At 33.0% G+C, this 50,562-nt stretch overlaps 1 protein-coding gene across 4 annotated transcripts; it reads right to left on the bottom strand.

Annotated features, from left to right (window-relative positions):
• Positions 1 to 11,731: 11,731 nt before the first annotated feature.
• Positions 11,732 to 33,649, bottom strand: LOC124360661 (death-associated inhibitor of apoptosis 1). Of its 4 annotated transcripts, none has more exons than XM_046814481.1 (6): positions 33,524 to 33,649; positions 26,794 to 27,259; positions 25,844 to 26,071; positions 19,113 to 19,282; positions 17,978 to 18,057; positions 11,732 to 12,722 (listed from the first exon to the last, which is right to left on the bottom strand). In XM_046814481.1, exons 2-6 carry the CDS (start codon positions 27,257 to 27,259, stop codon positions 12,536 to 12,538), a joined length of 1,131 nt encoding a protein of 376 aa, XP_046670437.1. In that variant the 5' UTR covers positions 33,524 to 33,649; the 3' UTR covers positions 11,732 to 12,535. The 4 variants fall into 4 exon arrangements, with proteins under 4 accessions (XP_046670437.1, XP_046670436.1, XP_046670434.1 ...); XM_046814480.1 differs by having other exon boundaries at positions 33,369 to 33,610; XM_046814478.1 differs by lacking the exon at positions 33,524 to 33,649 and adding an exon at positions 29,253 to 29,306.
• Between the last annotated feature and the right edge of the window lie 16,913 nt (positions 33,650 to 50,562).

Below are 50,562 nucleotides of genomic sequence, written 5' to 3'. Positions count from 1 at the left end.
ATATTAATATAATTAATTCGATAAACGTTAATGTAGTATACGTTCTATATCATTTCTATGTTTTGCAGATATAAAACGACTCATTAATTCGTAACAGATAATAGAAATCAGTACCGCTCCGAACTGAGGTCGTCATCAGCCATACCTGTATGTTCGGGGTTTGTCGGAACTGCTCGGCTCTGATCAGCCGCATGTTCGGAATTTATCGGTGCTGCTTGGCTCTGACCCCACTCTCTCTCCGAGATGTATGATCACCCCTTCCAGGTGGCCCACGAGGAACTCGTTATCAAACGGCGAATGTCACGAGACAAAACCTCAAGGTCGTGCAATGCTGCCTAACCTGTAAAAAACGTAAAAACTTAATACCTTTGGACTACAATAGTAGACCGCGCGAGCACTCCAGTGTTAAGCTATAACGTAATTTTACGAGGCCTCGAAACATAGTAACATTTAAAGGAAGGTTAATACTTTTTAATATGAAATGCTCATTATTTGTAAACAACAAAATCATAATCTTACCTAAATTACAAATAGTTATATATTTACTAGAGCTCAATTATTCTTAAAGGGACACATATTAGGGAAATGTAAGGAAATTTGTAGAGGGACAAAAACATTTTACAACTGAATGCATTTTCACGATTGTGAAACAGCGAAATAGATAGTATAATAGTTTTAATAGATTTTACTTTATTAGAGAATTGAACTAAACTGTGAATATAATTTATAACAAAATTGTTTGTTCAAAACATTAAATATCACCACACAAGTAAGTAAGTACCTTTGGATATAATTTTCACTTACTTGAATATGATTAAAGTTTCATCCCTTCTTATATATTGTCACATAACTATGTTGATTTATAAATTGAAGGAAGTTCTAGGATTTATTTGTAAAAGGTAATAAAACACATTATTTTACAAATAAACTGGAATATAATTATTTAGACATAAACATAGTTCTTCTAGGTTTCTCCTAGGTATAATATTGTGAAACAATGTGGTGCAGGTAATCAGTTATAAAACTACTTTTTTATACCATTTCCAACTCTTGTGAATAGTTGTATAGTATACTGTATATCTGATCACTATAATTTACCCCTTTTTTAGCACCATTATTATCCAACACACTTTGCTTAAAGATAGTTTGGTTATTTTTAATTTTATTATCAGTATCAGTGAGAGTGCTATTATGATCAAGAGCAGTTGGAATAATGGTGACATTTTTTTTTATCTGTCTATTTTAAAACTTTTGTCAGCTTAAAACAGGCTGTGTGATGGTCAGTTATAATAAATGAAGTTGAGACATCTTGTGCCAGGTGCTGCATACAAAAAAGTGAGATTAGTTCAATGCATAACAAAACCTATAAATCTAGTTACTTATCAAACAAATAACTTTGCAAAAAATTAACTTTCTGGCCATTCCTATTACTTTTTATTCAGATAATCAGTAGCTGAAATATTTTTAGCATATAGGGAAAGAACTGATATTTTATCCTGCATCCATGGTAACATGCAATACGAGGTCCTGAGATCTTCTACTGCAGTGAAAGTTTTAAACAAGAAAGGTATATGATTAGAAGGTGTTTAATAATTTATAATTAATTAATTAATACAATTATATAATTAATTAAATTATATAATTAATTAATAATTAATAATTTAAATGTCTAAAATATGGTGGGGAACCAGAAAAAGTGAAAAGCTATATTAAAATTTGAGAAGTATGACTGATTGATACAATTATCTAACATTTAGGTGTTACATTTGAACCATAAACTATTAAATCCACTTTTCCAAATTTAATCATATTAACAAAAGCTGATAACACTGCACATATTATTGTATATTGATTTTAGTTTTCTGCTTAATTGAGATGTATAGATTGTCATCTCAATAGTTTTTAGGAGCAGTGTCAATATTAACTAGTGTCACTTTTAAATTGACAAACTGTATTACAGTAGAGTCCCACATACCTACACCAGGATTACCTTGAAAACATCATAAAACAGAAATTAGCGTTTTTTAATACAAGACAACAAGTATGCATGATTTTGTTTGAAATGTAGGGAGATATAGGCATGAGCCTCTCATTTCGGTATATGAAACAGTGCAGCCACTTCACTAAGAAAATAAAGGTGAAAATAATATAGAATGCGGCAGCACAGACTAATCTCACAATCTATATTGACCGTAACATCTCACAAAATAGCGGAAATTGACATCAGTCGACTAGAGCAGCTGATTGCATAATAGTTTTAAATGCATTATAAAGATTGATAAAATACAAGATTTTGGATTGCATATTTAAAAACCAGTCATTTTAGGATTCTTAGACATCTAAATACAAAACGTCTTTCACTCCAATAATTAAGAGATATATATTATTAAAAAGTAAAAAGCATGTCCGTGGCGTTGCCGGCCTGAACGTGCAAACCTGGGCACTACATGCAACATAATCCCCTGCGACAGCTGCACTGGTTACGTAATTAATGAGAAAGAAATTACCTTATAACCATTTGGATGGTTAGAGAAACAACGATAATAATTTCTTTAAATATTATATTTTAATTTTACAAGAGCACATTTAGAAGACTTATATAATTCACACAAATTATACACTATACAATATATTTAATAATTAATTTATTCAAATTAAGTCTAGTCTAAATACACTTAATTTGATATATCTTTTATTGACAATATTTATCACCACTTGAAGAAAGAAATTATACATTTTATGTAGTTATAGTATGAATACAGTGCATACTTTATTAATACATTGCAAAGACATTAAGCATTTAAAAATTAGTATCTTTACTAGTAACTAAATTTCTTTTGAACTGATATAATTTTTTCTAATTAGACTTGCTGGATTCAAGTAGCAGACAAATTAATATGAATAAATGTTACACAGTAATATTCTTTTACAATAGTTACATAAAAAATATTAACACAAACAATATAATAAGTTACTTCTTAATTCTTTGAAGTATAATTTAAAGTAAAGTATAATTTATTTTGAAGTAATTATTTATAAGTATAATTGCAATAAAATTATTTCAAAGACTACAGTTCCTTTATTAATAGGCGGTATTTAAAAATTCTATTTAAAATAAGTGTATTATTCTTAAAACAGAGCATCAAAATAATAAACAACCCTTTTTTGACTATTAATACTTTTAAGCTTCTTCCCTATTTATAAATAATATTAACAATATTCAAACAAATCTCCAGGGTAGCAAAAAACTAACTCTATATTTTGCTAACAAATATATTCTTATTGGAACTTGCTGCCCATATATCTATTCTAATTTCTGTTTATTTTTATTTTATTAAATTTTTTAGTGTCAATAGAAGAACTGTTATTAACCTTGAATGGAGATCATTTTCTGTGCATCGTGTAGGTTTTACTTAGCATTTAAAAAGATAAAAATTTAATTAGCTTTATTTAGAAAATTAAAAGTAATATGATTATTAATTTTATAAATAAATGAAAGATTTTGATTTAGCTTAAAAAATTGTTTATTTTATATAATAACAAATATTTTTAATGCATATTTACAATTTAGGAATTGTGCTTTGATAATTTACTATTTTTGAAAAAAATACAAAAAATATGTATCTACATTTTCAGAGAACCGACCTATTGATTGTTAATGATTTTTCTCTTTCACTGTCTCCTAGTAGCAGGGATGCACCGAGAAAAGGGCGGAGACGAACAGTACCATATTACACGCTCAAGATAACTCCATAACTCTTGACTCTTAGCTCCATAAAGTGACCAGTGCCGTATTTTGTAAGCTACCCAGTCAAGAATAAAAGAAACGATAGTAATTCAATAACAACTTTATTTTCTTATTATTATAAATTCTTAAATTATAAGTATTTAATTAATGTATAAACATTTGGTCTTAATCGGATTCTACATAATGTAGAATCACAGCACTTATGTATTTCATATGTAGAAACGCAGAAATACACAGACTAAATTTTAATATAACTCCTACTATTCAGGTAGTTTTTGATCAACTTTAAAACTCTGATATCTATACTTTTTTATCCGAGAACAGACCAATATTTAGTTTTGGCCTTTATTTGTGTTAATGTATTCTGTTAATATTTTAATTAAATTTCATTTTAGTTAAATCTACTTTATGTAAACTGTACTTGTTTCAGAAAATTTTCATCTGTCCCTATATAAACTTTCTGGTGATTGGTAATAGAATGGTTTTACTGTAAACTATACACTCTGACCTAATCTTTGTCGTAATTTTGTTAGTTCAGTAGTACTATAAAATAATGATTCTAGAACCTAATATTTCCAACTTTTCTCTGGGGAGGCTCCCCAATATTAATATTGGAGCTCTCCATGCTCCCGACTCCTCAATGTTCAGGATCCCCCCCCTCCCCAAGAAGATTTCTGGGTGCACCACTGCCTAGTAGTGCTTTGTCATCACAGCAAAACTGACTACACAGTTATTGTTTTTCAGCTGTCAATCGCTACAATTTAAGAGTTAGTAAACTTATTATTTTGTTTATTAGTTTTTATTTTGTAACTAGTTAAGGATAGATTTGCACAAAATGGTTTTTTGTTGTATTTGTTTTGTATTGCAAGAACCATATTTCATTATAAGATAAAATAATTTATTATACATAATTATTTAGTTTTAGATATTTCCCATGATGTAACCAAAAAAAAAAAAAAATAATGTATATATAAAAATTTACTTCAGAATTTACAAAGTTAAATTTGATTTGTGTTCAAAAATTCTTTTACATGAATAATAATAGAACAAAACTATTACATGTATCAAAATCCTCATTTCATTTCAAATAAATAATTTTTTCTTTAATTGGTATGTGTTTTATATGAACTTTTCTCCAGACGCTTGCAAAACTTTGAGAAATTATTGGGCAATTTATGCATATGACTTGGGGAAATGCCAGTGGCACTTAAAGAATTAATTTACAAAAACCTTTATATACTTGACTTAGCATTCAATTAAATTACCACAGACCACAACCACACATTAGAAAACAAAAGAGAAATGTTTTGTGATAATGGCCAGACAAAGCCGATTTCTACAGCAGCTGGTATTACTGTACTTATGACAAGATAATAGATATATCTGTAACATTAGCTTAATCGTGTGACAGTGGTTAATGAAAACCCACTTATTACTGTTACAGTGTTTTATGAAATATATTCAATAATAACAGTGGAATTTAACTAAAGAAATTCTTAATTGGTTTTTTTTTTTATTAAACCAAGATACTTAAAAACAATCATGAAATCTAATAAAAATACACTTAATTAATTGATACTAACTGTCACAAAGGCTTTTCAGACACATTAAAAAACAATGACCCTCAACTTATCAAACTTTTTAATGAAAAATGTACTCTCTGGAATTGTAAAACAACTCAAAGTTTATTAACATTTTTAAATGTTTAATAACGCTATACAGTCTCATTAAAAAGGTTTCTATTGCCCTAAATTGTATTTGCATATTTGTTGTTGCTATTCAGCAATTACATAAAAGAATTATTATTTAAACCACCATAACATTTTAATGTCTTATTAATCTAGTATAAATAAACAAGTGTTCTTAGAAAATACTAGAGCATCTTAGTCACTGGTCCAGATTGGTAACACGTTTCAAACATATTGTCCACATGCAAGTTTTCCTTGGAAATTGTGTGGTCAACCTTACATCGTCTGCCGACCTCAAAGGCTTAGAGCAAGTGCGAGGAAGAACTCATTATTTTTAATGATAATGAGATTTACATATTATATGTTGTTGCTATTCACCACTTTTACATAAAACAATTTAATATTTAAACTATCACAAAATTATAACAATATCTTGTTAACCTAATATCAATAAACAAGTGTTTTTAAAAACTACCTCAGCATCTTAGTTACTGGTCCAGATTTGCAACATATTGTCCACATACCTATCCTGGGAAATTGTGTGGTCAACCTTTCGACGACTGCTAACCTCAAAGGGTTAGAACAAGTGCCAGGGAGATAGTGTTAGAACAACTAGGTTTATTGTAATTAATTTTTATATAAACAGGCACCTACTCATATTAATTTAACACAAGTATTACAATTTTTTCCACTGTTACCTTAACCTTCTGACCATTATTATGAGTATTTTTTAACTTAAAATTTTTTATTTCCATCATACATTAATTCTAAATCCTAACATTTCTAGCTTTATCACATTCATGACAACGGCTTGTTCCTGGACTTTATTTGTCATCGTATTTTTCAATAATAATGGCAAATAAACTGTAACTGTTTATGTATCTTAAATGTCTAACTATAATAAGAAATGTTTGTAGGTTTCGCAATTTTGCACAAAAATATTTATTTACATTTTTTTTTTAATTTTTCCGTATACCTCATCAAGTGGTACCTAAAAAATTAATTTACCCTAAAAATTAAGCAATTGTGCACCACAATAGTCTAAGGTGTTTTAAGTGTGGGATCACATTTAACACACCACCAAGACAGACAAACAATAAAAACACAATAATGCAACGTGTACCCCATCGGGCACACAACACGCTGTATGAAAGCCTGGTTTGTACCCAATTGACGGAAGTTGTGAAAGATTGCGTGTACCTGATGGGGTACACATTGTAGTGAGTTGAGTTTAATGAGATTTTAGTGAGCAGTTGATTAACACTGTATGTTTTGTACATATATGCAAAAGTATTTAAATTTTCTTGGGATTTCCTATTACTATGAACACAATATGCAAAGTCATAACCATAAAAATTAAATTTTTGAATGTATTTAGTTTAAACAAAATTTAACCATTTACTATGTTTTAAATGCATTTATGTGAATATTTTAAAATAATACCAATAAAATAATACATATTTTTTAAAATGATAACAAATTTATCAATGCCATTTATTGAAAGTCGATGTTGACATGTCCAGGATTAAGTTATAATAATCCACCAATCTGTTTCTTTACCTAGACTCAGATTTTATGCCAGGCACTCTACAATATCTCTGTTAATGGTACTACAAGGTTATTCATCTTTCTTGTATAATAAAACTCTTGTGTTGATCAGTTCAGTTTAAGCCAATTTAAAAAATGGTTTATTGATTTTAATGATTTTTTTTATACTGGATGTTTACAAACTGATAATAGCACTCATATCAGATTTGATGAACCAGCCCGTCATAGGCTGTCTTACCAACACAAAAAGTTATAGGTCGCCAATATTATATTTGTCCCGATAAGTTACTAGCTTTATTATGTTTGCTGTAACGAACTTGTCTTGGTGTTGGAGCATGACGTTTAGACATCCTTGTTCTCTTAGAACTCCATGTAATGTCTCCTTCAGTGGACCAAGCAAACGAAAATCTTGAGGTGTTAAATAAACACTGTAAGAGGATTGAGGTAGTACCTCCAAGCTCATTTTGTTAACAGTTTCATAGCTTAGCCGAATTGTGTGGGGACATGTATTGTCTTGCTGGATATCTATCTCACACACCTCTCCTCTGAGATCCACATTTCTCTCTTATGCAGTGTACAGCTGAGCTGCCAGTTGATTACAAGTGAATCAAGAAATTAAAAATCAACAAAAAAAGATTAGCCACACTCATGAAAATGTAATACTTTGGTTAGTCGTTGCATCTAAGAACTTGGTAAGGAACATTCCAATACAAAATTAGTGAACAGTTCTATGTCAAATGCAGACCACATAACCAGCATGTGATTGAGCATTTGTTCCTAGCCGAGCGGTTTATATCCAACAATGTGCGTATACCCCAATATATTAAACAAAAAGTATCAACTTTTCCTACCAAAACTTTTTTACCAGGCCAATTTCTTTCTTTAATTATTTATGCCCTTGTATTTAGATTATGAACATCTTCTAAATTAGATACTGAAGGTGGTACGTTATGACGAAAAAATATTGAAACAATGTTATCCATTCATGAGCACAAGAGTGAACTACTATTGTTTATCTTTAAAAAGACCTTAAAGTATGAGCCAGTCATAGTTTCTTTATTAGCCACTAGTGTTTGTATTTGACGAGATATTACCAAGATCATTTAAAAACCATTTCAACGCAATTCCATTGCTAAATAAATGTTACAAACCGAAAAATGTTTTAATCAATTTGTTTAGGAAACACCTGTTCACCTATACGTCTACTCCCATAGTCAATTTTGATTACTATGGAGCTGTTCTTACAGCAAGCTTTATTCATAATTGGCTTGTTCCGGCAATATTGTTATTTTAAAGTTTAATTCCTAATGGTTGCATTATTGTTATATTGATTATTGAGGGGAAAAATTGTATACAATTTTTGACAATTGAACAATTGTGACAACTTGTCATGACATTATGAAAATGCTGATGAAACTTATCTAAAGAATTTGGGTTTTTTTTATTTATGTTGCATATATATTGCTTGATATTTGAAAAATTACTTTCTACACCAGTTCTCTTCTAAATAACTGTTACTAATCAATCAAGCAAAATAAATGCATATATTCTTTTCCCACTTAATATTCTTATATATTAAAGTTAATATTCTTTTGTGAGTAAAGTTCGTGTCAAAACTAGTGTTTGGAATATTTTTCTTATGAATAAATTTATGTTAAATCACTTATTTGTATTTTTTAATATATGAACATCAGAAAACAAATAGTTTATATTCTCAATTCAGTTTTAAACATGTCAAATCATTTTATTTGGATTTTTTGGTAAAAAATAGTTTGCTTCTTTCATGAAATAGAAATATTAAAAGACATTTTCCGTTTACTCACCAGCAGCACTTTTTTCTGTTTCTGTTTATTTATTCCCCACCACTCAATAGATGTTTAATTGATTACAAAACAATTCCACAAATGTTTTAACAGCCACTCTCATAATTTATTGATAACATCCCTATCTCATCCCTTACCCTTATCTTCACTTGGTTACTCCTTCTTGTGGAAATTTAAATTATTTATGTATTTAGTAGTAGCCAGTGCCCTGATATGTACATTATGGTTAGGTGAGTTTGTAATATTTTTAGCTCTAAGCATTAGTGATCAGCCCTTTTGGAATGCTATATTTTATTAATCAGAAGTATCTAAAGATGTTTTTCGTTCACTGCCATCAGTACATTATTGTAGCCCGTTCAACTGCTAGTTCCTTTAACGTGATAATTCAATTCTGGAAAGTGAAAAAAAGTAAAGATGATGAATTAACAGATAAGATCCAATTTAATATTGAATTAAAAATGTTTGTCCAATTTCATGTTAATCTTATCCTTATTTATATTATACGAAGCAAACAGATTATCATTAGTGAAAAATACAATTTTCAAAGTAAATAAGTGAAATATGTAGTTTTTAATGGAGGACTTGAACATGTAACACTAGTTCTAGAACATTATGAAGATAACTAGTACATATCCTGTAGTCTAGGAAGCGAATTACTATTTGTATTGGTAAAAAGATAACATAATCGTTCTTGTGATAGTTCTTGTTATATTGTTATAGAAATTTCTTTTAAGAGGATTGATCAGTGCTGCTACTTTTGGTGGAGTAAAAATGGGAAGTCTAAAATAGGAAGGTTTAAAAATTATATTTATTATATTACCAATTACTACATTTTTTAAGCCGGACACACAAACAATCGTTATATCAGTGTCAGGAAACAATATAAAAAGATTGAAAACTAAAAGATTTCATCACTCTACTTTCTAATTCATCAAGACATTTTTACAACCTTCTAATGAACTTTACATTACAGCTTTTCAGCTCCAATTCCAATCTTACGTAAGAATTAGTGGTTGCAACAGAGTGTAAAAATTAGCATTATAAAGAATAATGTCGACTTTCATTATCATTACAAAACCAACCAAGTCTCTTAAACACAACAGTTGTTTCACACAAAAATACACAAATAAAATGATCTTGTCAGTATTTATTTAAAACACTCGTTCAATGATTTGAAATATATTTAAAAAAGTATAAGTATTTAAATTTTAGGAAAAATATATATTTATAAAATTTGCATATTATGTGACAGCGGAGATATTTAGGTCTTTGTCCCAGTGGATGAGTATTTTTTTATTTATCAATCTATACAGAGTGAAACACTTCTCTGTACACAGAATTTAAGAAATTGTTCCATGGACCAAAAGGAACTAAAAAAACTAAATGCAACCAAAGGTGTATCTCTTTTTCTTTCCTGCCTGTCAGTCTGCATAATATATGTATGTAGTTTTAATAGTTTATTTAAGAAACCAATAAAGATTAAAAAAACTCAAACTTGGTACAATTATTTTCAGTCTCAGATCAAGAGAAACATTAATATTATATTATCAAATTACTTTATAAGAAGGCAGATGGTTGAACTTTTTAAAGCTTAATAATACCCCAAAAACTAGTAATATTATAAAACTTGTTAAAGAATAATACAAGTTGCTACTTCTAATTATAGAAATTTTGACACCTCGATCATAAAAATTGGTCACAAAATAATATACATAGATACAGGTTTTTAACAGTTGTAATGTACAGTTAATGTTGCAGTAAATAAGTAAACAGTAATAACTTTGCCTTACATTATAACCGTTAAGAGCTGATATCTACATTATTTACTGACCAATTTTTATGATCTAGGTGTCACAATATTTGTAATGAGATGTAGCAATTTTTATTATTCCTTAAAAAGTTTCATAATCTTATTAGTTTTTAAGGTATTAAGCTTCAAAAGATCAACTGTCCACCATATTGAAAAGTGATATGATAATGTAATATTAATTTTTATCTTGAGACTGCATGAGAAATAATTATAGCAAATTTGAGTGTTTTTATCTACTGGTTTCTGAAATAAAAAAATTAAAAGTAAAAATAAAAATAGACAAGGCATAAACAAAAAGAGATACACCATTGGTTTAGTTTTTAGCTCCTTTTGGTCCATGGAACGATATCCTAAACTTTGTGTAGTGTTGTGTTACACCCTGTGTGTATATTTAAACATACTAATTTATTCCTTTCTCAGTCTTTCAAACGAGTAACAATATTTTTACATGTTGAACATCAACTTACGATTTAGGCATCCCACATTTTACGTAGTGATATAAAGTAAGAAGATGTAAAAACAAAAATAATACTGAGATTTTAGTAATTATAATTTTATAAATTTCTTATTTACAGATTCTTCATTGTCAAATTTGTAATTAACCAGTGTCTGCTACATACCAATATTTGTTTTTAATGTTCGTTAGTTACTCAATACATGAATAAAAGTTTTGAAATAATACAAACATTAATGCACACCAGCAGTGAGAGACCAATAGCAAGACAAAAATGAAGAAAAACTACAAAATTAAATTTTACACTTTTTTTTGGACCTGGCCTTCTTTTAAGAATAGTGCATTCTTTTATGAACGCACTATCTTAATTACTGAACCTTGTAAATATAAAATGACAAATTCTATATAGACATTAAGAGACAATATATTTTCATCTGTGTTTAATAACAATTCTAGAAACACCATTTATTTTTAGAATATTTAGAGAAATGTATTTTTAATTGAATATTGATACATAGATTTGTAACAATATTGAAACAGATTGTCAACAGTCAGTGAAGACTGTGAGATTTACTAATTTTAGAAGTAAATTTTAAAATAACTTGGAATAAAACATGTCTAAAGAACAAGGGAAGTAATTCTCCCAAAAATGCTAGGTTGTTTGTTGGCTATAGTTTAATCTTCATAGTACAGAACAGACACCATGCTTATGATTGATTTAACCTCATATGATGGGCAGGTCATGAAATAACAAAGAAATTATTTGTTTAAAATTAAAACAAAATTCAAAATGTATGATTTGAAGATCTAAACTAAATTTACAGTGCAATTAATCACAAACTAAAACATATTGCAGAAATATAACAAACTCAAAATACTGCTTCAACATAGATTAAATCTTGCATACAAAAAATCAAGTTGTCTTAAAATACATAATATGTTTTAACAAAAATGTGTATGCCACTTTAAAATGACTTATTGGATAACAGAAACAATGCTACTTATGTTAAGTGCAACACTATCAACTGACTTCAATAGATTTTAAAATTCAATTACACAAAAAAAGGTGATGGAGTAATTTATAAAAAAAATAAAAACTACTTATTCATAACTTAACAGTTAAATTCTTTGACTCAAGAAAAGATAATGTAACATTTTAGATGGGTAAAAGTGATAATCAAGTCAATTAAGCAACAAAACAATATGACTAAACTTCCATTGTACATCACACTCACATTTCAAATCCACTCATTACTCTAAATGCGAGGAATCAGAGTAAAAGCCTTACACAGTGGCTTAGAGAAATTAATTCAATTTTATGTTAACTAATAATTTCATAATAGTTCACAATTTCATAATATCACAATTTGATAATCATGATTAAAAGAGAAATAAATAAGATGTTTTTTTTACATGATTAATGTAGGTGACTAGACAAAATGAAGGTCTTTACATGGTGATTAATCAAGACAAGAAGACTCGGACAGTGGCAGTGACAGGTTGACGGCAGACAGCACAAGTGGACAGAGATAAGGCGCATTTGACACAGGCAACGAGGTGACTGCAAGGGAGAAACACCACTCCAACTTCCTCTGTATAGCAGATCTTGCACAGACCCGTGTGTTCCGTCTTGCTCTCACCCTGGACCTCTCTGCAAACAGAATAAAATATAATATAGTCCATGTGATATAGACATCAAAGTAACTGGAAGCACAAACACCAATCCCATTTCATCATTGTAGCAGATCTTGCACAGACCCGTGTGTTCCGTCTTGCTCTCACCCTGGACCTCTCTGCAAACAGAATAAAATATAATATAGTCCATGTGATATAGACATCAAAGTAACTGGAAGCACAAACACCAATCCCATTTCATCATTGTAGCAGATCTTGCACATACCCGTGTGTTCCGTCTTGCTCTCACCCTGAATCTCTCAGCAAACGAAATAAAATATAATATAGTCCATGTACTAAGTACACCAAAATAACTGGAAGTCAGAACTACCAATCCCATTTCATCATTGTAGCAGATCTTGCACAGACCCGTGTGCTCCGTCTTGCTCTCACCCTGAATCTCTCAGCAAACGAAATAAAATATAATATAGTCCATGTACTAAGTACACCAAAATAACTGGAAGTCAGAACTACCAATCCCATTTCATCATTGTAGCAGATCTTGCACAGACCCGTGTGCTCCGTCTTGCTCTCACCCTGAATCTCTCAGCAAACGAAATAAAATATAATATAGTCCATGTACTAAGTACACCAAAATAACTGGAAGTCAGAACTACCAATCCCATTTCATCATTGTAGCAGATCTTCCATAGACCCGTGTGTTCTGTCTTGCTCTCACCCTGGACCTCTCTGCAAACAGAATAAAATATAATATAGTCCATGTGATATAGACATCAAAGTAACTGGAAGCACAAACACCAATCCCATTTCATCATTGTAGCAGATCTTGCACAGACCCGTGTGTTCCGTCTTGCTCTCACCCTGGACCTCTCTGCAAACAGAATAAAATATAATATAGTCCATGTGATATAGACATCAAAGTAACTGGAAGCACAAACACCAATCCCATTTCATCATTGTAGCAGATCTTGCACAGACCCGTGTGCTCCGTCTTGCTCTCACCCTGAATCTCTCAGCAAACGAAATAAAATATAATATAGTCCATGTACTAAGTACACCAAAATAACTGGAAGTCAGAACTACCAATCCCATTTCATCATTGTAGCAGATCTTGCACAGACCCGTGTGATCCGTCTTGCTCTCACCCTGAACCTCTCAGCAAACAAAATAAAATATAATATAGTCCATGTACTAAGTACACAAAAATAACTGGAAGTCAGAAACACCAATCCCATTTCATCATTGTAGCAGATCTTCCATAGACCCGTGTGTTCTGTCTTGCTCTCACCCTGGACCTCTCTGCAAACAGAATAAAATATAATATAGTCCATGTGATATAGACATCAAAGTAACTGGAAGCACAAACACCAATCCCATTTCATCATTGTAGCAGATCTTGCACAGACCCGTGTGTTCCGTCTTGCTCTCACCCTGAATCTCTCAGCAAACAGAATATAAAATAATATAGTCCATGTACTAAGTACACCAAAATAACTGGAAGTCAGAACTACCAATCCCATTTCATCATTGTAGCAGATCTTCCATAGACCCATGTGTTCTGTCTTGCTCTCACCCTGAATCTCTCAGCAAACAGAATAAAATATAATATAGTCCATGTGATATAGACATCAAAGTAACTGGAAGCACAAACACCAATCCCATTTCATCATTGTAGCAGATCTTGCACAGACCCGTGTGTTCCGTCTTGCTCTCACCCTGGACCTCTCTGCAAACAGAATAAAATATAATATAGTCCATGTGATATAGACATCAAAGTAACTGGAAGCACAAACACCAATCCCATTTCATCATTGTAGCAGATCTTGCACAGACCCGTGTGCTCCATCTTGCTCTCACCCTGAAACTCTCAGCAAACGAAATAAAATATAATATAGTCCATGTACTAAGTACACCAAAATAACTGGAAGTCAGAACTACCAATCCCATTTCATCATTGTAGCAGATCTTGCACAGACCCGTGTGTTCCGTCTTGCTCTCACTCTCACCCTGAACCTCTCAGCAAACAAATTAAAATATAATATAGTCCATGTACTAAGTACTAAGTACACCAAAATAACTGGAAGTCAGAACTACCAATCCCATTTCATCATTGTAGCAGATCTTCCATAGACCCGTGTGTTCTGTCTTGCTCTCACCCTGGACCTCTCTGCAAACAGAATAAAATATAATATAGTCCATGTGATATAGACATCAAAGTAACTGGAAGCACAAACACCAATCCCATTTCATCATTGTAGCAGATCTTGCACAGACCCGTGTGTTCCGTCTTGCTCTCACCCTGAACCTCTCAGCAAACAAATTAAAATATAATATAGTCCATGTACTAAGTACACCAAAATAACTGGAAGTCAGAACTACCAATCCCACTTCATCATACCATAGCATCCATTAACCCTGTCCTGTAAACTCGACTTCAATCAACTTAGACGACTCAGCGCTATTTAGATTGTTTTGTTATAAGGAGAATCTTGCTGTTTCCTTTACCTTTCTGTAATAATGTTGAAAACTTTGGTTAGTTGAGCAAAATATATGACTATGTCATATCATGCACTTTGAGACAGAAAAAAACTTGATTTTGAAAAGTGTTGATAATTCTAGTGATATTGTTGATATCATTGTTCTCAGTGGACATAGTGATGTCGGGTAGTGGTGGAGTCTGGTGTAAATGACCTTGAGACTGTTTCTCTTTAACCACTGTCTGAGGCTTGACGCTGCTGTACTCTGCTTTCACTTGTCTTCTGCCCCCTCCCTCGTATTTTATAGTTTATTTGTTCAAATATTTACGTTATTATGGTTGAATAATAAATTATTATTATAATAAGTCACACGTTCTGACAGTGTAATAAATTAATAGGGTTAAGTAGCACCGTGAGCACCTGTAATTATTATAAGCGAGAGAGAGTTAAAAAGAAATACTGTGTTATTCAGTAGTTAGTGTTACCAAAATCCTTAATATTTATGATTATGTTCATTTTACATACAATATTTTCGTATCAGTAATATCTTTATTTGATAACAACTTATCTTAAATGTTAATAATTTATCTTACAAATTTTCTTTACAAAATTATAACAAATTAGCACTGAATACAATTTTGCCATAAACCACAAACGTAAAAATGTAAATTATTATTTTCTTTATTTTTAACAATTATATTTATGCCATATAAATTAATAGTAGAACTTTGTTTAGTCCGACTCTTTTTGCTAGTATTTTGTTAATCCTAACAAGTTTCTGTAGAACCTGACACTTTACACATAGCAACTCAAATCACAGTGACAGTGACATGTGTGACACACTCTTCTTAATACCACTGTCACAGTGACAGTGACATGTGTGCACCATACACTCTTCTTAATACCACTGTCACAGTGACAGTGACATGTGTGACACACTCTTCTTAATACCACTGTCACAGTGACAGTGACGTGTGCACCATACACTCTTCTTAATACTATTGTCACAGTGACAGTGACATGTGTGCACCACACACTCTTCTTAATACCACTATCACAGTGACAGTGACATGTGCACCACACACTCTTCTTAATACTACTGTCAAAGTGACAGTGACATGTGTGCACCACACACTCCTCTTAATACTACTGTCACAGTGACAGTGACATGTGTGCACCACACACTCTTCTTAATACTACTGTCACAGTGACAGTGACATGTGTGCACCACACACTCCTCTTAATACTACTGTCAAAGTGACAGTGACGTTGTGCACCACACACTCTTCTTAATACTACTGTCAAAGTGACAGTGACATGTGTGCACCACACACTCTTCTTAATACTACTGTCACAGATTTCTGTTCTTTGTTCCGATCCCTCCAAAATCAATATCTATGTTATTCTCTTAATACCACTGACATTGAGAGTTAACTGGAAGAGCTGATAATTATGAAGCATGTATAAAAAACTACTAATAGTTTATTGACAACAATATTTTTATAAATACTAATACAGAGGCAAGATCATACATTTTTTAACAGTACAAAATAAATTTACAGTTTTCGACCAGTATTTAAGCGTTTATGAATTATTTGTAAACTATTGCATGCTTGCACAGGGACTCTTGCTCTGTTATATGCTTGGCATTTTTCGCGTTTGGCACTAAAAATGTAAGACATGCCATATGGTAATGATAAGAATGAGAGAAACATCGAACAACAAGCAATATAAAGATGGATTTTTGTGGAAGCAACATCTCTCTTGGATGAATTGTCTATGTAGAAAGGCAACTTGCAACACCAGTTGAGTTTCTTATGCTAAAAAGGATGTGTGAGTATGTGGAAAATTTATTTGAAGACAATGAAACAGATCTTAAAGACACTTTTCTCAAAGAATAGACGTTACTGTAAAATACATGATTTACTGGGATCTATTGCCAATGTTACTAAAGTAAATAACTGCAATTTGTAAAAGCGATAAGTTTTTCCTTTTAAACATTGTACTTACGTAAGTTTATCTTAAAAAAAAAAATAAACACGTAATTCATGTACTAACAAAAAAGTCCACAGGATTTTTATAAATGTTGTAAGAGTTTTAAAAACTTTGTATTAAAGTATATAAAGCTATGATTTTTTTATTTTACTAAAAAAAACCATTAACCACCACCATTTTAAAAAAGTACATTAAAATGAGGTATCTTGGCCTCACTGTGAACTGTCGTCTTTGTCAAGATGTTTAACCATACATCAAAACTAAACTAAAATTTTTGATGTGGTGTGAAATGAGGAATTTTGGAAATATATTGTATTTGCTTATAATCTGAAACTACATCATGATAACTGTAACTGCAATCATTTTATATCACCTACTACTATACTGTAAGGATTTCATCTTTGATGTAAAATACCCAATACCCTGAAATAATAGTTAGAGTAAAGTTTGTCTTTAATATATAATTTGGATTGACTGACAAATTTGATAAAAAGCTGGGGGTCTGGAGGTCCAATAGTGTCAATTTAAAAGATAACTTCATCTATATACAGAACGTAATTTTAAGGTTGGATATTCTACCTTGTTATTTTTAAGGCACTTTGCACTTAGAAAACATTCTTCTCTCGTCCCTCCTCAACACTCTGATATAAGTACTTCCACTTAGGTCAAATGCATTACAGATAAAAGCATACTTTAACATATTTTTTTAATATTCAAGGTTACACTGAATCTAATATCTTAGGACTTAGTTATGTAATTTTACGTTGATAGCATTCATAAAATAAAGAATAATACTTACTTTTGGCTAGTATTTTTTTCTTCTTTTATACAAGATTCTGGGACCAACTTGCTTACATTTTCTTCACTTTTCGACTTCCCCTAAAAGTAGAGACAAACATAAGAATAACATTTCTTGAACTGATGCTATAAATAAACATTTTTGCTTCTATTTCAGGTAAAGAGTTTAATAATTCCAAAGTATTGGACAAGTTTTGCCTCTGTTTTTTACTTTCATAATGTTCTGATCAACATATATCATAATGTTACTGGTGCTATTTCTACAGTGCCACTGCTATTCTCCAAGTCATATCCATAAACAGCTGAACCATTCCTCACAGTTGCAAAGTGTTCCTGCATGTATCGAGGAAAAAATAAAAATAACCAATTTTGATACACTTTTTTTATTTCTTTATAAAAAAATTTTACAATTTATTACTTATTGTAATAAATTGTAATACATGCCAGAGTTTTGTTCTACTCTTATTTGTATAAAATAAAGTTGTTTACAAAAAATTAAACATTATTTTTTTAACTTTGAAGTAATCTTTTTTTATATACAGTACAGTACTTTTACATATACTTTCAGTTACATCACATGAAAGAGCACCGAAACGTAAATAAAAATCATATATAATACATTATTGTGTCTTATAATGAGACATGGTAGAGCAGTATAAAACAAGTACAAAAAAGCCACTTTGTACAAACTTATCTCAAAAGTCCAGAAATAACAGCACTACCAAGAGATAGTGAGAAAAATCAATCACAATCAATAGTTCAGTTCTCAGACAATGTTGTAAACTAAATGATTTGAAACAAAAATGTAATATATAAAATAATAATAAAATGTGTGTTATCCACTGTATAGATGCCGGCAATTTAAGCATATTTTATATCATCTATTCAGTAGATGATGTGGCACTGAAAGGGTTAAGTTACAAAACGAGTTTTACTATAAATGTAAATAAATAGAGTTTTACTATAAATGTAATTTAGTTGCCTAAATACTTATAATTATATAATTAATAACTTTTTGTGTAAATTCCAGTACAAGCACACAGATAGTTAGCAAACTCAACTTGCAGCAGTAAATGCTTTAACACAATTTCACAAATGACATATGGTAATCTACTTTTATATTGACTAGAACTTACCTTAGACATATTTCTGCCACACACTTTGTCAACGAAATCTTTGCCTTTAATCAATAGAACAAAGTTACATTTGGAGAACCATCTTGCATGCTCAACCCAAGGTTCATCTGATTCTTCCCAGTCCTTCAGACCTCCCCCACAGTGAAAACATATTGTTTGATCTCCTTTTCCTAAAATCCAGAAAAACTTATTTATTGATGTAATGTGCATGATATCAAGTTATGTATAGCATGCACATCAAACACTCAGGTCTATAAGATTCCATTTTAATTTGCGTTAAAGGAGGAAGACTGATTCTTGCAAAAGATTTCAATGCTGAAATTAAATCATAACAATTTGACGGTTGACATCAATGCAGTGTTCCTTATAGTTAATTGATGAGATTTGATATCAAAGAAACTCATACAGAGGAAGCTTGATATAAGGAACCTCAATATATAGAATACCTTGAGAATACCTAAGTTTTGTCATTCACACTGAATGTGCAGGTTACTTAATTACAAATTTGATCTAATTCTATATATTGTGGATTTAACATAAATAAACAACTCAATATATTGGATAACTTTTGCATACTGTTTATCTCTAAGTGTGTGTATCTAAGTTTCAGTTTATCAGTGCAACAAACTGAAATATAGTACCATATTTTTCATGTTGAGACTTGATAATTTCACCACCGCCAGCCCTTTGTTTTCTGTTGTCACCAGTGGTGTTGTCACAACTACACCCTCAGTTTGACTTGGACATTGCCATGATTCGAGTGAATTTAAGTTAACACTTTCACTGCCACAAGAACGCCATTTCATGTCTTGCATGGAATTCTATAGACTGCTGACGTCTTTAGACGGTGCCGACTTTTACAGTAGTAAAGTTGCATTTAAACTTATTTCGACTTTAGCATTGATAGTCATTTGCTATTTACATGTTTTTATTTCATACTCTATGGATTAGGATCTATGAAATGTTGTTGGCAGTCATATGGCATATCGGAAAAATTGGTTTGTTTACAAACTCGATGTCGTATCGGCTATTTGTTGTTGTTCTGCTAATTCGTCGTCTGCATTGTTATTGTTTTGCTATTTTTTTAGTTAAACAACGATTTTTGTGTCTGTAAATATAATGAATCGTGACAATATTAAAGACAATCAAGTGCTAGAAGAGTTACTCAGATTTGCAAGTGACAGTGAAAATGATGATTTATTCCAAGATCACACATATAAAGATCCTGATTTTATTATCTTATTATTTATTATTATTTATTTTATCTTATTTATTATTATTTATTTATTTATTTATTTTATTACTTATTTATCTTATTATTTTATTATCTTGGAGATGCATATGATTTGTTAAAATTTTCTTTTTTACTGAAATAACAAATAAAAGCAAAATAGTAATAAAAACTTTTATTATGCTCTTTTAAAACTAAAAGAAAGGACCAGGCAAGACTGCAGCAAGAAGAGGCTGTAGCGAGTGGAAAATTTACATGTGCAAAGAACCATGTTTCAAGACTTTCCACACAAAAAAAAATACTTAAACATAAGTGGATTTCAATTTTAAGTATGTGTAGCTATAGTGACAGTAATAACAATGCTGAATATAGGAAATAATAATGAGAAATTTATTTATGTTATTGACTAGTGAGTGAGTACATGGTGACTTTTTTGGTCCATTTTTTGTTACAAAAAAATTTGTTTTTTTTATTTTAAAACAAGACTTTCTGTTTAAAAATATTCATGCATGAGCATTTGTGTAGAAAGAGGAAGAAATAAGCTTTAAAAAAATGTAAGTCCCAAATGCTGTGTGAAAATGTAATTATGTAAACCCTTTTAGTGCCAGAGATAAAATCAAATCCATGTTGAAAAGTACAGAGTTATTTTTTGTATGACTATGTGAAAAGTGCCAGAGAGTTTTAGACAAATATGCAAGGTTTTAGAAGAAAATGTGTATAAAATTGATTTTTTATCATAAAAAGCTTCTATTTACTTCTTTTTAATGGTAAATGTACTAGGTATCAGAAACTAATAAACATTTATACTTTATTTTATTTTAAAAATAAATAATCACAGCAACATTTCCACGGAAACAAAATAAAAATCAAGTTTGGAGTGAACTAATTATTATTAAAAAACTTTATTTTGAGATTTCATTACTTTCATGATAAATAGAATTTAACCCTTTTAACCCCGGCCATTAAATCAAGTGATGTGCCAGAAATCCCAAACCATTTTCAGACAAAATGTAAGGGTTTTGTAAAAAATTCATAACTCAGTTATTTTTTAAGATATTTAGGTAATTCTTTTTTTATTTTACTTCTTTATACATGTAGCTTACAGAATTATACAAATAAAATTATTATTTTGAAAGTAATTTTTTTTAAATGCATATACATATATAAAAAATAAATAAAAATGAAAAAATTTCAAGTTTGATCATGGAAACCATATAGATAAAAAAATATTTGACACAAAAATACCCATTTACTTTATGATATGTTTAATCCTTAATAAAAGGAAACGAAAATTATAGGCCTACCTTATTTACAAGTGGAGTAACATCAATTTTTGTAAAGCCGTAAATTTTTCTTTTTGCCATTTCTGGGCAAGGCAATGTAACAAGACCTTTGAAATTCACAGTACTTAAAATAAACATAAAACCAAAGTTATTTCTGACAAAATAACTAAAACTGTTCATAATCTAAATTTTAAAAAAGTTTTAAAAACAATATTTACATCACTACAAAATGTAAATTTTCAAGAAATCCATCACTCAAATCGTCGTCACTAATCACATCCACACCATTTGCAACTAGGTTACTAATTATTGTATTTTCACTTACGGGAGACTTTGAACGATGTCTTTTACTCATTTTGAAATAAAACAAATAATAAAATAAACTTTAACTGCCGTACTTATACTGCTTTAACCTAAAACTGTGAAGAAAACGGAATATTCACAACCACGTGATATACAGCTGTCTGCAACAAGCGTGAGCAGTCAGTCGAGACGAACTGAAATTGCTCATTCACAGACTGACAAAATACGAAGTCAAACCATTACAAACTAATATATTTCGATGCAAAATATCTTTGTGCATAAGTCTGTGAAATTTCAAAGCATTTGGTGAAATAGGTGGCCAGTAGAGTAATAAAAAGTGCACGTCCGCACTATACGGACGTCGGGAGTTGACGCCATTTTTTACGACGTTCGTATAGTACGGACGTCGGGGTTAAAAGGGTTAAAAAACAACCCAAAATCATGTGTAGTAACTTAATATTGTACCGTAAACAAGATTTTTATAAATAGTTAATTGCTACAGATTATTTTTACTAATATACAAGGTTTCATAAAAAAAATTCACTTAACCCTAGAACATAACTGGCAATGGTTGTTCCTGAAATGCCACAGTATTTTAGATTGATATGTCATGGGGTTTTTAGACAAGTATTTATACCAATTAACTTACTCGAAATGTAACATATTATACATGATTTTTTTTTCAGAAAAGACTACAGAATCAAAATATGCCTAAAGAAATTAGATAAATTAGAAAAAAACCACAAAAATTTTGTTTTAATTCAAAACATTTTTTAAACTTTTTTACCAAAACATTTCATTGCCTAGCAAAATTCCTGTGTATCAAGTAAGAAATCTGAGATATACATTTTGCTCAAAATTGTATGCTTATTTCGGAAATATATAGTTTGTTGCACTTTAAATTATACTTATAGTAGTTTATAAAAAAATCTGTACCCGTATTTTATTCTACGAGGCACGTCCAGAAAGTAAAATTAAGTGTACTGGTACTCTCACAGCTGTAGGGAATACTTTTTCAACATTTTGGCAACACTGCCGCATAGCTTGACTCTTCCCCTTCAAAACGAGACCAATTCGAGGTTAGTGTGTTGAAAATTCTTGACGTAGTACTATCTCTCGCGAAAAATTTTGATCGTGTCTCCCGCCAAGTAAGAAATTCGCGCCGTCATTCGCTACCTCACTGTGAAGGGAAAAGCTCCGGTTGAAATTCATAATGAGGTGAAAACTGTTTAGACTGCCTCTTAGTTTCATATTGTAGTGGGTAACCAAAGTTTCGTCTCCAGTAATAATAGAGTAGAGAAAATCATCGCCTTCAAGTTCGTAGCGTTCCAAAAACTCTTGTAGCTCTGCACTCGATTGAACTTGTGCTGTTCTGTCAGCTGTTTTGGGACCCATCTCTCAGACAATTTCCGATATCCGAGAGTTTCTGTGTTTGTTTCGTGTATCAGGGATCTGGAGATTTGCGGAAACATCACAGAAAATTCATCTAACGTCAATCTGCGATCGTCACAGATCGCAATCTCGATTTTTTTCACAAGTTCGTCAGTCACAATTGAAGGTCTTCCACTCATCTGATCGTCATGATTCAGAATCTAACTAAATAGTTTAATAATGAAAAATAAAACAAAACAAACATAACCTATACAAAGTATGCAGTAACGACTGATCAAATACGATAAAACAAACGTTGTGTAACAAGCGCTACAGATGATGGGGGATGGAATAACATTTTGCAATGTACAAAGAGAATGCAACATAAAAGCAAAGACCAACAAAACGGGTATCAATATGTAGATTGATTCTTCTTCTTTACATTGGTGCGAGATAAAACGTGATTGGTTAATAATTACATGTTCACAAGTCACGAAACCAAAACAGTGCAAATGGACCGCATATGCGGCGATTGCCAGTTCTAGGGTTAAAATTTATTTTTGATAATTAAAAGCTTCTTTTGAATTCTTGTTAAAGGTAAATAAATTTTTCATCAGAAAATATGTAACAATAAGATGTTTATATAATTTAAAGAAATAAAAAATCATTTTAAACAGTGCCTTTTCAATGGAAACAAGATAAAAATCCAGTTTAAGGTAAAATAACTAATATAAGAAAAATTTATTTTTAAATTTTAATACTTTTATGGTAAGGAGCACTAAAAAACACCTTAAAATCATGTGTCATAACCTAATATTGTACAATAAACACAATTATACAAATTATTCAAGCGCTAGAGGTTTGTTTTGCTAAAAAACGCAAGTTTTTGGAAAGTATTCAGTTAAAGTTTATTTTTCACTATAAAAAGCTTTTTTTAATTCTTTTCAAAACTTTAACACCTGATAAAAGCCATTTAAAACAATAATGCCAAAAAACTAATAAAACAATAATTACTAAAACTAAACTCAAAACATAAACATAACCTTATTCCAAGGCAATTTTCAAACAAACTCCACAATACTGTCTTCATGGACACTCGGAAGTGACTGTCAACACTTTTTTATTAATGTTAATATCCAATATAGCTTGGAAACATTTTAAATTAATAAAAACGCACAATTATATAACCTCAAAAACACTCCTCTATTCATCTTGACACCGCGATCGCAATCCAACTGAGAAAGTGTTGTATTTTAGTTAGTTGTTTACATCACATAACAGCGTTAAAAAGTCAAAATAATAGTTGAAAAGGTTAGTTTAGTTAATGTATTGACATTTTGTATCATATTATTCAGTATGGGATAACTTGTAGAGGTAACACAAATGAAATGGAAATCGTCTCGTTCCGAGACTCTGGCACTCTTCGCGTAGGAAGGTGTCGTCTCGGCACTCAAGCGTGTTTTTAAAATCGTCTTGTAGCGAGAGCCCTGGCACTCAAAAGGGTTAAGTGTTTATAATTGGTTCAAAAATTATATTTATTTTTTAAAAATATTAAAACGGGTGGCAATGTAAGAAAGTTGTCACAAATAGGAGGCAACAGTAAAAGTGTTAACTGGGGTGAAATAAGCGCGTTAGATTTTCAACTGTTACATTATTTCGTGTAAAGATGCGATAGCAAAACGAAATCCTTATCTTATAAAGATAAAAAATTACACTTATAGAGACTGTGGACACCAGGAATAAGAAAAAAAAATAACATTGCAAAATAATTTGGTATAACAGGAGAATACTCACTCGGCCATATTTAAAAATATGAACACTGAGAAACTCTACCTAAAGAACCCGAATCCAAGGACGTAAATGAAATTGTCTTTCAGTGGTTAAAACAGTTCCACGATAAAATCCACCCTGTAAGCGGACCAATTTTAAAAGAAATCAGCACAAGTTGCTTCACAATGAAATAAACCTGACTTTTGAGTTAGTAACGGTTGTCTCCAAAGCTTTAAAAGAAAAAGAAATTATTTTCAAAAAAGTGACTAGCTAAAAAGCAAGTGTCAATGACAGAGAGGTTGGTAAAACTTCCTGATCTAGTCAACGGTTACAAAACTGTTAAATGCTGACAAAAATGGTATTTTTTACCAGTGTCTTCCTGACAAAACTTAACTTTTTAAAGGTAACACTTACCACATAAGAATAGTAAACAAAGAGTTACATTGTTGTTTCCCTCTTTCCAAGTAACATTTGATGAAAATAGTTATAATAAAAGATGCCCATTGAGTTATACATACAGCTGATTAGTATTCTCTGTTGTATAAATAACTAAACAGCTGTATTACAAACCAAACATAAAACAGCTGGATTGCAAAAATACGTATGGGTAAGGGGTTCAAAGTTAGTTGGCTGTGCGATGTTGGCCTACATTGCCTTCGACAGAAGGCCTAATGTGCGTGCTGTCTGATGAGAATAACTATTTTCAGTCAATATAGCAGTGAAGCTGTTAACAAATGTTCTCAATTATTGGAATAAATTTAACAGTGACTCACCTGTGTAAAAGAATCCTGCTTCACTAAGAATTTTCGGTTTTAATTTCAATGCAATAGGCCACAAATCATAAGATCGTAGACGAGCTTCTAAGGTAGCAAAGTTTGGAAAAGAAGGTGCCCGACTCTTATGAATACCCAACTTCTCTAGTGGAGGCAATGGTCTGTCCTTGGCTTGCAGTCCCATACCACATTCTGGCCTAAATTCAATCCTCCCACAAGTGTCATAACCTGGAATTAATTAAAATTAATTAAACACAACTTCTATTGATCAATATTCTATGAAATATACTGTATAACAAATAAATTTCAGAAAATCTTTATCTTAACCTAAGTAATTTTCAAATATCATCTGAAAATTATTGTCCATTTTATGTCCTAGTGCTCATTGATACTATTGAACAGTCACTCGGCAGAAGTAAGATACATCAATTTTAGACTTATTAACTCATTACCTTCCATTATTTCTTATAGTGAAACAGCATTTGAGACAAATATATATGAAACTTATTAGGAAATATGAAATATATAATTATTAAATTTGCGTACGTGGAAAATTGATAGGTCCGGATTTGAGGCCGGAAAAAAAAAATCATTTTTGAGTGTTTATGATTTCTTAAATGTGGAACGTACATTCTGAAGCACAACTCCTAATAATGATTGTATTGTATCACTGAACAATGGAAAAATGCTGTTTCCTTCACAATCCTTCCATCATCAAAAACAAACTTCAAACAAAGAACTCCTAATTGTTTATTTATTGGACTTTGCATCCGTAACGGCTGTTTTCTAATTAATAATACAAAATTATATGTGTGTGTGTGTTTGTTTGTTATCTCTTTCATGAAATATTTTTCTAGTTTGTGTATTCCATGAAATTTAAGTGGCTCTGCCATTAATAAATGAAAATAAAAATACTGTGTGTAAATTGATACTGATGAATTTATGCTTACCATTCTCTTTGGAAATATCTCTATTATTATTTGCATTGGTTGCATTCAATGGAACATTTCCAACTGGCAATTTCCTGACAAACCTACATGAAGGCGACCACCTCTCGTGATCTTGCATGGGATCATCTCCTTCAACCCAACATCCTACTTCCACTCCACAGAAAGCACACCTGACCACATCTTCTCTTTTCAAAAAATAAAATCCAGCTGCTGCCATAGCACTTGAACTGAGAAAAGGTACAGGCCAGCCTTCGAAACTTTTTAGTCTTTCCCTTTCATAATTGAATCGAGGAGTATCTTCTTGAATGTTCAATTGGTGTATACCATTTGAATGAATTGATGAAGAACCAGATTCAGACAAATCGGGTCTATGGAATGCTCTTGATGACAGAATAGTATTCATCCTTGTTCGTGATTCAGTAGTTTGCAAAGGAATACTACTTTCAACTGAGTTGTTTGGGGACATCTGAAACAAACATATTTACAAGATCTTTTGATATAATAACATATTTTAACTAAAGAAATGCTTATTACACTGTCATTAACTTAAAATGGACCAATAAGGTTTTATTCACAACACATTTTTATCACAATTTTAGCCAAAATATTTGAAAAATAAGAAAATTTACAAAGAATCACAGATGTGACATCTCATAAGTATTTTTATAAAAAAGTGTAATCGACAGTAAGTACCACAGTGCTGCAGTCAGCGTTCCATGTAGCATGTACAGTAGACTTCCTTGTCACACTGGCTCTCAACTGACACCATTTAGTGCTGTGCACATAAGGTAGTTACTGATCCTACACAGATTGTGATACTGGTGGTTTAATTTGACTGCTGAATGCAAGCAGCTGAAATTTATGTCTCAGTTTAAGATGTTCACGGTGTAAACGCAATAAGTGATAAGAACAGTCACAGATTAAATTCAATGGTGACAAAGTGGGTTAAAACGTTTGGTATCAATTTACATTAACGTGACCATGAAAGGTATGTTCATTTTTTTTCCCTGAAAACTATAATTTTTCCTGAAAACAATATCGAAGAAAAAATTCGTCGGCAACAAAAATCAAAGGAGCTACAATTTTTTTAAATCCTCTGAAAACTCTGTTTTTGACAGTTTCCTATAACTCCGCGTCTGCTCAAATTCAGTACAGCCAGATTTTAAAAACCGATTATCATACCAACAATGAGAAATTATTGTACTTTCATATAAAATAATCGTACCAAACACATTTAATGAAAAATTATGTTATGTTCGTCTAATAAATTATGTTATAATTAACTTTTGGCTTGTTACTTGTATAAATTTGTCAAAAATCTTTCATGGTACGATAATAACTACCCATCGTGTATCTTACCGGCGCATAAAATCAATGAAATTATCGTACCTTTACGATAATTATCGTACCTCTGGCAACACTATCCATATTTGACAGTTTGGTATTACTCCGACCTTTCTCAAATAAAGAAGGGACGCCATTTTGAACTACTGTTGTTCCTCCACGTCTATTCTTAACCTCCTAGTTCAGTAGTGGTAATGAATGGCACACCTTTGTGTTGGATGTTCGGTATCTCACGTGGAAGCAATTCGTAAAGACGAGTATACGTTAATCCTGTCAACGATGCCTGCCCGCTGCGCAGTGCTGCGCACTGCTTGCTCTTTTAGAAAAAAAGATTAACTCGAGCTTGCAAAAGTCGAATCCCAGATCACGTGATGCCCCTGCTCCTTACCGCAATAATGTCCGAAAGGCATCAATATAATACAATAATATACTTTCCCCCCAGTTCATATGCACCTGTGATAATAATACTTGGCTGTAAATGCCCAACCCATGAAAAAAAAGTCCATTTTCCATGGTCACGCTAATGTAAATAAATACCGAACGTTTAATGTTCAAGTTGAACAAATGTTCATTAAAGGATGGTGCTACATGACAATGTTCGGCACCATACTGCTAGTGACATTCAAGCGGTTTAATCACCTGTTGTACAGCCTGGACTTGGTGCCATTCAACTACAAATTGTTCCAGTACCTGTGAAGCACAATCTAGGTGGTAAGCGGTTTGGGTCTGACGATGAGATGAAAATGCAGTGGAGTCATAGTTATCATAATTAGCAGCAAGTTTATATGAAGGAGATATAAAAAAAAGGCTGGTCACCAAGCATGTCTAGTGGTATGGTACAACAGGTGTTTCAACATTGGCAGAAACCATGCAAAAAGAAACAAGTAATATAGGCTCTGAGGTGTAAAAAATCAAAATAGCTTGAAAATAAAATGTTACTAAATTTTTTTAATTATATTATCATTATATTAAAATAATACAAATTTCCTAGATTATCTCAAAATAGGATTATAGTCTAAGTATATTTCATTAAGATTTAGAATAATTAGGGTATTATGTACAATACTACAGTTAGTTTTCTTTTACAATATATCTTTTTACTAATAAGCACCTACCTGCTTTGGAGGAATTGCGGTTACTGTTTTAACTATCATTTAGGTCTTATCATTGTAGTCCTTTCCAGCGTTACAATAGAGCAGTTAAACTTCTTAAAGAAGATTTGGACTTTGTAGTGTAAAATGTCCTACAATTTTTGTACCATTTACCTAACTGTACAATAACACTAAATAATTTGAATTATCAATAAAAGACTCCAAAAAGCTTAGTAACAAACATTAATAATATAATTATTTTGTATGCATTTACCACAATAGTTCCCTACTAAGAATGTTGCTTTAAAATTTGAAACAATTTTCTTCAATTTTTTATTTTTTTAACCATAATACGATTATTGCTTTTCTAGTAAAAACTATTCTTTGAAAGTCAGGCTTATGTGTATGTAAGTGTATTATCAGCACACATTAAAAAGTTCTCAGGCATAGCCTAATTAAAGTCATTTATCATAACAATGAAAATGATAGAATTCAGTACAGAGCACTAGGGGTACACGCCATTCTTCACATAATTCAAATCAAATACTTACTTGGTCATTCAATTAACAACTTGGTTATGATTTTTAAGGTAAGGATAAGTTCTATGTCCTTAGGTAAGGTTAACTTCTTTGTCGTACTCCACAAATAAAGTAAGCTATACAAGACAGATTTCATGAGCGAGTCATAATGGAAAACATCACATCAATCTGACAGTGTTATAAAGGCATTACATTCTAATTTTTGAATCTCATAAATATTAACTTATTGTTCACTATTTATGGTAATTCTAAGCAATATATGGGTCAACCTCGATTTTTCCCATATTACAATATAATGTTCCAGTAGTCAATTAGAAAAGGAAATGACTAGAATTTCTTGCCGGAAAGCAGTTATAGGGAGCAGGCAACTCATATTACAATATAATGTTCCAATAGTCAATTAGAAAAGGAAATGACTAGAATTTCTTGCTGGAAAGCAGTTATAGGGAGCAGACAACCGCGAGAATTACCTATTAGTGATCAGGGGCACTGACGTGATCTGGGCTTCAAATTTGGAACTACTCGAGTTAATTTTTTTTGTGTAAAAGAGCAAGCAGCGGGCAAGCATCGTGCGTGATCTTCGTATATACTGAATTGATTCAGGCCAAAGGAATGACACAGATTCCTTTACCAGATTTTTACGGAGATTTTGTATTAGGCGGATTATATTGGTTTGCTTTGCTTTCCAGCATGTAATTATGTGTTTAAAATTGATTTACATACATTACCTACATTATATTGTAATATGTAATAACAATTTATCAGAAATTTTTAATAAAAAAAAGGATCACGCACGATGCCTGCCCGCTGCGCAGCGCTTCAGCTGCTTGCTCTTTTAGAAAAAAAATTAACTCAAGTAGTTCCAAATTTGAAGCCCAGATCACGTCAGTGCCCCTGATCACTAATAGGTAACTCTAAGCAATATATGACCGTCTGGCGGTTGCCTGCTCCCTATAACTGCTTTCCGGCAAGAAATTCTAGTCATTTCCTTTTCTAATTGACTATTGGAACATTATATTGTAATATGAGAAAAATCGAGGTTGACCCATATATTGCTTAGAATTACCCTATTTATTATCTGGAGACCTATTAACTAGCCATATTACACAGTAACAAAGAGACTGTTCTTAGAAAAGTGAAACTACATCTAGTCTTTCATAAAAGTATTATACATTAAGAAACAGAAACATGCAAGATGCTTTAAATGTTTACACAACATGAATCTTCTTCCTGACATTATTTAAATTAATGTAATAACCTTCGAATTATTGGATTAAATATCTTTTATACACCATTAACAAGTTGAATGTGAGTATATAATTAAAAAATCTCCTAACAATGAACAGAAAGTCCACATAGGCTCTATGTAAAATTTAGAAACTGTCTTATTAGAAACTGATTCATGATTTAAAAAACAGATACTGGTAACAACCAGTATCAACTAAGGCTTACTCTTGTTCTTTTACTTCTTTAACTTTCAGTTTTTATAATTACTGTAAAGTTTATTCTGCATATATAATACACAATTATGGCATGAGTGTACTAATACTGTGTTGAAATGGATAAAAATACATTTTCTATATAGCTTGTAATGGAGATATAAATTCTTTGTGTACTTCAAGAGTAGCAGCCATTGTCCTCTTGCTACAAAGAATAATATTGTTTGTTTAGTTTCCTCTGCTTCGCAAAAAAGATGTGGTAATTGTGGCAAAGCGACCAGAAATATGTGTGAAACTCGTAAGGTTGGCTGTCACGTGTTGTGTGACAAAGTATTCCACTCAAGGGCACAATAGTTTTGTCGGTTACAACTTCAGTAGTTTTAGAGTTTGCACATAATTTTTCTTCCAAAATGTCGTCCTAAAACTACATTTTTGTGTTTACTAAGTACGTAAGTACGTATTTGACAGTTTCTTTAGGAGTGCAGAAGTGTGTAGTTCGTGTTTTATAACAGTGTTTTGCAAAACATGCTCAATGCATTTCTTACAAAAGTTTTGATAAACATGTACTTCCTTTTGATATTCGAAAATATTATTTTGTCACATAAAAAAGTGGTTTTTTTTATTATTTATGAACCAATTTGTATAGTTGTAGTTTTATACATAAATAAAAGTGCTATTCCATAGATGTTCTTTCATTTAAAATTCCTTCCATTAGGAATAGTAAACTAAAATGTGTGTAAATATAGTTTTCATCCAACCGGATGCACTCACGGTTGACTTTAGTAGGCTAGTCAATATCTGTCAATGCCGTAATGTTACCATTCATACCCACTGTCGACATATGTCTACATGACGTCATTTAGTATTGGATAATAAAAAAAAATTTTAAAAATCTATTTACACTCTTTGTACTATAGGCCTAGATAATAAAATACTAGAAGAAAAGAAAAACATTAAAAAAAAATAATAATTTGGGCATTAATGGGTTAAATAATAAAGAAAACATACAGTAACAACAAAAGTCTTGAAACCGAGAAAGACACAATAAATCAACTTTCATAGTTCTTTTGTAGTTTTCTAAAGTTAAATATCTTTTTTTTATTTTAAAGAAGTTACTTATTACTCAAATTAATTACCATTGGTTGATTAACTTATATTGATGGGCATAATAATTAAATATAGGCCTAGTTTGATGATTTTAATATAAAAAACCAGGTCCGCTTATCATACTCTACCTCAGATATTCAATATATAAAATATCAATGTATATAACACTTATCATACACTGCTCAGGAACAAACACTCTCGAGATTTATTCCAAAAGAGATCCCTTCTTTATATTTATGTAAGCTATTACTCAGTCCTGAAAATAAGGAGTATAGTCTAAGTCGATCAGCAAAAGGTTGCTAGGTGCTATTCACTTAAAATCAAGTAGCCTAGCCTGCCTGATTGTTGAAAATATCCGTAGGAGCTACTTTATTTAATTCACAATATCCAATAGACTGTCAAAGGAGATTATAATGCCAAACCTAAGCCTGTCTAGAAATGTTTCCTGACAATGTATTTTGAATACATTCTAAAATATTTGAAGTTCATCAATAAGGAATTATGAATTAAATTAAATAATATTAGAATGAATTAAATGAAATTATAGTAGAATTAATTAACTGAAAACTAGCCTACTCATTGGTTTCCCTGAATTCCATGCTAATTTTAGGCAGAAAGAAATAATGATGACGTTTGCTATCACTTTCCTTGAAAACAATCCCAAACTTAAGTCATACAAAACAAACAGTTTCTGAAAAACTGTCATTCAGGATATTTGTTATTTATCAATGTTATTTTACTGTAGACGTCATGTCTTTTATCTATCTAAATCGATAAGGGAATCAGCAAACATAAAAATGGCTGACCTCACCACGATGTCTACATTCCAAATCAAGCAAAGTACTCTTGGACCAATTAATTACCTAACAATCATGATCTAATTTACATAATAAAGTCTTTGGTTGAAGCAAGGTTGAGAACATAAAATCTGACTTCACAAGCTATAATAATACAAATAATTATAATCGTGACCTCCATTCTCGATTCTCAGAGAGCTAGCCAGTTGCATCGTTGAAAGTATAGCAGATTGGGTTAGAGTACAATATGTTATTTACCTGCAAGGGTAGTAGTAAACGGTATGAATCCTCGTCCGAGATTATAACAAAATATTTACGTAACACATATCTAAAACACTTAAAAGACTAGGAAATACCCGCCTACACAACTAAAATTAATCTTGCTGGAAACACAGCATTTCACTCATACCAACCGAGCAACAAGACCGTCGCACTACACGGACTCGCACTGGGAGTGAGTGGGCACAAGCGTTCAAGGTTCAAGCTGACGACGCTTGGTTCCTGCAGTCGGCAGTTGGCAGTTTGTTGGCTGACTGGAAAGGGATCTGAATGTAGTATGGAAGGGGGAGAACGGAATGTTGTGGACGTTGTTATTCATTCTCATTCAATTGCTCGGTCCACTGTTGCCACACTTCCATGTTACTGTTTTTAATACGTTATTGATAAAATTAAAGTAATTGTTTTAGTTTACAATGCAATATTGGTCAATATTAACGTAAATGTTTAGACTAATTTAGCTTTGAAGCAGTTACATTAATTTCTTTTTAAATAAAAAATGTGGGTTAACTTTTTAAATCTACTTTTTAATATATTACAATAGAATTAACATGTTAAAATATTTCATTGAAGGAGGAGCTCTTTTTATTAGAAAGCACTATTTTATATTATTTGATATGAGAAAAGTCACAATTATCCAATAATTTTATTTTTTTACGAGGCCTTTCGACATCAAAGATGCCGATTCATACTTGACGATAGCATCTTTGATTTCGAAAGGCCTCGTGAAAATTAAAGTTATTGGATAATTGTGACTTTTCTTTTATCGAATTATAGAAAATAATGTTAAAATATATTTTATGGTGGAATTGTATTGTTTACTAGGACTTTACCTTAATTTGTTTAGAAGTGAGTTGATAATGACTTGTCACACAAATCTAAAAAGTAGTTTTCCAAATAACATTGCTTAAAAATATTTTATATTACATTTTTATGACAGGTCCTGAAGAAATATTCATAATATAATTTCAAAATGTGTTTATTCCATTAATAATTAGAAGTGTGTTTAGGCATATTCAGATCACCCCTTTCCTACGCCCGAAAATAAATTGCAAGTAAACTGTTGGATTATTTATTTACATAATTTGCAAGAGAAACGAGAATGTTTTAGCCAAGCCCGTCGGCTATGAGCCGCCCAGCTCGGCCCATTACATCTCTTAGGATCCGACAAAGAAAGGTATGCGGTCTGGGGTCCGGTCTTTCAGCTGCTAGTACCACATTCCTTTCTACTCCAGTGCAGTAGCTCTACTGTTTAAGGCCCGGGCACGCAGCCTCGCTCTGTTTCTTTAACGTAAATAACATTGCTTTTACAAAAGAAATATGGCATTTATCAATGTACTTTGATGTTGTCATTGCGTATTGCGCACATCTGTGTAATATATTACTTAGTTTCTAAGGGGTTTCCGTGCTACATTGAATCAAACATCTTGAATCTCTAGGTGACGACAACCAACCTAATTGATATATAATCAATTCCAAAACAGCTGCCATCTTTATATTCTATATAATAGGAGTCACTCATATGATACTATAGAAACATAAAACCAAAGCGGTATAAATTATGTCTTACATCAAGAAAAACATTAAAACGATCACTCAATACCGTGTTTCTGCTTGTATACAAGGTGGTACAACATATTCCAATGCTTTGAAAGCAGCTCATCTTTTAACAGATATTTTACGATTAGTTATTAATCTTTACTCACTGAGGGTAAATTTTGGCATATGTACTAAATACCGTAGTCCGTGTGTTAACTTATTTTATAGAAATATTTTGAAATGATGTTTCATTAATTTAGTATAAACGTGTTTAAAAAGAAGACATATGAAGAGTCTGTTTGTAAGGGGATTAACATAAGAGTTTAATATTTATTTGTACTATTTCTCTTTTTATTTTGCAGCTGAGGGGTTCATAAGTTGAAGTAAGTACCAGGTGAGTTTTTATGTATTAAATGTATAAATGTTTAGTGTACTATTTTAGTGTATTTGTACAAGTTGTTTTGTGTGAAATGCGATGCCTAAATTTGTAAGTATGGGGTAACTATTTGAAAAAGATAAAAACATTGGTTTGTGTTTGGTTAGTGTTAAATGGATTCCTTACAGATGTCGATTTTTGTGACTAGTATAATGCTATGGTTTATACACAGGATAAAAGGTTGTAATTTTAATCAGATTATTAGGTACGGTAGGGGTTTAGATTATGTACTGTTATCGAATTGTTGTGTTTTACTGTCACATCTAATTTGGGTGAACCATATCTCGGAATAAACTAATTCAAACTATAGAGAAAAGAATTTTATACTTCACACTGGTGTAATGCTTCCACGTATTGACATTTCCAATGTCTTTAATTATTATGCCTAAGAGTATTCTTACATTATACTAACTACACTAACCGTACTTTTCTACGTTTTCGGTTAAAAAATAAAAATGTACCTAACCATAATGAAACATATTAATCAAGAATAAATATTTTATTAACAACAAACCGTCCAAACTTAGCGAAAATTTAATAAAGTTAGTAAGAAGGCAACAATGATTATATAGTTTATCCTTAACACATGTGTTTTTTGCAAAAATAAATTCTGTTAAGACCAACAAAGTGAATTGATGGTAAAACTAACACAAATTATTCACTTCATAAATTTAGATTTTAGTGTGTCCATGCTTATAAATGGTCAAAATACGATTATCTGTCAATACTAATGGTTTATAATTTATATTCTAACAGTTTCTTGTTGGAAAATATATCGGACGCTCAGATGCACGGCCAGATAGCGTCCCGATCACGTTATTTTATAGCAAGCTACAAGTAAAATGGTTGTTTGTACTACATTGAAATTTCATATCTACTCCGATTGAATTGAATCTTTAATCGAATTTTCTTTATTGTAATACCCTAACGATATTAAAGGTTCGAAAATGCCGTTTGGTTTCAAGACTTAGCCTACTTTATGAACAGACCGTTTTTATTAATTTTTGTGGCTTCCATTATTCAACTAAAACTTTTAGTACCTGGCTAGCCACATAACTAAGTGAGAAAATGTTACAACTTTGAAAACGTGTTAGCATATATGTGTTAAATTAGTTAGAGTAAAACTAAATATCTTACACCAAAAAATAAAAATCATTGGTCAATCAACAGTGGAGAAATAATTATGCACTGTACATTACCATAAATTTGAAACATTTTCAACACTCTCAGCTGTAAGTTACTTCTCTACACGGGCTGTACAGAGAAACTTCTTAGCCCTAAGAAATTTCAAAATCGTTCAAAATCCAAAATTCTAAATTATTTGTCAAAATGCAATGAATGACTATGCACAAAAAGGTGGATGAATTCGCAATGCTTTGTGAATAATACAACTCGATATTGTGGTTGAAATGAAATCAGTGGTATATTTTTAATTAAAAAACTTAAAATAGTAGTTAAGCTCTTTTCGCCGTGGGCGATTTAAAGGGAGAGGTGTGGCTACCTTTGTGAGGCAACATAAATTCCAAATTAAGCCCTTCAATGCCCCTTCAGAAATTGAATTTGTCGAAGTATAAGACGTAATTTCCCCCCTAAATACATATTATAAGAAATGTGTTATTAGACTGTATAGGTCTCTGAGTGGGTGGTTTTTCCATGAATTAAATTTTTTGAATCTTTTAGACCTCACTAACTCAAGAACTCAGCGATTCCACGACTTAAATCAAGGAATTCAATTTAAATGGTAAGTGAACTCACCAACAAGGATAACTAAAACAATATTATGTAACAAAATTAATCCTTGATCGCAGACTGGTGTAAATATTTAGTTAAAAGTGTAAATACGAATAGTATAATTAGAACTACCTTTTTAGAGGAAAACTCAACTCGTTAATAAAAGAGTACTCATACAACTTTTTTTAGTACATAATATTGATAAACATTTTACTAATTACACACAACTACTGTTCATTAATTTGACTCACGCACACAAAGAGCGGCTGAGTACGCTCAAGAAGTGTCGCGTCATCTGCAAATCGAGTTTCTTGGTAATATGACGAATACAGCACTACATGATTTTACGTAATTTTGTCTCATTTGAGCGATTATAACTTTTTTTCTATTTTTCTATTCAGTGTCATGATGTTTGTGTTATCTAAGTTCCTTTCTTTAACATTTCCCCAGAATTCCCAGAAGTGACTAAAACTTCCTGTGAGCAATGCTCGCGTGGTCGGACATCCTGCATTCGAGATCACAGGCAGGGCTGGCCACAACTTGGTCGGAACCCGGTGCAAACATTTACTGTGGGCTCTCTTAATGGGCATCTTGAACCGCCCTCCTTACCCTCCAATATTAAGACTATATATCACGTAAACGTAGCCTAGTATGATAAGTAGATAAACATAGAAGCGATGTTATAACATTAATAATACTTAACACCTTCAGCCCGACGGGATAAATGAATCAATATTTTCCCCACTCAAAACCCCGACGTGCGCCACCGGTGGCACATGCCGATCCCCCCAAAACCCCGACGTGCGCCACCCGTGGCACACTCTTATACGGCATTTTAGTTTGGTTTTAAACCAAGCCGTAGTTTACAACTTGTTTTAGATGGACTTTGTCGATACATATGGAAACCTTTTACAATGTGCTCCACCGGTGGCGCACGTCGGGTTTTGATAAAGACCTTTTTTAGTGGAAAAAAATACAAAGCAATAAATTTGAAACTCAAGATATTTTAATTAAACATTAGCTTTCCTATTACAAATGGTGTTCAGTTTAGTGCTTGGAGTTAAAACACTCTAAGCACATTTGTAGGAGTCTCATCGCACCCTTTGCAGTAAGTTGAAACACGTTTTGCGTACGTCCTTGCTGCTTTGGCCCCCCTTTCTTCTTCATTCATTTTGCTGTAGCAGCTGACAACCGTTTTCTGTAAGGAATAAATCTAATTGGGATGTTTGTACTTTCATAAAACGTATTTAATTATATTTTTATCAAATATATGGGAAAACCATGTTGAAATAAACTTTACAAATTCATAGCAAAAATGCAGATCACTAATTTATTGAACTAAATTGATGAACATGCAGGTAAATTGACGAAAACTAAGATCCATTAGTTTGGATCTAAACTAGTATGTAGTGTTATTGTTGTTATAAGACGTAGTGTAGATATATTGTTGTAATTTTATATAAAATTAAAATGAAATATTTTACCTGGTTTCTCTTGCAGTCCCTTCACGCTTTGAGAGCACATGTTTTAGTTTCTTGGTACCTTGCCTGCCATCTTGGGGTGTTTGAACAAGGGCTCCAACATTTTCTCCTTCAAGGAGATTTCGAAGTATTTTTTTCTCTGAAAGTGAGCATACAACAATTTTTTTTTGGTTTAATGAGTACTTGTTATGTAGTACTAGTGCATTCACTACACAAGTACCTAGGAGAAGATCCAGTGCAACTTTTTTGTACCAAATGAGAGTCTTTCTGATAGGAGTGTAATAAGAGGACATTGATCTGAAAAGTCCACTCCTTTTTTTGCTGCATTGTACGCCATGACACATGATGGTTTCATGACAACCTCGCCTTTCTTTGTTGTTTTTTTTGCTTGCCACAAGAGTAGAAACGTCTTCAGGGCGAGTGGTTATCATCAGTACAGGCCTTTTGTCATGCCATTTAAGTTACTTTTACTCCTGTACTGCTTTTCTTGACAAATTACTTCACCTTTGGCTAATTTTTTGCTAGTGACTTCTTTTGGATTGCCTTTTCGGTCACTTCGAAGGGTGCCACAAACATAAGTTTTCTTCTCAAGCAGAGTGTTGGCCAACCTTGTGGAGTTGTAAAAAGTTATCTGCAAACAGTGTTCTACCCTCATTTAGAAATGATTCCATCAAATGCATGACAATTTTATCTGCATGTGCCTCTCTTGCAGTTACGTCTGACTTACCAGCGTAAATTTTTTGCTTTTAAAGTATACCCATCAGTGGTACAAATCTTGTAAATTTTGACTCCATATTTATGAGCCTTTTTTGGCAAATATTGTTTAAAAATCAAACGCCCTCTCCATGGAACCATAGACTCGTCAATTAAACTAGTGACTCTTCAGGTGTTACCAGACTTTCAAATTTTGCATTTAAATGATTGAGCAGTTTCTTTATTTTCCACAACCGAGGCTCTTCAGTTGCTGGTTCCTCATTATTTTGGAAATGTAGGCATTTTAGGAGACAGTCAAATCTGTCTCTGCTCATAGTTTTCTTGATGACACTATTTTGGTACATGGGATTGTTTGACCAGTACATTTGTCTTTGAGGCAATGGGCATATGCCCATGATCATCAGTACACCAAAAAATTTGTGTATCTCTTCAGTTGTACAATCAACCCATCTAGCCATTGCTGAACGCTTTTTTACAGGCTTTGAAGCAAGGTACTGATGTGCATACCTGTTTAGTTTCCAAAACAATCAAATTCAATAATGTATCATCTAGGAACTGTTTTATAAATTTCAAATGGATCATTTAAATTAAATTGGCCAACAGTTTTTTAAGCCTGCATTTTCCTGTGAAAGGATATGATCTGCATGTCAATTTTGGTTCTGTCCACTCTAACTTATTTTCTACATATTCACAATGAACCTTACAAACTACATCTTGTACAGGGTCACTTACATTTTTCAATATTATTGCCTTCTTCGTCTCCACTCTCCTCTCTAACCCTTTGATATTCCTCATCTACTTCCATCAATTCCAATTCATCTAAATCACTAACAACGCCATCTTCTTCATTCACAACTCCTCTGCACTTGTTACATCACTTTCCTCATCTGATGGCATATATTCACTGCCACTAACTGAAAAATCGGTCAAAGAACGATCACTAAAGTCATCATCAAGGGCGTCATCGATGTCTGATTCATCCAATTTTCTAAAATAAAAAATGAACTCACTGAACTTACAGCAACACAGAACAATCTCTACGACAAGAAGACAGGTTAATGGCGGCTTATAAAGAAGGTTCTGATTCGTATTGTTGCTAATAGAGCGCTATAAGTAGCTCCGGCAAGTGTCGCACTCTTAAGGCTGCCAATAGAAGCTCTTACGCGCACTATTTTTTGTCACTAATAGAGTGCGCCACCGGTGTAGCACGTCGTCTGAGAAAGTACCTTTCTTCACCAGGGGGACGACGTGCGCCACCGGTGGCACATACTTTAATGTGAATTAAATATGATAAATATTGATTCATACGTATTATATAACATTATAGAATAATAATATGCGAAATAAAACCGTTCCTCATGAACAATACTAACGTCGGGGTTTAGAGTAGTCTATGTTATTAAAACATCGAGAATTATTGATGTTGGAATTTTTTAGCGTGCGCCACCGGTGGCGCATTTCGGGGTGAACGTGTTAACTGAAATAAACAGATTGTTATAATTCAGCAGCCCTGTACAATATGCCATATTTTGAAAGATGGTTCTACCAATAAGATCGGTACAATACGAAGCCTAGACGAACAGATTGAATCTCAGCAATTACCTACCCACACACTCATGAAGAACCTCAGTCAGCAGCTTATCCCGACTTATAACAGTTTCGAACCGCTAGCGAGCTCTCCGTTGTGTATTTTACCACAGTCACAAGAAAAATGTTTGGAGAAGAAAAAAGCGACAGAAATGGAATAAAAATAAGACAGAAAACAGCATAAAGAAATTTAAAAAAAACTCTAGGCATGCCCGGAACATTGCCGGCTTGTTTTTTTTTTTTTTTTTTATTTTTGCATTTGTCGGCCGGGGGGTGGACGTGGGCGGAATGTGCCAGTCCCGTGTATGTACCGGTCTGCTGTGCCACTTCTTCGTCGGGCCGAAGTAATACCCTGTTTTGTTCTCATCGTGGGCTCCAATGATGTAGCGGCGGGAACCAGGAGTTCATAAAATATAAATACCTGGAGTTGGTGATAGGTGGTTGCAACCAACTCTAGAGTCGTCATGGTGACTTTACCGCACCACCATGACTTCCCTTCTGACAGTCAGATCGATGAGAACATCATACTGCTATATAATTATATCGAAGAGCATGTACGTGTGATAGTGATGGACTAAGGTGGTATTAAGCATACATCTCAGAGCTGAGAGAAAGCAACTACTGGCCCGGCCGGTACATCCCATCGTGGAGACTGGCAGCTCTAAGAGATTTGGTTTCTCCTTCCGCTTCACTGAGACCTTTGCAGCCTACGCACCCGTCAGAACACTGCATGTGCATAGCACAGAACACAGCATCAGCGACGCTTAAAGGTTGTATGCAAACCTCTCCGACGGCAGGAACCTATTACCTATCTATTAAGAACTTAAAGATATTTCAATGCTGTCGCCTACATTTTTAAGACAATATCCTCGAGTTTTGAGCCAACCATAAAAAATCTTCACCACTCCCTAGATAAAAAAATCGAGACAAAACACATTTCAAAAAATCCACCATCGAAATGTGCAGGGAGCTACTAACAAAGATGTGAAGCTCGATTTTTTTATGCGATGAATTAGAACCAAATGTGTTTGTAGTGAGTAAAACTGAATACACGGTACACCATAAACAATTTCAAAATTCAAAATTTTAATTCATCAAATACTTTTTGCATAGAATCTTTCACAAAAGGAAGGTGTAGATGATTAAAAAATCTGAATTCGGAATCCTACACGTCCGAATTGGCCATACCCTATTCAACCGAGATGCAGCAATTACTTTGAAGACATATTTATCAAAATTTAAAATAATTGTTATTTTATTGACAAAATCCATTAATAGAAACAAATATTCGTTATTCTCGTTTTATTCTGAGTGCCTTTTGCATTGCTTAACTCGTATCTGAATAACAGAATACAGTCGGTTCAAATATCAAATCGGGCTGTATCGTAAAAAATAAAATAAAAGTATAGTGTCTCCAGGAATCAATACTCAGCCCCTTGTTGATCCAGAGGGATGTGAACAAGATTCATTGTTACAGTATGGAAGCCTCGTGCAGTACGCCGATGACACGATTCTCCTTTTTAAGTATCCAACAACTGAATCTTTAGAAAATCCGACGTTTATTGAACTGAAAACCTGTATCCAACATTTTAATTAAATAAATATTTAAATTGATAAAATCATTCAAACTTTCTTAAACTCCGACTTAGATCGAGTGTCCCCGAGTGTAACCCGACAGGTTGCTGTTAACAGATTACTGTCATTATATCAACAATACTACTCTAGAGAAGATCGATCTACTCAGTCAAGTTCCTTGGCATTGATTTGGATGAGAATTGACTTGGAACGATCATTTGGACAGTATTTGTGTAAAAGTTTCCACGGTTCAACACAGGACGTAGTTTTTACCCGTTTGCTCTCTCAGGCCGGTGTTTCCTGATCAACAGTCACTCTGACTCTTAAGAAAACTCATTATTCTCTATATTACTTGCCGAGGTTTTTATTGTTCAAGTTTTCAGCCACTTATCCGTTTTAAGTGTAACGTAAATGCTGTAATGCAAATGCTGTTATAACAAATATTAAACATTAAATACACACCAACAATCACTAAACACAGTTCAGCAGTGGTGTTAGTTTTGTTCATGCGTCCAGTCCATGCTTGCTCGGTATGAGTCATGCATACTCTGACGGCTGACCATGCACGCACGCTGACAGATCGGCAGTTCATTACGCTGCAGTATAATAATTTTAAAATATAAATTTCTATCATTACTGATATTTTTGCGTAGCTCCAAGAGCCCTCTTGCTATGGGTACGCGTACTACAAATTAGGACCGCTGCACTAGGTCAAGTAGGAAAGTTCCTAAAGCAATTTCAAGAATGTCTGTTCATGTTCTTTGGTGAGTTAAAAAAAAATTAAATAGCCGTATTTCCAAAAGTATTTGACATAAAACTTTGAAATTTGGCATTTTTCTAAGTCTTAACACTTACTATGAATGTACAAAATTTTAGAAAATTATACAATAGTGAGGCAACTTTTTTATCTAATGTGTATTGATTTGAAATGGAATAATCCTAGATTAACAAGTGCATTGGAAGGAGAGGTCCAGTTTCTTTCCGAACGAGGTATATTGATATTAACGGACAATTACTTTCAACTGTGGGGAAGAGTCATAGAAAATGAGTACAGTGTATATCTACCACCCGAGAAAATATAATAGTAAAGTAAAGTAAAAGTAAAGAATGTCTTATTTTACCAGGCGAAGTTAGGGCTAAGAAGCCCTCTCAAACACAGTATAATACATATAATATATCACTACTAGAAAATGTTCAAATATCCTCAAATTGGTCATAAATAAAAAAAATGATTATAAGTTGTAGCACATCTCATTTCTCATTTTAAACGTGTTTGAATGAAAAAAATGTGATATGGAAACACAGCACTTTTACAGTAGACATACCTAATTTGAATGTTATTATCAAATATTAGTAAAACTAGTTGCAATGTCTTAACGAGTTTGAGTAAGAGTTTCAAATTAGTTTTTTCACTATTGAAAATAAAGAAATTAATTTTGAGTGTTAATTCTACGTGTGATATTAATACTAGAAACTTCTACTGATGAATTACTATGTTTTTAAGTAAGGTCTTCTACCATTTCTCTACATTGAATATTTGAAACAACTGCAAGGAAAGGGGTTTCATTTGTATTTTTATTTTCCAACAAACTTTTAAGTTTTAATTAAATACTTTGTGCCTATCTTTTACTGTGAAAATATTCCATGTATTACAATTTTAACATTTAATTATTTGGAAATATAACATAATCGCATCAAAACAATGCACGTAACCATTAACACATTGCAATAGGGTTATATGTTTCAAAATATTTTTTATTTCCACGACATTACAAAAAAGATATAACAATACCAATACAGTACTTTCAGTCGCACCACATCCATTCATGCCAATTTCCCCATTTTCCAATGCCGGTTGTCAGTCTTCTGAGTTTGCTGTCACCCAGTCGAATATCATAAACTAGTCAGCACTATAAAATGCATGAGACGCTAGAAAGCGCTTTAAACGAGCTTTTAACGCCTTAAGCGTTGGGGCTTATTTGATTTAATTTAGCAATTTGTTCATGAAACGAACTCCTGCCTGCGAGGGCAAGTGTTCGTAAACCCCCGTCACGTGACTTCAAGTTCGGTAGATATATCTGCCTCTTGTCTCATGCGAATGTATGTCTCTGCCAAGTGTCATAGCACATTTAGACCTAAAAAATAAGATTGTCTCCAAAATTCAAAAAGTCGGAAAAATAAAAAAATTGCAGTTTTTAAAAGCTTCCTGTCATGTTTCTCTGAACCCTAACTGTGCGATTATGTGAATCGCTTACTTCTGCAATTTGAATGCTTTGAAGAACTGGTAATTTGCGCTGGGGGACACCATAACACAACTGAATTGGCTCAGAGAAATTGTTTGATATTTTAAAAGGTTGTATTCTGCGGCATAGAAATGAGCTAATCCATTGAAGAGACACATCCCTGATGCCATGGCTTTCAAGTTTGTCAAGCAATTCCGAGTGGTCAACTAAGTCGAATGCTTTAGATAAGTCAAGAAACACACAATATGGAGTTTCGACTTTATAACCCCCTCTACATTTTGACATTTCGACAAGATTCACAACGGCGTCTGTGGTCGAAAACCAAATTGGTTCTCAGAAAGCAGGCATTAAATTAATATCGTTTGATTTTTTTAGCTAGGGGCTGTTGAATAATTCTTTCGAGCTCTTCCTCAACCACCGGGAGCCAATGCCAATATTGACACTGTGCTGTCTTCGCGTGGTATTTACTTGTGGAGGAGATAGCTAAGGGCCTTACTCACAAGCAACAGACCCGAAAAATCTGTTAAACTCGTTTGCAGCCTCTGTCGCATCCTCTACAAGCCTATCCCCTATTTTATTTTTAGTTGTGTCTGACATTCATTATTATTGTGTATAATGCCCCAAACTGTTTTAGAAATAATTTTTGACCAGATGATTGGTTTAGAGACATCTTACGAGTATGTTTTCACAACTTGCAGCATTTTTCTGTAAATTATTTTGTAATTTCGAAACAGTTGAAAGTTTCCATGAAGTTTTATTAATTCCGAAGAAAAATTTCAGTTTTCTCTCGAAACCAATATTTTCTTTGTAATCCATTAGATGTTCATATTTTTGGGGCGAATTTTGACCGTTTTAGTAGGACAGCATAAATTTAGATGGCAATTAAAATTTCTGAGAAACAGAAAGAATCCCTTCGTTTATTTGGAAAGGGAAGCGTTGAGGAGAGCAATGTTACCTGTCCTTATGTCTCTTATGGTTTTAGTAGTTTTGGGGGTCTCTTTCTACTTTTTTCACCACTAATTATAGCATCTTGGTCGTTGTGGCCTGAGATGGCTGTGTTTACCACGGATACTTGGTGATGACGTTGTCAATTTCCGAATGTGTTGTTGCCGTCACTCTCCTTGGTGTTTAACTGACAACGCAAGGCCAAACGACCTTAACAAATCGAGTAACCGTGTTGTGGATGGGTGATTTTTGTCCAGCGCATCAATTTTGAAATCACCCATGAGGACATAATCCTATTTTTAGATGGTCCGGTCAGTCAGCACGGCTTCCAATTTGCATAACAGTTTTCTTCGTTCCCGCTGGGTGACCTTTAAATTTCGATAACCACCAATTTTGACTTGTTTGAGCAAAGTTTGATGCCGACTGCTCCAAAATCTTTTTCAGTCTATTCTCTCACTGTAAATGTTCCGTAATAAGAATTTTATTTCACGAAAATATTGCGACTCCTCCTTCTTTGGATAATTGTCAACAATACGAGTTCGCGAGCTTGAAATTTCGAATTGTTCAACGATCAATGGTTTTGCTGTTGAAGCAATTTTCAGTAATTACAAGTACGTATGTCTGTAGATCCTCACACATGAGTTGAATTTCATCCAATTTGCTTGTGGCAGATTGTGCGTTTTAATGAAGCAGTCGTATTGAATTTTGATTTTGAAACGTTGACATTGTTCGTGTTTCTCAATTTAGACTGGCGCTGGTAGATGGGGGCCCTAAAATCTAGATTCACATTTCTGTGGGTTAAGGTCTGTGGACTGTCCAGCAGGTCGGATGATCACAGCCTCCGCGTAGCTGTTGTGATGCTGGGTGATTGGTGCCGGTGGCGTTGGTGGTGCCGGTAGTGACCGGAGCGGAGAAGTATGAGCGGTGGTTCTGAAACGGGGAATAGACAGGCTGGCTAACTCCTTCACTATCAGACCCGCCAGTATAGATTTCCTCATATTTGTTAAATGAGTAACATTTAACAACTAGTCACGCCTTCGTAGCGATCACACAGCTCGCTCACATAATTCTTCGCGAGGGTTATAGACTCGTGAACGGGGCTGCCAGGAGGCAGGTCATATTGGGGTGGTAGAGGTGACACGAGAAGGTTAGATTCTGTAGTTCCTAATTATCTCCTCCATATGCTGGAACACAATGTCCTGCCCCCCCAGCGATAAGGCCGTATCAGTGGTTCTCGAGATGGGTGGAAGAGGCCAGCGCCGGTTTTGCAGTTGATGTGGCCGGTACTCTTTGCTCTCAGGATGACAGAGAGATGACGGCTGTGGCTATCGCCTATCACAGTCACATTTTTCAACGGAAAAATTATTTTTGTAGAATTAACGTGTTTCTTTTACTTTTTTCACAACGATTAATTTTTTTGAAGTGTTGCCCTTTTGTTTCTTATTTGATGTTTCTTATTGATGTAGACTCCGTTTAGTGACGCTAGTGATGGTTTCCCCAATAAGTAAGTCCATAAGACAACACATAAAGATTGTAAAGCTGTCTGTCATACGCCCAATCCATAAAAAAGGCCAAAACACAACTGAGATTTCCAATTACAGCCCAATCAGTCTGCTCTCTTCCTTTGCTAAGGTGTTTGAGATGATCATTCTGGCAAGACTTCAATGTTACTTTGACTCTAATGCTCTCTTGACTGCATCTCAGTTTGGTTTCAGAAAAGGGTTTTCAACTTCTAGCGCTGTCAATGATGTCATTGGTGCCGTGTTGGGAGCCTTGGATGGGTCGCAGTGTGTCGGTGCGATATACTGTGATCTGTCCAAGGCTTTAGACTGTGTCAACCATTCTGTTCTTTTGGGTAAACTTTAAAGATATGGTTTGAACGGTGCAGCTCTCTCCCTCCTTTCCTCAGATCTCTCTGAGAGAAAGCAGACAGTTTCTGTAACAAATAAAGGACAACTTCAAAGAGGTTGGTTGAGGCCCAGCTCAGGAGTACCTTAAGGCTCCGTACTTGGTCCTTTTTATTATATAATTTTATAATATAATATATTATTTTTATTATATATATATATATATATAATATATATATATATATATATATAAACGACCTTCCTTCCAATATGAAATCAGACATTGTTTGCTATGCGGATGACACAACTGCTCTATCTTCTTGTCGTGATATTCACAGCCTCGAAATTATTATGAATCAGTCGTATGTCAGCTTGAATAAGTGGTTTGAGTCAAATGGTCTTCTCTTAAATGAAGAAAAAACTAAAATCATGGTTTTCTCACCAACTTTTCGTGATATAGCGAGTTTCAGCGTAAATGGTATCAACCCATCAGAGTCTGCCTCTCTTCTTGGTGTTGTCATTGATTATAAGCTCAACTGGTCTAAACATATAGATATGCTATGCTCAAAGCTGTCTTCAATTACCTTTGCTTTTGGAGTTTTAATGCCTGCAGTTGGTAAAGAAACTATCCTTCAAATTTACTATGCTTATGTATACAGTAGACTGAAATACGCTATTGGATTCTGGGGATCTTCTAGTGAAAGTTTAAGGGTATTTAGATTCAAAAAAAGAATTGTTCGCATTATGTCTGCAGCGCGCAATCGTGCTCACTGTAAGCTTTTTTTCAGCAACTGAATCTCCTCACTCTTCTATATACTTGAAGTTTTGACTTTCTTCAAAAATAACCCACATCTTTTTGCAGGGAACACTTTTAATCATCAGTACAATACCCGTCACAGGGGTAATATGGTCTACCCGATCCATAAATTGACAATTTTTGAGAGGGGCATGCACTATTCAGCTCTACGGCTCTATAACGCGCTGCCTCGGCACCTGAAAAACATAACCAGCTCACAAAGTTTTCTAAAAAACGTTAAAATTATTTTGCTTGAAAAATGGCCGTATTCTGTTCAAGAATTCCTATTAGATTGCACAAACATGTGAAATAACCTATTTTGACTATTTGAGATTTTATTTAATTATTATTATTATTATTTTATCTCCTTATTACCAATGTGACTTATTTCATGTAACTTTTTGTTATCAACAAAATAAATTATTTCTGATTCTGATTCTGTTAAATAGAAAATAGCCAAAATAAACAGGCTTAAGGAATTCAATGTTTAAAATTTCAAATGTTCGTGTACGTACGTTCAGGCTCAAGCTCGGGCAAAATTATACACTGTCAGCTGTGAGTAAACTCACGTTAGCTATATATGTACAGTGTCGTGGCTGCATGGACAGCAATAATATCTCACTATGGGATCTCACTCTAATAACTCCAGTTCAAACATGGTTTTCTCTACCTGGTCCTGTCCTGATTCGGAATCACAACCGATCTAGAAAATTGGACCCTTTAGTGGACCCTTACGTTGATTCAAACAAATCCTGGTTATGCACACGTCAGATTCTCAGATGGACGTAAGAAGCAGTATCAATCAGAGACCTATCTCCAGCACCAGAACCTAAATCACATGAAAATAAGCTTTAGCCAATGAATCAAGAAACATTTTTGATGAAACAAGTGATATACACGAATCAGGACCGTACCTTGGAAATAAATTCAACATTGTCTACTGATGATTCAAATACGACTACCTATCCCCCTCAAGATAGACATTCCTGATCTCAAACTAGCAGTTCCCGGATGCCACCACGCTAATTGTAGAACTACGTCACAAAATGAATTTGGGGAGAATGATATAATATATCAAATTATTACTCATCTGTTCATTGTATAGCCTACATTTCTTATCAGTTGTACTTGGGTTTTTTGTTTACATTTAATTATTGTTTAATACTAAAGCTGAATGTTTATAGCTTACCTATGTGCAGTGGTGTAGTGGGGCTGGAGAGGTCCGGAGCGGCGCTCCGGCACAGCTTTAAGAGACGGACCTGTAAATTGGAGCACCACCCGTCTGTAAAGAGAGGTAGGCGGGTGACGAGCTCGATAATAAAAAGGCCAGAACAAACCCGCATCACATATGTCCGTTGATTGGTATCAAGATAATTGTAGGCGCAGTTCAATAGACAACTCTTGTAACTCGCAACTAGTGCCTGCATAAAAATTAGGGTGCTCTCTCCCTCTACCCCTTCCACGACAGGTGTGCCAACTCCCCCCCCCCCCCCCGACAATCTCCTACTGACTGCAGGAAGTGTATACATATACAGACAGGTCGAGACTTGTTATTCGCGTTCCCGGTCTCTATGTTATTGTGAGTGCTTGTATAAGCTGTTATCGTCGAAGTTTTAGTCGTAGTGGTTGAGTTCAAACAGCGTACCGTATATACTGTTAGTTTTGTTTGAATTGAGTCCTCTATAATACATTTGTGAAAGCCTATTACTAATCTTTTAATTATTGGTTTGTGATTTTTGTGAAGTGATGGAGCCAAAACTTAACAAAAATATATAACGTAATTTTTTAGTGCCTCATCAAAGACATGACTGACTCAAATCCAGTGCCTGGAACATCAAATCCAAAAGCTAAAAATAAAATAAGTAACCTCGCTGAGCCTGAGCCTAATGAAAAGGATGTTCGATCAGATGACCCCCCCCCCAGAACACAGTGGCCTGAAATATGGACAGAAGATATGTGGGAGAGAAAGAAGGCGGCTTTTCCTTGTATAGACTCAAAAGAAGGTAAATTAGGCTGTAAAATTTGTTTTGAAGTCGGTAATTTGGGAGCCTACAAAAAAGAACATGTTTCACTTTCTTATGAGTGGAGTTCGTACAAAGTTTGTTTTTATGTATCAAATAGAACAAATCAACTCAAATCTTTGAAGAAAAAGATTATTGAACATAAACAGTCGAAAGTTCACCAAATCCCACAAACAATTATTGACAAATCAAACAAACATTCGATGCCACAAATAATTGATCAAATGAATCAATTTCAGCTCGATTCAACTAAGGCTATGT

This window comes from Homalodisca vitripennis, chromosome 4 (assembly GCF_021130785.1).
Source record: "Homalodisca vitripennis isolate AUS2020 chromosome 4, UT_GWSS_2.1, whole genome shotgun sequence".
NCBI classification, from domain to species: domain Eukaryota; kingdom Metazoa; phylum Arthropoda; class Insecta; order Hemiptera; family Cicadellidae; genus Homalodisca; species Homalodisca vitripennis.
The sequence above is the reverse complement of the archived record's forward strand: the minus strand, read 5'-3'. Positions and strand labels throughout refer to the sequence as shown.

Coding starts and splice junctions, on each gene's coding strand:
- LOC124360661 (XM_046814478.1), bottom strand. CDS start 29,291: ATGATAGTTAAAACAGTAACCGCAATTCCTCCAAAGCAG. Junction 19,283..25,843: donor AGCAGGATTCTTTTACACAG/GTGAGTCACTGT, acceptor TCTGGATTTTAG/GAAAAGGAGATCAAACAATA. Junction 18,058..19,112: donor GTGGCAGAAATATGTCTAAG/GTAAGTTCTAGT, acceptor CTCTACTTTTAG/GGGAAGTCGAAAAGTGAAGA.